The 71,609-nt window shown below is 41.0% G+C and overlaps 7 protein-coding genes across 8 annotated transcripts; 1 reads left to right on the forward strand and 6 right to left on the reverse strand.

Moving 5' to 3' along the window:
• Positions 1-5,278: 5,278 nt before the first annotated feature.
• hsd11b1la (hydroxysteroid (11-beta) dehydrogenase 1-like a) lies at positions 5,279-10,903 on the reverse strand. The gene is made up of 6 exons (XM_080723013.1): positions 10,815-10,903; positions 9,283-9,413; positions 8,143-8,346; positions 7,047-7,140; positions 6,291-6,456; positions 5,279-5,749 (listed from the first exon to the last, which is right to left on the reverse strand). The coding sequence occupies exons 1-6, from the start codon at positions 10,897-10,899 to the stop codon at positions 5,563-5,565; spliced, it is 867 nt and encodes a 288-aa protein (XP_080579139.1). The 5' UTR covers positions 10,900-10,903; the 3' UTR covers positions 5,279-5,562.
• Positions 10,904-11,333: 430 nt separating this feature from the next.
• micos13 (mitochondrial contact site and cristae organizing system subunit 13) lies at positions 11,334-16,112 on the forward strand. Its single transcript, XM_080722969.1, has 4 exons — positions 11,334-11,498; positions 12,542-12,698; positions 14,325-14,382; positions 15,532-16,112. The coding sequence occupies exons 1-4, from the start codon at positions 11,470-11,472 to the stop codon at positions 15,627-15,629; spliced, it is 342 nt and encodes a 113-aa protein (XP_080579095.1). The 5' UTR covers positions 11,334-11,469; the 3' UTR covers positions 15,630-16,112.
• A 1,337-nt stretch (positions 16,113-17,449) lies between these two features.
• LOC308292043 (spindlin-1) lies at positions 17,450-31,970 on the reverse strand. Of its 2 annotated transcripts, none has more exons than XM_080734264.1 (5): positions 31,863-31,970; positions 27,792-27,829; positions 26,458-26,705; positions 25,231-25,464; positions 17,450-20,071 (listed from the first exon to the last, which is right to left on the reverse strand). In XM_080734264.1, exons 2-5 carry the CDS (start codon positions 27,809-27,811, stop codon positions 19,866-19,868), a joined length of 708 nt encoding a protein of 235 aa, XP_080590390.1. In that variant the 5' UTR covers positions 27,812-27,829; positions 31,863-31,970; the 3' UTR covers positions 17,450-19,865. The 2 variants fall into 2 exon arrangements, with proteins under 2 accessions (XP_080590390.1, XP_080590391.1); XM_080734265.1 differs by lacking the exon at positions 31,863-31,970 and adding an exon at positions 31,739-31,850.
• A 2,334-nt stretch (positions 31,971-34,304) lies between these two features.
• Positions 34,305-40,185, reverse strand: LOC308288774 (uncharacterized protein; the record flags this gene model as incomplete). Its single annotated transcript, XM_080730244.1, has 7 exons — positions 39,861-40,185; positions 38,144-38,485; positions 37,074-37,103; positions 36,534-36,596; positions 36,208-36,437; positions 35,076-35,235; positions 34,305-34,411 (listed from the first exon to the last, which is right to left on the reverse strand). Exons 1-7 carry the CDS (start codon positions 40,021-40,023, stop codon positions 34,305-34,307), a joined length of 1,095 nt encoding a protein of 364 aa, XP_080586370.1. The 5' UTR covers positions 40,024-40,185.
• Positions 40,186-42,663: 2,478 nt separating this feature from the next.
• On the reverse strand, positions 42,664-45,319 carry LOC308283384 (mast cell protease 1A-like). Its single transcript, XM_080723811.1, has 5 exons — positions 45,236-45,319; positions 44,480-44,648; positions 43,955-44,084; positions 43,508-43,762; positions 42,664-42,950 (listed from the first exon to the last, which is right to left on the reverse strand). Exons 1-5 carry the CDS (start codon positions 45,276-45,278, stop codon positions 42,768-42,770), a joined length of 780 nt encoding a protein of 259 aa, XP_080579937.1. The 5' UTR covers positions 45,279-45,319; the 3' UTR covers positions 42,664-42,767.
• Positions 45,320-47,083: 1,764 nt separating this feature from the next.
• LOC308288784 (kallikrein-15-like) lies at positions 47,084-49,988 on the reverse strand (the record flags this gene model as incomplete). Its single annotated transcript, XM_080730254.1, has 4 exons — positions 47,084-47,239; positions 47,351-47,417; positions 48,116-48,257; positions 49,973-49,988. 4 exons carry the CDS (start codon positions 49,986-49,988, stop codon positions 47,084-47,086), a joined length of 381 nt encoding a protein of 126 aa, XP_080586380.1.
• A 3,388-nt stretch (positions 49,989-53,376) lies between these two features.
• LOC308288795 (trypsin-3-like) lies at positions 53,377-54,824 on the reverse strand (the record flags this gene model as incomplete). The annotated part of the gene is made up of 4 exons (XM_080730265.1): positions 53,377-53,538; positions 53,934-54,014; positions 54,305-54,446; positions 54,736-54,824. 4 exons carry the CDS (start codon positions 54,822-54,824, stop codon positions 53,377-53,379), a joined length of 474 nt encoding a protein of 157 aa, XP_080586391.1.
• Between the last annotated feature and the right edge of the window lie 16,785 nt (positions 54,825-71,609).

Consider the following 71,609-nt stretch of genomic DNA (forward strand, 5'->3'; position numbering starts at 1 on the left):
ACGCGATGATTCTCGGCGTGTCTCGATCATGTTGGTTTGTGTGCGAGTCGAGCGTGAGGGTGTGTGTGTGTGTGCGCGTGTTGTTGTGCGGGTGTGTTCCACTCAGGGGCGTCACAAGGGGGGGAAAAGTGGGACTGAGTTACTAGGGCCCAAGGTGGAGGGGCCTTAATTATTGTATACTTTAGCTATTGAAAAATAGCAGATATACAAGCTCACAGAGCGGCACCGAGTGCCATGCTTTGAGCTTGTAGATCTGCTATTTTTGAAAAGTCATGAAAATGAGTGCAAATATTATGTCTTTTTAAGGCGAACATTTGTAACTCAAAGTTTGCCTCTTGGGGGTCCCTGGAACTAAATATTTTGAGATGGGGGTCAGTGGCCAAATACATATCATTTTGGGGGTCCTTGACATGAAAAGGTTTGAGCACCACTGACATAGAGACATCGGTTTTTCAAAACACCTTAGAAGGATTTGAAATATTCAAAGACTGGCACAAATGTTGACGATTTTTCAAAAATAGCAGATCTACAAGATCTACAAGCTCTGCTATTTTTCAATAGTTAAAGCACAAAATGTGAGTGGATCCTTGTACCCAGGGCCCAGAACTTGGTGCGACACCCCTGGTTCCAGTCCACACTACGCTGTGAGTAAGTGTGAGTGCGTGTGGATGTTCCTCCAGCCTGGGCTCCATGCTTGCTGGAGATGGAGATGCTAGAGCAGGGTGAGAGGATTTATTACCCGGCATTAGAAGCACTAATCTGTTGCAGGTGTTACTGGCTGCTCTCCCAGGCCGTGCCTGTTCTCTTCCCCGGGAGGCCCCACCATGTGTGAGTGTGCATGTGAGAAAGAAAAGAGAAAGAATGGGAGAAAGAGAGATTACTTGACTCCGCCGCATCTCCAGTGGGATTATAACATCTTCAACTGTTCTCTCTCGTCGTCGAAAGAATCCCCCGGAGAAGGACAAAGTATTTGAACGACTCAACCCTTATCAGCCACACCAATCTGAAAACGTGGCTTGTAGGAAAACGCGGAATCAAAAAGCGCGCCGTCATTGGGCTGTTTATAATCCTTCAACTGGTACATTCAAGGTCACTACAACACTTTCTGTATAGAAGTAGGTGTTCGTGACATGCATACAAGGGCTCATGACCAGTGCGGCGAACAGCTTTTGCCCATCCACAATTTGTGTTTATCCACTCCAATCTTTATTTAGTCAGCTCCTTCACCCTGGAATACTGTGGCTTCCCCGCTTTAAGACAGCAGGGTACAATCTCAGGTGGGTCAGTGGGGTGTATTAGTATAGAGCAGGGGTCTTCAACGTTTTCGGACCAAGGACCCCTTAGTTGAGAGAGAGATGAAGCAGGGGCCACCACAACCTTTTCATAGATTATGATTTCATCGTTTGACAGCAACAGTAAGACTCCCTAATCGGGAGATAAGCGACCGCCGCATACACAAACTTTATAGTAGTACAAAGTACAATGTGTGATGTCATCAAGTTGTACTTTACAATACAAACCCCAAAATCAATCTTCCAGTTCTAGGCAACACAGAAGGGGGGGGAACTTTTTGTCTATTTCCACAAACTCCTCTAAGGTATATTAATGACTCAGTTCAATATTGAAAATGGGTGGTCTTCCCCTTTAATATAAAAAAAGGAGAAAAAAGTTTCTATCACGCAAAGATTTGGAGGACCCCCTGTAGTAACTCTGAGGACCCCCTGTTGAAGACCCCTGGTATAGAGAAGACCACCACGGATGGATTATAGGTGGACTACTTCCCAGGAGGCCTGTGGTGCCTTGGGGATGACCAACAATGACAACACAAGGAGGGTCCCCCACTCTGTAGGAAGTCCACAAGGCCCACTGTGGTCAGCAAAGAGGGGACAAACTGAATGCAGCAGAGACATGTGGAGCTGGAGAATGCAGGGGTTGAGAGAGGGCTGCACAGAGGTGGAGTTGGAGGCTGGTTGGGGAGGACAGGGAAGGATGGGAATCAGTGTGTTTGGGGAATTTGAGGAGAAGTTGACACTAGGGCATTCACCAAATATTAGAATATTCAAATACCAAAGTCACTATTCGACGTTGTTCACCGAAGTCGAATATTTGCTTATTTTTTTATTGTTTTCTCTTTAAAAAATATATCGTTTATAAAGCTTGGATAGATAGGAAGTCATAAGAATGAGTTGTAAATGCCCCTGGTGGATGGGGCATGGCTATTTTCACAATGTTCGCCTCTTGCTTACTTAATATTTGCCAGTCCTGTCGAATATTCGACTATTCGAATACTTTGAGGTCGAATAATTCGAATACTAAAAATCACTATTCGTGAATGCCCTAGTTGACACTAATCAGGATTTTTGGGGGCTTGTTTATGTGCTATTTTTGTAGAATGTTCAATAATCAGTTTTATCACAGGTTTATGGGAGTAAAGAGGTGGGTGGAATTTGTTTTAGTGCAAGCTCCATGTTATTTTTTAGGAAAGAGAAAGAAGGGGTGGGGGCAGAGTGAAAAGGAGAAAGCTGAAGAGAAACGTGTCAAAGAAAGATTAAAGATATCTACATTATTATGGTCGCCCCCAGAATTGGGGCGCTAGGGTTCATGTGTTTAACGTAAACTCTAACCCCAACTCCAAGCCTAACCCCACCCTAACGTTAATCTTAGCCTAAACCTTAACCTAAACACTAAACCTATCCCTAACCTTAACCTAAACCTACAGTGCATAAACCCTAAGTCCCTAACTTGTTCTGATTGATTAATAACCTTAAAAAGGGCTATCTCTTTTTATGTCTCGCCCCCTAGAAGGGCAATTTTATATGGTTCATAAAAGTGGGACAGCTATACTTTATAATAATGATTTCATATATGAAGCTCCCGTAATTTATATCACATTGGGGTTGTATTGTATCACATTGAAAAGTAATTGGTGACTAAAACTGTGTGCTGGAAACAATGGACGCCCCCCCCCCCCCCCCCCCCCAATAGCTTTTGTCTAATGCTAGAATGCTTGAAAAAATATTTTTGATTTTTTTTATTATTGCGAGAAGAATAGCTTCCACTTTAACACAGCAACTTTTTAGGAATAGAAAGCCTGCATTTTTATTAGCTTGGATTCCCCATTGATGATGTCACAAGACTATGGATTTCTGAACTTCCCACAGCTCTCCTAAGAGACTTGGACCCAGTAGATTTTTTTTTGCAATTTTATTATGAACATTAGTGAGGACCTATTATATGAAGATAGGTTGAAAAGTGGCAAAGTCCTCCTTTAAGCTAAATCTTATTCATTCTGTTGAATTAACATGGAATAACTCAGAAAATGTTTGTCCAAGCCTGTCCATGTTGAACGACAACCACAGTTGTCATGATTAAATGAAAACGGTTTGAAAAGCTTCACTCCATTGTGAGCCGTTTGTTATTAACAAAACTGCACGCTTGGATAAGTTGGATAAGTAAATAACATCACTGCAACTGTAAAGTGTGTCCTACCAAACTGTGGATATACTTGGTAACATGAATACAGAATGCAATTGAATGAGTTGTACCACCCCACGCTACACTGGACGTCACGTCACTTCCCCAATCTAACTTGTTAACCCTAATAAACTCAATCAATAGTAAGTAAAGTAAATGATCTGCATGGTGTGACGACACAACGTCACGTACGTGCAGTATGAAATACGTTGACAACAATCAACCATGAATGTTTTTAAGAACCAACAAGAACCAACCCAACACCAGTGCCCGTAGATACGGTTTGAGGCCATATATGGAGCTGACTTATTTGTTTGCATTTTTTTTAAGGTAGGGTAAGTGATTTCATTTAAGTTTCAGTTTTCATGTAGGTGACAGGTGAGGACCTTCCTCCAATCATGATCAAGTTGGGGCGGGCCTTGGTGCACGTAAGGCCCGCTCCCATTCGACCATGATAGGCCCCACTCTATGATTGGAGGAAAACCTGTCTTGATCTTTGATGAGGTGATGACACATGACATCACTTCCTGTACTGACTGACTGACTGAAGGACAGACAAGCTACGACATTTCTCATGCAAGGTCGCATGTCACCCTGAGGTGTCTTACTAGTTGTGTGAAGCACAGATATAAAGAGCTAGATGCCTCGGTCGCCTCTGCAGTTAATTGGAGCGATGTGCAAAAGTTCTAGTCCGGACTTCCTGGAAAAACTAAGGGAACACTGTCAGTCAAAGTGACTACTGGCCAATCACAGCATGTCTTTTCCGGGACTTATCCAAGGACCACAATTCAATTCAACAGAGCCAGTTCCGATGTCGCGCTGCTCAGCTGTTCTTACAGGCTGCATACGTAAAGACCAGCCCCCACCTGCCTCTGATTGGCTTACCGACTTCCGTATGTGTGACGCACGCGGAAGCAATGAACACGGAAGCGATGAAGATTCCCTTAGTTGCTCAATGCTTACGCCCCCTAGCTGAAGGAGGCGTCTACCTTTCTATGTCTATGGTGTGAAGCCCCTAATAGAGGGTATGCGCGTGACATCATCATCATACTCGGAAGTTGTGCAGGAACGTCTATATACATCCAAATAGAAAAGTCCTATCTGATTGCATTAAACAACGTTAAATGACGTTAAACTCACTTTTCCACTCGATTTGCCATTCACTTTATGCATGCGCATACCCTCTACAACACACACACACACACACACACACACACACACACACACACACACACACACACACACACACACACACACACACACACACACACACACACACACACACACACACACACACACACACACACACTTACAGTAGATCCTGTAATCTTTATTCCAGAAACTTCCTTAAAAGGTACTATAACTTTCACCACGTTTTGTTTTTCAAATGTCAAATACCACATTGTCATATTATTTTAAGATGTGTAATCAGTTTTATACTATGCTGTCATGTTACAAAGGCAAATATGTTTTAAGGATTATTTTGAAGTCTAGAACAGGGGTCTTCAACGTTTTCAGTCCAAGGACCCCTTAGTCGAGAGAGAGATGAAGCAGGGACCCCCTACAACCCATAGATACCATATAGTTTCTTCATTTGACAGCACAATCATCGGTGTATTTTGGGATTCATTCATGTCAATACTTAATAAACTTGACCTTTCACTGTGTACTTAGTCTGCTCTTTTTACCTTCTATACGAAACCTCTTTGCCAAAAATAGCAGATCTACAAGCTCACAACGCCTCGCAGCGCGAGCTTGTAGATCTGCTGTTTGGCTAAAGTTCTCAGAATTTGGACACTAGGGTTCAAGTGGTTAATATAAAAAGGGAACAAAAAAGCTTCTGTCACACAAAGATTTGGAGGACCCCCTGTAGTAACTCTGAGGACCCCCTAGGGGTCCCGGACCCGCTGTTGAAGACCCCTGGTCTAGAAGGTGGATTGAGTTGTTCATTGGTCTTATTTCATTACTTTGGCACTACTGCCCTCATGTGGACATTCTATGCTAGACATTTTAACAAAATGTTCCCCATAATCATTCATATGAAGGGTTATAATGATACAAGTTATGGACATAAATGTACATCTAATATCAAGGGTTGTTGATATACAGGTTGTGGACAAAAGATTTAGTCAGGGAAGGGCACCAGTCTTTGACAATAGATAATATTTGGATGGTCCAGGGATAGTACAGCTCTGACTGTCTCATAGCTCCTGTAGCAATGATGTTCAAGGCTGCTTCCGAGGCAGGGTACGGTTTTGGTTTTTTGAGAATTCCCCTATAGGACACAAAACACTACTTAATATTGTAGCTGATATACAGTCAAATCCTCAGTGTTAACCCATTAATACCTATGGTTGATAATACAAATCGTCACTGTCGGGCAGAGACCTTGTATCTCCAAGTTTCAAGTGTGTATGTTTTATCGTAAAGTAAAGCCCTGCTTCATCATACAAGACTCATCAAACTAGGGAAAATAGCAGATCTACAAGCACACAACAGCTCGCGGTGCGAGGCTGTTGTGTGCTTGTAGTTCATCTATTTGTAGAACATCTATTTTCACTATGTTAAATCATTTTTAAAATGATAAATACAAAATGAGCGGTTTTGGACGTTTGGTTTCCACTCAATAACAACGATATGCCTTCTAAATCAGCGGTTCTCAAACCTTTTGGAAGTGTGGTAGAAGCACAGATTAATTATCACAATTGTTGCCTTTTTTTTACAAAACAACGATTGACATTCAATGAGAATGATTTGTCATTTTAACATAGTTTGCTGGTATTTGATCATGTGATTTGTCTGTGAATAATTCTGACCTGACTTTCTCCATAGCTTGGTCGGTATCGATGAGTCCCAAGGTGCAAATAGAGAGGGATACGTTGCTCTGCTTCATAGCCAGCTCATACTCCAGGGACCCAAAGAAGCCATTCAAGGCGAACTTGGTGGCAGTGTAAGGTGCCGCAAATGGACTGGCTGCCTTGCCTGGGAAATAAAATATTTTCTGGTCAGGAAAGTTTTCTCACAAGTTTTCTCAGATAAACTTTAACAATAAAACAAAAGACAAAACAGGTTCCTTGTTTTACACAACATTGGCTTGCAATGCTATGTAATTTGTTACAAGTCTATAATAATAATGATAACATTATTATTACAGTTACAATAGGTAATCTTTAAATTCATGCACACAGAAAACATCATCGTTTCTTCTGGTAGTATCAAAGTATCATCAAAGATCATTCATGTCGAACAGCAGTTGGGCTTTTAGATACTGTAGATTGACCTTTATTGTTCCCATGGTAAACTCAGTTGTCATAGCAGCAACGCAGTAAGGATGAAACACAGATCCAGGTATGGGAGGGAGAACAAATACAGAAGTAGAAGGCAAACATATTAACCCATTAAGACCTCAGGCTGATCTACAGATGCCTTCTAAATCAGTAGTTCTGATTTTCTTTTTAACAGAATAACAGAAGAAATAACATGGATCAGTATATGTTCTACCCTGATCTGTTGACATTCACTACATTTATTTCTTAACATTTCTTTAAATAGTGGAAAAGATAGTAAGTTACCTAAGAGAGATGAGACAATCACTAGTGATCCTTTGCTTTGCTCAAGGGTAGGCAGAGCTTTCCAAGCCATCTGTACATAGCTGAAGAAATTTACCTTTGAGAAGACACAGTACACGCGCACACGCACACGCACACGCGCACACACACACACACACACACACACACACACACACACACACACACACACACACACACACACACACACACACACACACACACACACACACACACGTGTTTAATTTATTTTGTACTCATGGTGGTAAACTCATGTTAACCCATTTACTGATTTTATGAGCGCCAAGCACACACAAGCACACACATGTGATATATATTTCCTAATAATGATTAATGACTAAACCAGGAAATCTGGTACACTTCCCCTTCTTTAGATTCAAACTCCCTTTTTCTGTGGAATTTCTTCACCTCCAACCTCCAATTAAATTACAACACTGATGCATCATCACAGGTCACCAGGTCTCAACTTTAGTGGAACATAATTTAATAAAATGTTAAAACAGTCTTCACTTTGCTATGTTTCAGGGACCACATGCAATTCATTCAGTCCATGGACCATCAGCTGAAAAAGGTTCCAACTAAGGATAAAAGTAGCAGCAACCTCCTGCAAATGTCATATGAATTTAGAATTACGGCAGTTCAGGCAAGCGCAGCGCAGTCAAATTGGTCTCACACTCATTCACCCTGCAAACACATCATGCCCACAACCCTAATGGTTCGACCATATGAGTGGTTGGTACCGTACTTAAAAAACCTAGTGAGGAGTTTCTTTAACGTGAGGATTTTACTCTGTAGAAAGATACCAATTCAATCATGCCTCGCTATGTAAAACAAGGCATGGCATTGATTCATTCAATGTGTGACAAAGACTGTTAGGTAACAAGAGAGGCTGGAGGGCTTGTAATCTGGTTTAAACGCGCACGCACATGCACACACACACACACACACACACACACACACACACACACACACACACACACACACACACACACACACACACACACACACACACACACACACACACACACACACACACACACACACACACAGTTTTTCTATCGAGAGTGTGATGCTGCAATACCTGCATCAAGTACCTGGTGTGTTCCACATCTCCTTCCCACATGCCGTATGGGCTCGGCCCAATATGATTGAGAACCACATAATCCAGCCCTCCCAGTTGGTCCACAGCAAAGTTCACAACTCCTTCTGGGTCAGACACATTGCTCATATCTGCTGCGATGTACACAGCTTTTTCTGCGCCCAGACTCATGCACTTCTCTGCCACCTGTAAGCCAAATTGGACAGAGCTGCAGCAGGGGTATTCGAACCGGTTCATTACACAAAAGTCCATATTGTTGTTGTCGGGTGGAAACCTTGTATGTCCAAGGTTCCTTTTTTATTATTTATTTTGAAATTTGTTAAAATAGTGAAAATAGCTGATAGGTAAAACACATCGCGCTGCGACAGTGCACGTTGTGTGAAACTTGTAATTTTGCAAGTTTCACTACTTTTGTGAGTGAGACACTCTTGTATGGTGAAGTAGGACATTTCATTCACAATGAAATATGGAGTTACAAGGTTTCTTTCTGCTCGACACCAGCGATATGCTACTCATGACTACGTTGAAACACTGATGGAAAACCTTGAAGATACATGGGTGGGGAAATGGGCTAAGATTGTTTTTTCTTTTTTTTCTTCACTTTGCTATGTTTCTATGTTTCAGGAACCACAATGCAATTCCTTCATGGACCACCAGTGGTCCATGGACCACCAGTGAAAAAAGTTCCAACTAAAGATATAAGTAGCAGAAACCTCCTGCAAATTTCATATGAATTTAGCATTACGGCAGTAAAGGTTTTTATTGTCACCCGCACTTTCAATTCAACTGTGGTCATTGCAGGCAGTGAAAGTATTGTGCAAAGGAGTCTCTTCAACAGTGTAATATCAATAGAAAAGAAATATAGCATTAAGACCTATAGAATTCAATCATTGCTGAGCACTGAGCCAAAGGTAACTCTTGCTCATTCTTGTTTAACTTATTTATAGGTAACTCTTGCTCATTCTTGTTTAACTTATTTATACCTTAATCATAGTGTCACACGTTCTTGCCTTAGACTGAATCCAACATAGTTATTTAGAATATTTTTGGGTTGTATAATATTTAATACACATTGTTGTAGAGAATACATTTAGTCAATTCAAATGTGTAAAGTTCACTAACCTCCTGTAACACGCCCTCCCTCCTTGCTGTGATGACTATCTGGGCACCAAAGCGAGCATAATGATAAGCCATTTGTTCACCAATACCTGTACTGGCCCCCGTCACCAGTACTCTGGCACCTTTCAGGGATTCTGAAACACATTAGAACTTTTTTTAATTAGATTCATTAGACTCAAACTCACATAGCAGGGGTTGACACTAAACGGTTGCCCGACTGCCTGTGGCAAGTAAATAAAACGTTCTGGCATGATGTGGAGTTTGCTTTCAGGTTGCCCGTCGCCGTCGGGCAAGGGCATTCTGTCGCATCTGAGTGGTTCTACTGTCCACAGCCATAGTTAATTCAACTGTCCACAGCCATAGCCCCAGAGGCAGAGGAAAAGTCATCTTCCGTGCATTGGTACTCGCAAGCCTGGTTCTGCCCGTGTGTGCTCACTGGGTAGGACCTTTATATAGTTGGTACAGTGGTTGCAACTGTGAACTGACGTGGAAATCCTACATGTATTGACTTCATGACTAAAGCCCAGCAGACGTGGAAATCCTACTTCATGTATGGACTTTATGACTAAAGCAAAGCCCAGCGGAATCGAAGACTCTCAAAAGATCAGTTCACTTTGACTCAGATGCAATATAAAATCATATAAAAAGGTTTATTTGCACACATCAGACATGTTGCTTCAGCAAGGCAAAAAAATAGCCTGACTTGCCCTCCCTCTCACAGTTCATTATTCAATTCCTAAAACAAAACATCACACTTTCTTCTCTGCAGAGCTCATTAAAAGCCAAGAAGAACCTTATCTCTTTCTCACAGCCATGAAACAAAGAGGGCCACTATGTGACAACTATGGCCTCCTTACCTATCCTCCCTCATCCCTACCAGCAGCTGTGTATCAGGGTCATGCAACACAGTCATCACAATATAATAATATCTAATTCACTTCAGTGCCCACATCCCGCCAGCAGCTCAGCCAACAGAACCAGGCCCAAAGTCGTGGCAGGGTCTTGGTGATCCCAAAGTCACCCCACTGAACCATGGACCATCTGGAGCGCTTTAGGCTGGAGGCAGCGAGGCACCAGGATGTGGCCTCCTCTTCAAGTGCTAGTCTCCAGAATACAGCAGGCCATCAAGTATCTAAGGCTGGCCTAGCTCTGGTCCAGAGCGTCTCACGAGCTTTATTTCTTCCAGTGCTGCTACTGCAACTGCAGACCAGTTCATTGGCATTGAACCAATAGGCCTACCCCAGACCCAGTTGAGGACCAATTTGTCTCTATTTTAATTTGTGGCATAGTCCAATGGTTGATATCTTCCTTAGTTTGTCAAATATTAGCTAACTTTGTTGTTCGTAGATAGCAGGTTAACCTTTGTCGTGGGTGGTAAGATAGGAGGAAAATACTGTACATTAATTAAATACGAAATATGGCAAGCACAGCACAGGTGTTGAGGTTACATTCCATGTCCACAAGACAAGACTGCATGTTAGGAACTAACTACACAGTTAAACATTAATAACAATTTAATTTCAAAACATACTTACCTGCATTAAAAGTGGGTGCCCTCCATTTCACAGCAATGACAATTACACCAACACTAAGCAGCATGAGTTTGGTAAAAGTGTTCATTTTGCAATATGCCTAATATGTTTGCTTCTATCATGAATGAAATAGTAGCTGAAATGGCCTAGTTGTACTTGTAGATGACTTGTGACTAGCACATAGCTGCCAACCAAGTATTACTGAAAAACTGTGGGAAAATGTGTCAAACCCATGGTCAAACCACACTGAGGGGGTGTGTTCAGATATGGACCAACCCAAAGGCTTAATTTGACTCAGTCACTGTTAAAAAAAATATAAACAACAGGAACCAATCACTCTTTTTTCTTCTTAAAATATACATCCCTCAGATAAATAATTGCACGAATGATTTTGACATATACGTTTTACGTCAGTTTTACGTACGTTACGTAAAAGTAAAACACACGAATCAGCAGATGTGAAATAACGGCTAGCTTTTCTTAAACCAACTTTATTGACACACCCCTTGTTGACATTATTGCCCTTCATGTAGTGTTAGCTTTTCCTCTCGTTCATTCCATCCAAAGAGCGAGCCCGTTAATATTAATAAGAACTGACTGAAGACACCTTTATAAGAACACCAATAACTACTGTACACGCCACGGTAACAACGGTAACATGGCGGCCAAGATCCTGCCTGTGCTAAAGTGAGTGTGTTTCTTCCTTTGACTAGCAGATTAGCCACTTAGCTAGGTTGCTGTCAAATGAACCCAGTGCCTTTAGACTGTTAGTTTTATAATGTCTTTGTTGGGTAGGTTGTTAAAATGTTAGTCTCTACCAAAATGATGCTGCTGTGAATGTTAGGGTGAATTACTATCTCGACACATTGCTTGCCAATGCCATTAGCTAAATAGTCTGTAGTTTGAACAACAACATAGTCTGCAGTGGTGGGAAAAGCACTCAAATGTTTTAATTAAGCAAAAGTATCAATATTTGGATCTGAGATGTAGTGGAGTAGAAGTAAAAGTGTTGGAAATTGGAAATACTCCAGTGAAGTACAAAATAAATACCTCAAAATTGTACAGGCTAAATATACTTAGTTACTTTACACCACTGGGTGAATTATTAATATCTCGACATATTGCTGGCCATTTGCCAACTAGTTGGTAGTTTTTAACAACATTGTCTGTGGACAAAAATATAGCATGTTAATAATGTCATGTAGAGCAGGGGTCTTCAACGTTTTCAGGCAAGGACCCCTTAGTTGAGAGAGAGATGAAGCAGGGACCCCCACAACCTTTTCATAGATTCCATATTGTTTCATTGTTTGACAGCACAATCATCAGTGTATTTTGGATTCATGTCAATTTGTGTTTTCAGATATTTAACCACTTGAACCGTCAATACTTAATATCTTGACCTTTCACTCTGTACTTAGTCTTCTCTTTTTCCCCTCTACACCAAACCTCTTTGCCAAAAATAGCCGATCTACAAGCTCACAACGCCTCGCAGCTTGTAGATCAGCTATTTTTGGCCAAAGTTCTCAGAATATGGACACTAGGGTTCATGTGGTTAATATAAAAAAAGAAGAAAAAAGGTTTCTATCACACAAAGATTTGGAGGACCCCCTGTAGTAACTCTGAGGACCCTCTAGGGGTCCCGGACCCCCCTGTTGAAGACCCTTGATGTAGTATGTAATACATGAGCTTGACATACTGTACATTCAGTGTCTGTTCTGTTCCATGTACAGATTAGCAGCCAAGGTGACTGTAGCAGGAGGAGCTGTATATGTTGTCTATGACTCAGGACTCTTGGGGAACAGCACCCAGGGCTCAGAGGCGCTGGTCAAAGCTAAATCTGCAATTCCACCTGCAATAGACGAGTGGATGAAGTATTTTGGACTGGAGGTAAGCATGTCATAATGAAACAAATGTGGTCTGATGCTAGCCACCAGTGGTCACGCGGGTAGTCGCCAACGCCGTTCCATATCTTTTCTGAGCAGGGTCACGACTCACGCATGGACATGCAAACAACCCCAAGATCATTAAATTGAGCGTCTACCCAAACATAGAATCACCAATACAACACTGCTAGTCTCAGGCATCCAATTTTGAATATCGGGAATCTAGAGTTGCAATATGCCAACCCTTGACAGCCCATGCATCCAAACGGAAAAGTCCTATCTGATTGTTTTAAACACCGTTTAACTTGCCACCATTGCTTGTTTTAAACACTGTGCAGCTGTAGGTAAAGCTTGAGTTATCCTCTTTGCATCTGCTAAGTCTTTGTTTGATAAACCAAAAATTAAACAAAACTAGGCAGATACAAAGAGAATAATTCTCCGTACAGCTGCAATGTGTATGAGTTAAATGTTTAATACAAATAGATTGTTTTGTTGAATTTTCCGTTTTGCTGTATGGGGCTATCAAGGGTTGGTATTGCAAGAGGTACATATGTTGTCTTAATCTATGGCCTAACTCTTCTCTGTGGACAGGAATAATAAATGATATGTGCTGCTTTTAAGTTCCCGGGTTATCGGTTAAAGCCAAACATCTACTGCCATAACCCTAATATGTCAAGGGAGAATCCCCCCTTTGGCCTTGGGACAGTGGGGAGATATTTCTGGGCTAGGCTGAGCTACTCTCCTACACTCGCCCCCTCCCACTGTATATATACACAACTATTTGTGTATAATGCTGCTCACCATTGTTGGCAATGGCAGTATGGCAAACCTTGCTAATTTGTTGATGAATCACGTTTGTCAATAAATGAAAATAAAAGAGAGCTGTGAGTCAGAAGGCAAAGCTCTCGATATATTGATAAAATCCCTGTTCCTCTCACCTATGGCCATGAAGTGTGGGACATGCCCGAAAGAATAAAATCACAGATGCAACCAGTCAAAATTAGGTTTAGCCAACGGGTGGCTCGCGTCTCCCTTAAGCCTCGAACAGAGTCAGGTCCGCGGTGTAGTGCGGTGTAGTCTTTTTGAGCATTAACGTTGTAGTTTTATGACTCAAAAAGACTACACCGCACTACACACCGCGGACCCGACTCTGTTCGAGGCTTCAGAGGAGTTCAGTCAACCGCAAAAGACTTTGCATTTGAGCCGCTGTTCCTTCATTTGGAAAGGAGACAGTTTATGGTGGTTCGGGTATCTAGTACGGATGCTTCCTGAGTGTCTCTTCAGTAGGGAGGTCCACAGTGCATGTCCCACTGGGAGGAGACCCCTGGCAGACCAAGGACCAGTTGGGGGGATTATATCTCCACGCTGGCCTGCGAATGCCTCACAATCCCCGAGACGATATGGATTTGACAGATTTACCAAATAAAGTTTTGTATAGCATAGTTTGTGAATGGTTAGGCAGTTGGCAAGTTGCTAGTATGTGCAGTGGAGTCGATTGCAATAATGTGATGTGTTTTTCCCTCTTTTTATTCTTATGTTGTTCCAATCTAATTTCATATCTTGCTGTATAATCATTGCTCGGTCATCCTGAATAATTTGTAATTAATTGATCAATCCTCCTTTTTTATAGACTCAACTTCCAACATTGCCTACGATTGAATTCTCCCCTGTTCATGCATGGAACTCTGGTAAGGACTGGCTCACTGTTATGAGTCATTTACCTTTCCTTGCCCACATGAATAAAACCTTTGTGGCAGGTTCACGGGTGAAGTAGACGTGTACAGTATACATTATGAGGAATCACAGACACACGAACACTACTCAATAGATATACTAACTACTCAATAGATATAATGGGCAATGTTTCATTTAAGGACCTTGTCCAGGTAAATGTAGGTCTAGAATAAGGTCTTTGACCTTAACTTTTCCTATTAAATCTCTATTGAGCAAGTGAAGACAGTGTTTGTATGTCCCCGATTTCTCAAGTATCCCATTTAAACCTTGAAAGTTGTTATACCTTTCAATTCGGGAAAGCATCTTTCTTTTTCCTTTTAGATGTTGCTATGTATACTGTATAACAAAAATCTTCCTCTGGTCTAAATGGGTTATTTGAGTTTTGTTTATTAACAGAAATAATTAAATATCTTGTGAACTTATGGACTGAAATGTCAACGGTAAGATTGCTGCTGTATTTTCCTTCTAAGTTGTAGTATAGTTCCTCCAGGCCTAAATTTTCATACAGTATATTTTTTGTTTTGTTAACAAAAATCCTTTGGCGCATCTGGCATGACAAGGCAACTGATTACGGTAATGTAGGTCAGGGGTTCCCAAACTTTTGTCTCAGGGCACCCCATGAATATTTTTTTTAAATCCGGGGCACCCTTACATTATAATTTTAACTCCCAGCACCTTAAATTTATCATCCTCGTTGTCGGGTGGAAACCTTGTATGTCCAAAACCGTTCGTTTTATATTTATCATCTATAAAATGTACTAAACTAGTGAAAACAGCAGATCTACAAGCACACAACACCTCGCATCGCGAGGCGTTGTGTGCTTGTAGATCGGCTGTTTTCACTAGTTTTGTGCGACAGAGGTCTCTGCCTGACAGTGATGATATTTTAATGATTATGTTGCGAGGAAAACGTTGAGATAATAGCCATTTTCGTTAGAACTGACTGAAAATAACTTTGTACTTCAAGTTTTAAATGATACTAAATATTTTTTCAAGTGTCCAAATAAATTCCAAATATTATCAAATGATCTCGCGGTGCCCCGTCACCCACTTTGAAAACCCCTGATGTAGGTTAACGGCTCACATTTCTCATTTCATTCTAGGGGTGCGGACGTCTGTCTCTTTCCTATCGGAGGCACCTACAAAAGCATGTGATTACACCAACCAGGGACTGCAGTATGTGAAAGACCTTGTCAAATGAAGACTGCCATGGAAGAGCCTGACATTTACTGATCTTGTGGTTTTTGGATGGTTGTCCGCAATCATAATTAAATCTGGGAAATGGTTACACTACTTAAAAACTAAAAATTCCTCACATGGGGGAATGGAAGGGAAAGCTAAAAAGTCATTTAGCTGATGTGAATGAGTAATTCTGGAAGATGGAAGTGATTACTGAAGTTTAATTTCCCGAGTTTTGAATTTAAGTGTTTTGCACGCCATATTATAGTTGAATTTATATTGGGAGTCATGCATAATACAATTTGTAGCCAAGAAAACAAAATAACCACCAATGGACATTGTTTTTGTGTGTACTATAAATTGTTATTTATCTCAACACCATGTCTGATATAATTTCCTCAATTCTGGCCTATAAGTACCATCCATTTCATTTTTTTATACATAGAATGTCTATTATTGTATATATACAATTTCACCATTTCTGAGTACAATAAACCCTAACCATAAGTAATTGCTGTCCTATGTTAATAGATTAAATATTGTCTGTGCTGAGAAATCGTCAAATTTCAATACTCACAAATAATAGGTACACATCTCAGGAGTCATGTAATAAAGATGTCAGTCAGATTTTTCATATTCCAATTGGCTAATATGACCCGACTTCTAAAATATGCAGACCCTGGTGTAGGCAACCCTGAGACCGGTCCTCAGAGGAGTGCACTTTTATTTAAAAAACAAAAGATGCGTACATACAGATCCTTCTCGAAAAATTAGAATATTGTGTAAAAGTAAATTGCCTTGAAACGTTCATATATTTCTTGAAACTTTCATATATTCTAGATACATTGGACATTCACTGAATTATTTCAAACCTTTTTTTGTTAAAACTTTGGATTTTTATGGCATACATCTCATGAATATCAAGTCCATATTTCAAAATATTACACAAGATATTACACAAGACCAGAAATGTCAACCTTCAGAAGTCAGAGTTGCTTGAAGTCCAGTGGGAATTTTCTGAAGTCAGTTATGATTTGGGGTTCTATGGCATCTGCAATGCTTTTTCACACAATATTCAAATTTTTCGAGAAGGATCTGTACACCAGCAAAGTATTACTTGCGCCAGCAGAGCGCGCAAGGACTGCGATCGGCTGGGTATGTACGTCGGTGTCCTCCTTTAAGCCCGTAGCCCAATCAGAGACCAGCACTTCTGGCAACGTCATTAACAGCCAATGAGGGACCAGCATGGCACGCTCTGCAGGCACACAAGCGCAAGTTGGCACCTCGACAGTGCTGTCCTTGTTTGATTTTAGAATTAAAGGGCCATTTCACCTCTGGGACAACCAGATCTTATTTTATTATTGTTTGGGACAAGATCAACTCAATCCTGAGTAATTCTTTGTGTTAAATCTGTGTTTTTAGATATTTTTGTATTTCAGCATGACTGCAGAAATATGCATTTTGCATCATATGATGCATCATGATGATGCATTTTGCATCATATGATGCAAAATGTATCACTAGTCATGCTGAAATACTAAAATATCTCAAAACAAAGATTGAACACAAAAGATTACTCAGGATTGTGTTGATCGTGTCCCAAACAACAATAAAATAAGATCTGGTTGTCCCAGAGGTGAAATGGCCCTTTAATGTAGGAAGTCAGGGTGCATGTTGGATTCATCACATTTACTGACTTCCACCTTTTTTTCCTTTGTACAATGGTGCTACGATTGTCTATAATTTGCATCTGGAACATGACAGCACATTGAGAGGAAAATAAATGTGCAAAAAACTTTATTACACATGACAGAATGACACAAATGACCTGTAGATGCTGCTACAACGTCAGAACATTAAGGAGAAGAGAACGAAGCAGAGCGCACAATCATTTTGAATACTCAATGTAGAAACACCACAGCACAACTACACAGCATAAGCCACTGTGTTCATTTAACTGCATGTAAAACGTGTACAGTATCAGAGTTCAATCAAAACTGAGGGTTGTGATGCACCCCAAAATAAGCAGACAATGCTTCTCTTTTTGCCATCTTTTCAACTTTTTTATTCAACATGGGGTAAGAAACTTTTTTTTTTTTTTTTTGCCCGACATTTCTACTATTTACTGCTGCCAAAATAAAGACTTGAATATCTCAAAGTCTCTATTCAAATGATGCATGCAAAGGACAGTTAAGTAATAGAAAAGCATGAAAATCCCGGTATACCACCTGCCTACCAATCAATGATGTTACGGAGTGATGCACTGAATGCCCTATAGGGAGGGCTGAGATGAGTACGAATTCCTAGTACTGGGATATTAAACAATTATGAAGAAATCAAATGCACATGTATAGTCGCAAATATAAGAGACAGCAGTATTACGGATAAGAATAGGGCCCAAACTGCAGTTACTGTCTTGTTAAACTGCCGTCATTTCAAGATCGCTGTCCGATATACACAGTTGTATACTAAGAAACTTATTTAAAGAAAAGCTGGTGTTTTAATGAGATATTCACATAAATGAGGATACTCACAACAGGCAACGTACATTACAATACATTTTACACAAAAGTTACAGATTAAATACTGTAAGCGCAATGTATTATAACAAATAACTGTGTTATAAGATTTCTTCATGCGTGTGATTTAAAGCATAATCCACCACAATTGCTCTTAAGCAAAGAAGCATGATGGGGAAACAATGTAGCGTACCACAACCTAAACATATAAATTCTATACCATATATAATTAAGTGCTCCTTACAACATCACCACTGATGAAACTAAGCAACCCATGGTTAAGAATGTTACATTTGAGTATGTTTATACTGCATAAACAGCTAAACTTTGCACATATCCTCTAATATAAATTGATGGTTGCGAAACGTTTCTAAAGCTGTCAGTGTCAATTTGTGTTAGAGTATCTAACTTTCCAATGTATAATAAAGACCAATTTTTGGCCTTCGTAAGCAATGTTATGTTGAGCGCTATTAGCAGATATATACAATATTGCAATATGATAAGCCTGAAGGCACTTTATGTCGTCTGTGGGATTGGTTTTATACAAGATAATTTAGCTCACTTCTTTGTTAATACACAGGACCTCATTACCCACTTTATACTTCCCGTGCCAAAAATAACTGAAGCTCAATGCATCATATCGCCATGTTGTGAGCTTGTAGATCGGCTATTTTGCTGCAGGACCCTGTCATAATATGACTAAGTATAAATCAGCCTAGATCTGATCCTTACGCCGTTAACCTAAGGTGAGTGCCTAAGGAAAGAAATCTGGCTCCAATATTTGAGGAGGTGTATTAATGTAGCCTAATTATACAGCCAGCGATGATAAAAAGGGATAGCAGCAGGATAGGTTTCCAAAAGGAGCATAATGGAGGGGAGCAGAGCGGTCACTATACAGTCTAACTTCAGTCTTCAGGTATTGTTTCAATACTACAATTAATCCACTTGCTTTAACGTCTGTTATGCATTCACCTGCTCACTGATCTCAGGGGAGGGCCATGGTGTAAAATGCAACAACACAGGCTGTTTCTTGCCTTAGGCAGGTGCACTTTGTGTGTGCAGTCTAATACAACCGACCATCAAGAACTACAGATCCAAGAGGGGGTGATTGTCTATGATTATGCAAACAAATACATTAAAAAACATGCAGATCACCGAAATTAGGTTTCATAAATGATGGATCACATTGAAATTATAGGCTACATAAGGCCTATTAATTTAAAGAAAGATCTTCAAAAGGCTGTTTTGGGCAGTACTGTTGAACACTTGGACGTTTTGGGAAGTTATCATTCAAAATGCTTTTAATAACGCCAGATTAATGAGTATGGTATCTTGGGGACAATAAAGCAATTGCAGTCACAATTACCATGTGCATCTGTTGAGCAAGTGTACTCCTGGACTTGGCTAACTGAAACGCTAAGTATCGCAGAGCGACAATCAAAGTAGGTTAACTAGAGATATCGATATCTCCTATGCTCCGGACAGTTTGTCTCCCTCCTCCTAATGGGCTAGCAAAGCAATGCTACAGTTCTGCTGTGCACACCAAAAGAACTTTATACTTCCGTTTGTTTGTTTTTCGGTTTTCTTCCCCCGAATGATAAAGCAAATCCATCTTTGAATCCTTGCAGGTACTTTGAATGAGAGATGAAAGTGATTGCAAAGTAAGCGGATGTAGCGCCGGCTGGGTGGGGGTGGGTGGAGGAGGGGCTGGGGCGGTGAGATTGAAGTGTCCATCACCTCTAGGTGGTTTTGACCAGGTCGTAGACGTGGATGTGAAAGTCATCATCGTATTTGATGTAGTAGACAGAGGGTTTGGCTGGGACCTGGTAGATGACCAGGCCCGTTCTCTTCACGCCCTTGTCGGTAACATACTCCACCTGCTTCCCCACCAGGCTCTCCGTCTCCTCTCCGGGCTTCCTGTCCGCTGGCAACAGGTGCTTGTTCTCTGAGAAGAGACGAGAAGGGACAACAGATTAATTCTATTCATGGGTTAAAGCCAAAAAGAATCCCAAGACTGAACTGTATTTTCAGACCATGTCCCAATACGTGATTTTAGAAACATGGCTCCAATATTTGGGGTGTTTCCCTGAAGTTCTGAACTGCCTTCACTGAAGTTCTGTTGTATTCTATTGCTAGTCTGGCCAATTCAAATACTCCTATCTTGAAATTATAACTGCTTTGTAGTTTGGAGATCACTTGACTAGCGTTTTGACTACTTTGTCATTCACGCCACAGCCATCGCTACACCTCCCCCTTATTTAAAAAGAAAATGTTTCCAGATCTGCACTGATCTCAGAAATGTCCCCTATGGAATCCGCAAGACTGAAATCAGTCCCCAGGACTGAAAACTTTAAAGGAGTAGTTCACCCCCAAAATGACTTTTTTACTATTGATTACTCACGCCATGTAGACTTGAGTTCAATAATATATATATATATATTTTTTTTTTGTCGCATTCCAAAGCCAATAATTTGATTACAATCAATTCACCTCCATTGATTCCGGATGGGGACCCAAACACATTTGGGTCCCCATCCGGAATCAATGGGGTAAATGCACTATAATAATTGTTTTTTGTCTAATGAATGTGACAAATACAAAAAAATATTATTGAACTCAAGTCTCCATGGCGTGAGTAATCAATAGAAAAAAAGTCATTTTGGGGGTGAACTACTCCTTTAACCCCTGTTCTGTTACTATAATTGTAGTGAACCATGGTGCCCAAGATACCAGGACCACACACTACACTTGCTAAATCAGAACTACTGGTGGGCTGCATCCTACAATGTCTTTTCTTGATTTCATTTTCCAAGCAGGTTAGAACCACACCAAATTCTGGGGCGTCACACCAAATTCTGGGCCCTGGGTACAAGGATTCACTGCAGGCCCCCCATGAATGTTAACTATTGAAAAATAGCAGATATACAAGCTCACAGCACGGCACCGAGTGCCGTGCTGCGAGCTTGTAGATCTGCTATTTTTGAAAAATTTTGAAAATGTGTGCAAGAAACCCATGTTTCCATGTCAGTGATGCTCAAACTTTTTCATGTGAAGGACCCCCAAAATTATATGAATTTGGCCACGGACCCCCATCTCAAAATATTTAGTTCCAGGGACCCCCCCGGAAGCAAAATTTGAGTTACAAATGTTCGCTTAAAAAAATACATATTCAAAGATTTGCACACATTTTCACGACTTTTCAAAAAATAGCAGATATACAAGCTCGCCCCCCGGAAGCAAAATTTGAGTTACAAATGTTCGCTTAAAAAAATACATTTTCAAAGATTTGCACACATTTTCACGACTTTTCAAAAAATAGCAGATCTACAAGCTCGCAGCGCGGCACTCGGTGCTGCGCTGTGAGCTTGTATATCTGCTATTTTTCAATAGCTAAAGTTACTAGGGCCCCTGCACCTTGGGCCCTAGTAACTCAGTCCCACTTTCCTACCCCTTGTGACGCCCCTGCTGTTCACCAATGTCATCGCAGGATAAAATACAGTTGCAGCAAACATTTATAATGAATCTATGTGATTTGGTGTGTCAAAGGGTACGCATAGTAGGGTGGCAATGGTATTGTCAAAGCTTGTTACTGGTAGACCTAAATCAAATGTAACCCACAATTCATTTTTTAACCAATAGATGGCACTGTGCAGCAGTTGAAAGCTGGGATTTTACTCCTTGAAGAACCCAAAGAAAACAATATTAAGAAATTCAATTAAATTCAGGCATATGCCATGATTATTTTGTATAAAAAAAAAAGTAAAAAAAAAAAAAAAAAAGGCCAGCTCGATGGTCACAGCTGTGGCTTTAAGCTAAGCACTGCATATAGATTTTGACATGTATGGCGAAATACCGTTTTCATAAGAGCTCTCAATGGTTTTCTCCCCCTCACGTCTGAGATTAATATTGATATACAAACGTGAGAATAGATTAAATAAAAAGGATCACAGTTGAGACTTGTGACCCAAGTGAAGTCATGTGACTGTAGCAGGCCTGACATTTCGTCATTTTAGGGGCAAGGCCACTTGGCCTTTGGTGTCGTCCAATTTTTGAGGGCAAAAAGGCCAAATGCCAGGGCAGGAAGGCCATCAAATAAAACAAGATTTTAGTCCATTGAAAGAATTTGTTGAATTTAAGGGTTATGGATGATAACCTAATCTGCAGTGAAAATGATAAATGATGGTCATCTGATCCATGCTCAGCCCTGCACCAATCAAAGATCTACACTACACTCCATTTTCTGTGGAACATACCACGGATTCTCAACCACTGTGCCACGGACCTTTAGTATGCCCTTTGAGATGCTTTGGTGTGCCCTTTGAAATTTGACAGTGAAGTCACAATTTAAGGACTTTTCATTTCAAAATATGAGGCATTTTGAAAATAGCCAGTAGCCACACACACTGTATTATCTAGGTGTGCCCTGGGATAATTTGGCTATGAAAAGTGTGCCTTGACAGAAAAAAAAAGGTTGGGAAACACTGTGTGACTCTACTACCTACGCTACACTCCCCTTTTCTGTGGAATACACTGACTCCAAGTTAAATTCATGTTTACTGATATGCTGATATCTCATGATATCTCAAGTGAGCAGATATGTGCAATTAAATGGGAACATTTCCTGGTGACTTCACCCAGCCAACACTCCCTCTTCTGTGGAATACACTGACTAACCAATTAAAATGGGCACATTTCCAGATGTCTTCACCCAAGCCACATTCCCTTTTCTTTTTGTTTTTAATTATTATTTCTGTAATTTAATTTAGAATCAAGGAAAATTTTAAGAAATTCCATAAATTAGAAAAAAAAATTGAAGAAGTAGTGACGTGTTGTGAGCTTGACTCTTGTCGACACTTATGTCTACATGACAAGAAAGAGACACAGGTGTCTACTGTCTACTGTCGACAAGAAAGAGAAAGAGGAGAACGTGGTAAAGTCAGCTGGGGAATCAAGGCCACTGTGGCCTCAGGTTATGCCATTGGTTTGAGGGGCACAAGGCCGAATTGAACGGCAATGACGGCCATGGCCTTCATGGCCTCCATGAAATTTCTGCCCTGGACTGTAGTATAAGACAAGGTAGACAATGTTGTAATATTCAGTACTGGTGCAGAACGCAACTCTCTGAACATCATCTGGCTGCAGATTTGTCCAGAGGGTGTTGAAATGCAACTCAGCTATGCACACCTCAAAGGAATACAAATGTAAAAAGCTGTGTCATGCATGAGTCTGTTATATGCTCACTGGCAACTGGCAATACCTGTTTCAGTGGCGCGAGGTTTGAATATTTGTTGTATGCTCTTTGGCGACACCCACTTCAGTTATGGGCGCTTTGAACCTTTTTTATAATACTGTAGTAACTCGGTAAGCTCAACGTGTGAGGTGTGGATATTTGCTAATTGATGATATCTGCTCTCTTTTCTTGTGAGGTATGTAGGGGTGGGCGATATGGTGATAATTATCGTTGAGATGATACAATGTCTCCACGATATGCCTTTTCAGAGGTATCGTATATATCGTGATACAATAAGGGAGCCTTGTAAGAAATCCTGTTTAATCGTTAATACAGAGATTCGTTGCAGAATTCAATTTAAACCTGCATTTTGGTCTAAATCAGTAGTTCTCAAACTTAAAAATGTCTCCCCTTAACTCTGACAGTATACAAATGAAACCAAATGGACGTGCGGGTCTATTTGGTTTCATTTGTATACTGTCAAGAGTTACATACTTGTAAAGTTCAAATTAGACCTCCAAAAAGGAACCCAGAGAGTCTAGTTTTTGTCAAGTACCATAACTTGAAAAATAACCATAAAAACCAATGTGAAAAAGAAACATGATAACATTGTGTATCGTGATACAGCTTGGAAAGATATCGTGATATTGTATTTTCCATATCGCCCACCCCTAGAGGTATGGATAATTAACAGAGACATTTCCAGTGGCGGGTGGCACAGGCCACTCCTGGAATGAGGTGCCAGCCCTGGTGCCATTATTACAATAGTTATATAGTCATTACACACCGGGGTGCTCTTTCTTGGTCATTCTGACTGAGAGTGCTCAGAGCTTTGCTGATTTAAAATTCAATGCACTGACTGAAGCATCTTTACTACATTAAGGGATCATTTGAATGCATTGTCACTCTATGATGCCAGAGTGCTCTGAAATCAGAGCAGATTCGCATAACATTTAGCCTACGAATGCATCCAAATATTACATTTGTAATATGGTTAGGTGTGTTATTTTTCAATTAAACTTTAATATCTGTTGTTCTAAGATTGAACATGCTGTCTGAAAAAAAAAACAATTAAACAGAGTAAAGGTGGTTGCACACTGCTGCGTTTTTCGGGCCGAATATCGGAGTGAATTTCGGAGCACGCAAATAAAAAAAATCAACCTCACGTTATGTCAGTCACGTTTGCACACTGCCGCCCGTTTCGCGCACCACTCGGTCCCTTGCTCTCTCTATCTCTCTCTCTCTCCTTGCCCTGAAAAACGCATTTCGCAACGAAAAACGCAGCAGTGTGCAACCAGCTTAAGACACTAATAATGTTCGTCATTGAAGTAGATATATGCCAAGTAGTGGAGCCAAAAATGCTATTCCGATGCGTGTGCGCGCCTGTGTGTGCACTTGCATGCCCCAATAGAGCCACTCCAGTCCCCACTGTGTTGCTGTCCGTGGTGCTGTAATGGGCATCTCTCCATCTCTCTCTCTTTTATTCTGTGTTTCTGTTTGTAATGTTTTGCGCAGTAATATTGCAGGATTGTGCTGGCCTAAACAGCATTTTAGTTTGCGGGCAAATTAAGTGCAGGCAGTTAGAAATAAAACCATTGAGGGCCAATAGTCAGACATCCAGCTGGAGCGTGAGGGAGTGGGACTAACAGTCCCATGCAGGGACTGTTTTCTGACAGTTATGACAATACTTGTGTCAGTTGTGCGAAGTATGCGATCTATGTTAATGGACAATACCTGCATCATTCAGGAGGTATGGATTTCTGTTCATTGACAATAATGTACGCGAGTTGTGCGAGGTATGGGGCTTTGTTAACTGTCATTACCTGCTTCAGCTGTGCATGAATGTTTTATTGTATTCTCATAGTAGCCAATACCTGCTTCTGGCAGAATCCGTAGGTCCCCATCAGCATAGTCGTCCCACAGCTGGTACATGTAAAGCACTGGGTCCTTCTCATAAGTGATATAATACCAGTTGGTCATGATTGGCGCTCTGGAGAGTACCATGCCCCTCCATTCGTTTTTCTCTCCATCCTCCTTTTCAAAAAGATGTTCCACCGCTTTACCCACCAGTTCTTCTGCCCCCAGAGGCACCTTGATCTTGTTGTTTACTATAAGAGCAGACAAAGGACATATGCACGTGAGAGTAACATCACTTTGGGGTCAGAGACCTGTTCCCATACCTCTCCCTCACATGTCAATGTCCTGTTTGGTGCATGCAAACTATGATCCAAGCAGCTTTTGCTTAACCAAAGCTACTGCAAATCAAAATGTCTTGGGCGTTCATTGGCACTTAAACCAGTGGTCTTCAACATTTTCAGGCCAAGGACCCCTTAGTTGAGAAAGAGATGAAGCAGGGACCCCCCACAACCTTTTCGTAGATTACATATAGTTTCATTGTTTGACAGCACCATCATCAGTGTATTTTGGCTTAAGTTCTCAGAATATGGACCCAAAAAAAAGCTAGTGTTTAAAGAAAAAATGTATCGATCACACAAAGATTTGGAGGACCCCCTAGGGCAGGGTTCCCCAATAAGCGGCCCACGGGCCATTTGCGGGCCCCGGGGTGCTACTGTCTGGCCCACACCAACCCCAGTAATAATGGTGGTATAAGAGCAGCAATAACACTAGTATATCGTCGTTGTCGGGTGGAAATCTCGTATCTCCAAATTTGTACGTTCTTTCGCAAATCATACAAGGCCGTCGCACAAAAGTAGTGAAAACAGCCGATCTACAAGCACACAACGCCTCGCGGTGCGAGGCGTTGTGTGCTTGTAGATCGGCTGTTTTCACTAGTTTAAATAATTTTAAAAATGATGAATGCAAAACTAACGGTTTTGGACATCCAAGATTTTCACCCGACAACGACGAACGCCGGCGTCGCCTCCCGCAATGCTGTGGCCCTCGCGTCGCCTCCCGCAATGCTGTGGCCCTCGGCTTGGTACCCTAGACATAATTCGGCCCTTGCAGAAAACTAATTGGGGAACCCTGCCCTAGGGGTCCCGGACCCCCTGTTGAAGACCCTTGACTTAAGCAAATACATAAGCAACTGACAATAAAGTACTATATCACTATATCATATATCATACAGACGGAACACTCACCGACTTTTTCAGTCAAGACTTGGAGGTTTGATACCCTCTCATCCTTGAACAGTTCAATGCCATATACGCAGTCAAAGCCGTCGTACTTGACCATGAACAGAGAAGGGTTGACACTGAGCCTGTCAAGAACAGTGCCCTTCCATTTGCTTTTGTTCCCTTTCTCACTCCAGTTGTGTTGAATACGCAGTCCGAGGATGCAGTTGGGGTCAGGGGTTACTGTGTCACTCAGTTCCCCGCTACTCCGTTTTCTGGAAAGACAGTGTGTGTGGTGAAGAGGGAAAGGAAAGCTTATAAACAACATAACAGCTTAATTAAGCCAAGATCTGATGAATACATTTTCACTTGTGTTAACATATAGAGCTTGGTTTTAGATTATCTCTTACTCACTGATTTTGAAAATGAATAATATAAACTCAGCACAAAAAGAAAGGAAACTTTTACTTCGGTCCATTATAATATCTCCCCTATAATAATACCAATTTATATTATGTTTTATATCAATTTTATCGTTGATTCGTCACCTTTACGACAAGGTACAGTTTGTAAGCATCAGGCATTTTAATTATGCCAAATGGTATTGTGTTTGATATCTTTGTTATCATTGATTTGTCACCTTTACAACGAGGTACAGCTTGTAAGGATCTGGCATTCATGGAATGAGCAACACAGCCAAACGTGTGGGTATTGTCCCTCCAAAAATTGTCAAAATGGCCTGGCAGGCCTGCAATACTGTTCTTTTGGTGTTCACCTGTGTTGCTTGGAGCATTGAATGGTTGCACTATCCCACAGTAAAAAACAACACATATTGGCCATTTTTACACTTTGTTAATGTTAAGCTCAGTGTCAGGGAAGCCCAAAACGAGAGTAAATGCCAGCAGAACAGTATTGCAAGCCATTTGGCAAAGTTTTGGTCGGCGCTACCCACACATTTGGCCATGTAGCTCATGCCTCGAATGCCCAATGCTTAGAAGCTGTACCTCGTAACAAATCAACGATAATAATGATACAAAACATAATATAAATTGGTATTATTAAAGGGGAGATATAATGGACCGAAGTCAAGTTTCCTTTCTTTTTGTGCTGAGTTTATGTGGCTGTATAGAGAGAAGGATGTAAAACTAATCATTTACACATCTTTAACCCTTCCTTATAGTGTTCACTGGAAAGTAAACATCACCTGTCACACATTTTGATATAAATCCCGGCAGTGAATGTTGTGTAACTGGTTCAGCCACTTAATTATGAAACCAGACACAACTTTTCCTCGTTATTGTCATAAAGTAGATAACCAGCAATAAAGGTTTCATATGACATGGATTCATGTTTCTACATACCTCCCCCTTTTCTTGGACATGCCTCCAAAATGCAATGGCTGATGGATATGAGAGAGAGAGAGAGAGAGAGAGACACAGACAGACAGACAGACAGACAGACAGACAGACAGACAGACAGACAGAGAGAGAGAGAGAGAAGCAACAGCTTTATTATTATTATTATGATCAAGTGATTATGAAAGCTATCATGCTTCATGTTCAGACAGGCCTCTACTTGAGCTGAAAAGCTAGCCCCTACTTAATAAAGAAGGATTGGACTGACAACCACTCCAGCCAATAGCTTGGACAAAATAACTTCTTGGTCATCTCCAAGGAATATTTTAGAGGAAAGGAAACATGTTACGCCGGGGATGCGCCATGACCAGCCATGACACTCACCATGGGTGCCAAAACTCGCAGCGGAAGTGCGATGAAATACATGGCAGTGAATGGAGCCGGCTAGAGCAGCTCATGAACAAACACTATTTATGAACGACTGAGACCTTTGTCATATAATCGGTTCAGGAATATAAAAGAAGACATCACAGGTTATTTTACAATCACTTGCTTTTGGATGTACACACTACATAATTTTATTGAGGCATCTAAACAGCGGCAGGTATCGTTTCTGTCTCCGAGATATCACGCGATTTGGTTGTCATGGTAGACAGGAAATGGACAGTCTAAGCATGAGGTCAGTCTGTTGGCAGAGGGAGTGTAGCGCCCAGGATTACATTAGATAATTGGCACTGGGTGAAAAATGGGTTGCAAAATCGTGGGATAAAAATGTATTAAAAGAAAAGTTAATAAAATTAAGACAGTCTCGCAATACTTGGATCGTTCAGAAATGTACTTTGGGCTCTTTGGATACCTCTTTAAATTACACAGTGCGCACAGCGAAAAACAACACAGCAGAAAACAATATTTGATGTCTTTTTTTGAGCGGTGCAAACCGCTGCTATGCCCCGCTTTTTGTTACAAAAATGATGATGTCACTATACTCACTAATGATGATGACATGAGTTAGCCAGACCAATGAAACACTTCGATTCTGTTGATTTGTCCATGATGTCATAGGCACAGAGGCTTCCGATTGGTTTAGGATTGGTTTAATTACAAAATTCACCCATAAGCGGAGAAAATAACCACACTTTTAGACAGACTGTGGATAATTTCACAGGTTATAGATGACAGGCAGCTAATACAAGCTTAAAATACAAATAAACAGCCTTTGAAAAACTTCTTAGGGCTTGGTCTTGGCCTTGAGCTCTAGAGGCAAATAAGGTCACTTATCATTGTGACCTGGTCGCCTAACTGACGACAAGGACCACCAGAGTCCTCAGGCTCTGGTAGCAGAGCTGGTCCAAACTTCTTAAAAGGCCTCGGTGTAGATGCGATATTACTAATATATTCATCTTCTGGCCTCTTTGGTTTTCGAATGGCTTTGCCTTCAAAGTATCTAAATATCCATCCATCCATCTTCAACCGCTTATCCGGAATCGGATTGTGGGGGTAACAGTTCCAACTGAGACTTCCAGATTTCCTTATCCCGAGCAACTTCTGAGGCGTTCCGAAAGCCAGTTTGGAGATATAATCCTTCCATCTGGTCTTTGGTCTGCCACGGGGTCTCCTCCCAGTGAGACATGCATCGAGGACCTTCCTAGGAAGGCGCTTGGGGGGCATCCGTACTAGATTCCCGAACTCCTTTCCAAGTGTAGAAGCTGCGGTTCTACTCCAAGTCTCTCTCGGGTGACTGAACTTCTCACCCTATCTCTAAGAGAGATACCAGCCACCCGTCTGAGGAAACCCATTTCGGCCGCTTGCCCGCAACCTTATACTTTCGGTCATGACCCACACTTCATGACCATAGGTGAGAGAGAGTAGGAGTATTTTATAAAGGTCTCAATCGTTCAGAAATAGCAATTGTTCATAAGCTGTCCAGCTGGCTCTCATAGCCACCAATGTGATTTCACTGAACTGCCGGAGTGAGATGGCTGGAATTGCAGCGTAGAGAATATGGTGTCCTTTTCTCTTCTATTCCTTGGAAGTAACCAACGAATATTGGAGAAAGGGACACCAACGTCATTTTCGCTATCAGGCAATTCCAACCGGCAGATTCGTCGCACCATGGGTGCCAAACTGCAAACTGCAGTCGGAAGTTCGGTAGAATGCACTGGAGTCAGTAGAAGCCTGTGGACCATCTTCACTGCCATGTATTTCATCGAACTTCCGGTGCGAGTTTTGCCACCCATGTGCATCATGGCGCATCCCCCAGTGCCCAGCATGTATTTTACTTTCAAAAGGTTCTTTGGTTATTTCCTCAGAACAAATTAAAGGAAAATACGTGCTGGGTACTGCTGCTGGGGATGCGCCATGACGCTTATTGGTGGCAAAACTCGCACCGGAAGTTCAATGAAATACATGGCAGTCAATGGGAGAGTGTTTTTTGCAGGTCTTTCAGTCCAAAAGACCTAGCGTTAGTTTTACTGGGGTTAGGGTTAAGGTTAGGTTTATTTGTATCTCCGTCCCCCTGACTTTCAGCACCTCCACGCAGCCAATCACAAGCTTCCTCTGCCGTAACCGAGTTGCGTTTTTGATATACTCGGACTGAAAGACCTGCAAAAAACACTCCCGGCAGTCAATGGAGCCGGCTGGACCAGCTCATGAACAAACACTATTTATGAACGATTGCGACCTTTGTCATATAGGCTAATCGGTTCAGGAATATAAAAGAATACATATCATAGGTTGTTTTATAATTACTTGGTTTTCTATGTGCATAGCACTTCATTTTATTGAGGCATCTAAACAGCGGCAGGTATGCTATTATTGTATCCGTAGGAGATGGCTTGTAAAGGAGCGCTTGTTTTCGGTGATGATGACGGAGGCGAACCTTGAGCCACGTGAGACTCGCCAAGCGAGCGAGTCGTAGTGTCGAGTGTTGCGAAGGTCGCATGAGCTGACTCAGCGCTGTTAGACGTTGTAAACCAGGGGGCCAGAACAGTAAATCTTCGTCCCCCGACTTTCGTCACCTCAGCGCGGTTCAAGTGAACACAGCGCTCCCTACCTCCAGTTCAGCTAATCATAAGCCACGGCAAACCACGGATCTCCTACGGACACCATTATCGCGGCAGGTATAGTTTCTGTCTCGGAGGAATCGCGAGATGTGGTTTTCAGACAGGAAATGGTATGGCACGTTCAGAAACGTATGTGTACTCTTTGGATATCAGAGTGTATACATCGAAAAGCAACACAGCAGAAAACAATGTCTGACGACAATGTCTTTTATTTTCCTGAGACAAGTATTTTATAAAAGGTCTCTATCGTTCAGAAATAAGTGTTTGTTCATAAGCTGTCCAGCCGACTCTCATAGCCAATGTTATTTCTCCGAACTTCCGGTGTGAGTTTGCCACCTAGTGCAACGAATCTGCCGGATGGAATTGCGGGGTAGAGAAAATGACGTCGGTGTCCTTTCCTTTCATTAACTCCCTTGGTTATTTCCTTGAACTACACACATTCATGGAGGTCACTGTTTATAATGTACACAATTTTAAAGCAGCGCGGCCCTGCTCGTCTGTCTGGCTCAACTACAGCTTAGGCTAGGCTACAAAATGATCGTTGTTCAATCACTGTTTGCCCAGACTGTCTACGATCACTGCTGGATCAGGGGGAGTAAGGAGCCAGTTGAACAGGCTCTCTGTGACACACACAACTTCAAGAAAACACGTCAGCCATGATCTCACTGTATCTGGAAAAATTACAGTACATAGCCGGGCTGGATTTGTCGCAGCTATTGTCTACAGTGCTGCAATATACCTTGCAGAGGCAAAATGCACTGCACTGCTCAATGTTAGTCAAAAGCTAACGTTAGTCTACCCGGCTCGGAGTGAGGGCAACAACATCTACACACCACATAATCTTCGATGGCAAGAATAGGTTATCAATAATTCTGGTCTGTTCAAGCTCACCTCAATGCAGATGTTAAGAAAAGTAGAGGCTGCTATATCTGTTTCATTGCCTCGGCGAAAACACACATCACGATCCCGGATATAAATAGCCTTGTAGTTTAACTTGGACGTTTCATATAATTACCTTCACGCCGATTTCATATCAGTATTGCTAAGTTCTTCTAGCAGAGAAATGTGGCTACGCTAAATACAACCCGCCCATGCAAACCTCGCGAAACCTATGGAAAATGGGAGGACTGAGAGGCAAAAAAAAGAAACTACATTTCCCATTATGCTTTTAGCTGCATTGGTTGCACACGAGGAGAAAGTGCACGCAATGGACAATGGGAATTGATGTCCCCAACTCCACACAACTGCACAAACGTTCTACTTGTGGGCTTCTTATGCTAATTGGATCATTGATTTAAATGATCAGACAATGACATCTGTATTTTCTTGTTTTGGTCTTGATAAGTTGGATGGATTTGTTCGAGTGCGTGCGTGTAGGCCTATGTGTGTTATAGGGATACTTTATACAGTATAAGTCCATGTTGCACTAGTAGTCAAAATACTGATTACATTATATTAAAGGAGTAGTTCACCCCCAAAATTATTTTTTTGATTACTCACAAATGTCACCATGGAGACTCGAGTTCAATAATATTTTTAGTTTTTTGTCGCATTCCTAAGACAATAATTTCATAACAATACATATTTACCTATCCCCATTGATTCGGGATCCAAAAGCATTTGGGTCCCCATCCGGACTTACACAATATGTCCATATATGGACATGTGACATCATAGATGTCTGACGTAATAGACTACATGAGGCTTAATGTTGATGACATCAGGGATCTCCATATATGGGAATAAAAGTGATTTTATTAGTGTGGTTGCCCTAACAGGGCAGCATCTGGGAATGCCCATGGACATATAGTGTCAGTCTCATGTGGTCTATGGGATTGTGGAATGCCCATATATGGACATATTGACTGACATCACTGATACAGCTGCCATGGTAACATCCGCATGCTGAAACAATGCCCGCATTTGGAGATGACTGACATCACTGATACGTCTGGGTTCTACAACATTACTTCTGAGACTCCTACAGCCGTGGAGTGAGTGGTTCCGAAAGGAGCTACCTATATACAGTAGGCCTATAGCCTATAACCTTCGTAAAACATAAAAAGTCAAATGTCATCACAGTATCTTGCCCAAAAAAACACAATCAAATATGTATGCAAAACAGTATACACATCACACATACAGTATCCCGTCACAAGCTTAGGGAAAACAAGTGAGCAAAGGATACACAATCTTAACACGACTATCATCACCTTCATTAGTGCAGACAGAGCAGGAATGATCGTCAGCTACTATCCACTGTGTGCTTTGTGATTCTACCCATATATCCTTCATCAGACCATTACTCTTGACCAGGTAATGCAATACACAAATATGTATTTCTCACTTAATGCAGCCATCTCATTAACTGTAGATAAATACCTGCATGGATGACACATTTTCCTCTAAAAATGACTTCTGAAATTAGCTTTCAAGCAGGGTAGCACATTACATACACAGTAGTAAACCGTTTCAGTGCTTCATAGAGCCTCATGAGCATGTAGGCTGTCATGATCACAAGTTCACATTTAAATTGAACAATTCATCGTCATATTATTAATTGAAATGGATGATTTTATTGTTTTTCTGCATTGAACATTGGAACATATACTGTAAATAAAATTATATTTCTTTCAGAAACTGAAAAGAAAACCTACACAGGGCAGATAATATGACAAATAACTTAAATATACAAATAAACAACAATATCTAATATCTAATGGCTAAAACAAGCCTTATTTAACGATTTTACACTTTTAAAAAGAAAAGAAGATATAAACAACGATTTATCAGCTGAGGTTGTATATTTATGTTTATTTTTAACCCATTTAGGCTCGACCTAAGTTTTCTGAAAAACTTCAAATATTATTCACAGATTACAAAAACAAATATGTTGCTATACATAATGTACTGTACTACACAAAAATGTGTTCCCGGCATGAATGGGAATATCTTTCCAACAGATGAGTGGAAACAATTCTGACAATTATGCAAAAACACATCAACTCAAATAATTGCGATCATACGATTATGTAATTATCGTGTACACCTTTTGAGATGATTTGTGTGGGCAACCATTTGTTGCAAAAATACGGTTTGAGTGTGAGTTCTCATATGAACTTTAAGGTTTACATTTTGAGCAAACAGTTTCCCTCAGACATGGCAAGAGTAGGGTTTGACGCCAGTGTGATTTATCATCTGTACTTTAAAGAGGTGGTGCCATAGTTTTGTACTTTTTCTGTTTTGTATGTGTCTACGGAGTTAACGTTACTCTAATTATTGGAGTGGAATGGAAGACATACGTATTTGCATGTTATAACCACACCTCTTGGTCTATTAGAGTCTAATAGACCCGAGGTGTGGTTATAATATTCCTGAAAGCTGAAAGCCTCTGAGTCAAAAGACCCAGTTGAAATACACAGATATAATGACATCATAATATCATCCCCTCTCCTTGTCAGCGCCTCCTTGTGGTGAGACGATCAGAAGCCAGACGTAGCCACTCCATGATGACTTTCTCTGTGTCCGCCTCACTGGTCACCACGCTGTTCTGCAAGGCGGATGCTGTAAATGCGATATACAGTACAAGCAATGTGTTAGAAGGGGATATTTCAGGAGTATGTGAAGTTGTGGCGTTATAAGAAGGAGAATAATGCTTCTTTATTAACTAATTAATCTATGTGTCCCATACTCCAATTTGATGAACGGATTCAGTCGGCAGCAGGAAGTACGTTTGTAACTCTAACTGTGCTCAGTTTATTTGTAAAATGTCAGTAGGCTAGGCCTACAACTGCTGAATGACAAACTATGATTCAGAACCACAGAGGCATGGACAGCAATTCATCTAGAATTCATCACTATTCCCAGGGGGAAAAAGGGAACTTGCACCTATTCAAAATGTTTAATATCGTCGTTGTCGGGTGAAAACCTTGTATGTCCAAAACCGTTCGTTTTTATCATATTGAAATGAACTAAACTAGTGAAAACAGCCGATCTACAAGCACACAACGCCTCGCACCGCAAGGCGTTGTGCCGCGAGGCGTTGTGTGCTTGTAGATCTGCTGTTTTCACTACTTTTGTGCGACGGCCTTGTACAATGAAGCAGGGCTTTACTTTGCAAAAGAACGTACAAATTTGAAACTTGGAGATACAAGGTTTCTGCCCGACAACGACGATATGCACCTGAATGTGTAAGACTTTGATTGTATTTGTCGGCGGTGCTACTTACACACTATCAAGTCTTTAACCCTGGTTTGTCTGATTCCTCTCTTCTCTCCCCTGCCACACCAGTTCAACTGAACTGCAAGATGGGGAGCAAACAGTTTGGTGCAGATTCTCCACACAACCTTCTTCATTGTTTGCCCCCCACTCAGCGACAACCGTGACATCTGTAAACAGACAAATTAGGTAAGATTTAGTCATTAACTCTTTCTCAGCCATGTGGAGCCACTTAATATTAAACCGTACTTCATCTGTACTCGAATTAGCCGACCGGAATTTTCCGTACTAGGTCATTAAAACCGAAATAAATGACAATTATAAAAATAAAAATAAAACGATCGGCAGCTGTCCTCCATCTCTTCTTTGGCTGGTCTAAAAGGATCATTCTCTCAACCCTTGCACCGGAAGGGCTTCTGGTCACTATCCCTTCTCTATACCCAAATTCCCGTTCACTTTCATTGTAGGAGAAGGTGTTAGCATAGCATCTCTCGGCTATGTTTTCGACCAGATAGAAGTTGAGATCGGATTGCACGGATCGTGCACGCGAAACACACAGGGGGGAAGATGACTCGGCCAAAATCCCCACTATATGCCAATGGAGATGAGTTTTAACCGGGGGATTGACAGAAGAGAAAAAAAGAACACTGCCATCCTAGAAGGCACGCGTTGATGTTGATGTTTATAATCATAATATTATGTCTCAGATCATAATACAATGATAGAAATTTCCGGCTAGTCCACAACAAGCCATTCTGGCCAGGCTGGGAAAGTGTTAAGTTGCTTTTAATTGTAAAATACTGTAGGCCTAAAAGAGGGTATGCACATGCATAAAGTGAATGGAAAATCGAGTGGCAAAGTGAGTGTAACGTTGTTTAGTGCAATCAGGTAGGACTTTTCTGTTTGGCTGTATGGGCTGTCAAGGCCAGAAAGTAGTTTCTCGCCACTCAGTAGGCGTTCCCACATAACTTCCGGGTATGATGATGACGTCACGTGCATACCCTCTATTGCCCTTGCATTCAGCAGATGCAGATAGTATCCTATTTAAGGCAATTCAAGTTTTTGAAGCCAAAATAAATGCAAATCAGAGAATGGAATCCATGAGAAAGATGAGTAGATGAGCTATTGTTCTAATTAATTACCAGTATGTTTTTTGTTTCTGTGCTTTTCAGCTTCTCCTCCAGTGTGTCGAGGTCTTCCATTGACAGGAGGGGAAGTTGAGTGTCGTCGGTGACATCCTCAGAGGGTAAGTCGAGCCTCCTTTCCCTTGGAAGGACTCTTCTAGGACTCTCCAGGTTCTGCACCACAGCCGTTATGTGCCGGAGTTGGAGCTGCATCTCTCCAAGTGTTTCCATTATGCCTCGTTCAGCAGCTGTTTGAATGGGTTAAGCAATAATTGGTTATTTGGTCAAATGGGAACATGAAATTACAAAAATGTCGGGTTAAAAGTAAACATTTGAAAACCTACGGGTGCATTGAGCAGGAACCAACCGCCGCCCAGTTGGCCAAACCCTGGCTCTTGAGGAAGATGCTAAAGCAAGAATTTGCAGCAAGTATATTAATACCATATACCAGAAATCTGGTCTGTGACTGCTTTAAAAAACAACACATTACAAAAAGCTCAATAGATCAGAGGTGTTGATAGTGAATGATGATTTTCTGCCATTATAACCCTTTTAGAAACATCAGTCTGGCTCCAGCATCTAGAGTTTAGGTAAAGGGTTAATTTGTACACGGCATGCTATGTAGTTCTTAAAGGACCAATGCATTCATCTGTAATCTTGATTGCACATGACTACGATTCACGGTATATGTGACATTACTACAGACCATTTTCCAAAACCATTGGATTCTGTTCATTTCAATATGAAATGAACTTGAGGTACTGCTAAATATTGCACATTAATGTGTTGCCATCAGCATGAATTGATTCGGATCAAACTCTGATTTGTTTATGCACAAATGTGTCACACAATATTACCGTATGTATATAAAAATCTAGACTTACTTTGATGGGGACCGTGGAATGTACTCTGGCCTGTCAATACACAAAATGATTGAAAACAGATCTGTATCATTTGAAATATCAAAGTCTTCACACTTTTATTCATGTTCTACAGTATAATATACAGTGTAAACAGTCGAAACACAGAAGGCTTTTGGTGTTTTAGTGTCATAATCACCAGTCCACGACATTTAAATTTTACGATTGATCATCATAAAATTAATTGAAATTGACGATTTTATTGTTTTTTTGCATTGAACATTGGAACATATACTGTAAATACAATTAAAATTCTGTTTGACTTTCAGATTTGTAAAGAAAACCTGCATAGGGCAGATAATATGACAAATAACCTAAATATACAAAGAAATGACAATGACCAATAATCAAAATAAATAATGTACTATGGCTAAAACAAGCCATAATTAACAATTTTACTCTTTAAAATGAAAAGAAGAGAAAAACAACGATCTACCAGCTGAGCTTGTATGTTGTTTATGTCTTGTGTTTAATTAATATTTTTCCAACCGACGAGTGGAAACAATTCTGACAATTATGCAAAAAATACTTGAGATTAGCTCAAATAATTGCGATCATACGATTATGTAATTATCGTCTACACCATTTGAGATGACTTTTGTGGCTAAACATTTGACCACATTTGTTGCAAAAATACGGTTTCTCACCCGTGTGAGTTCTCATATGAACTTTAAGGTTCACATTCTGAGTAAACAGTTTGCCGCAGACGTGGCAAGAGTAGGGTTTGACACCAGTGTGAATTCTAATATGCACTTTAAGGTTCGACCTATCGGCGAACATTTTACCACAGACAGGACAATGGTGACCGCTGTGGGTGTTCACGTGAAGGTTAAGGTCTGAGGCATCATTAAACAATGAGTGAGGTTTTACGGAGGTGTGGGTTCTCATGTGAACGTTAAAGTTTGAGCGGTTAATGAAACATTCCCCGCACACGGGACAAGAGTGAGACGTGTGACTCCCCTCCACGTGTTCTACCAGCTCCGAGTACGAGCGGCACTGCTTTCCGCAAAAACTGCAGATCTTTTGCTCCGTACCGAAAGTAGCGTTGTTGTCGGTCTGGCTGAACGACAAGCCCGATCCTCCACTCTCGATGTCTCGTATGTTTGTGACACTGTGGTTTGCGATCGCGGGATAAAAAGGGATCGTCGGCTGGCCGTCGCTGCTGGTTTCTGATGTAACAAATCCATTTGTTCCACTGTTGGAAATACTGGTGTCAGAGTCTGAAATGATGCTGATGCTGAGCACCACCTGTTCCTCTTTTACTTGTGGAGACGGTTGCTGGGCGGCCTCCCCATCCTCCTCACTGGACATCAGCTCCTGTCTTCTAGGGTTCGGCTGTTGCAAAGAGACGGGCTCCTCAGAGACTGGCTGCAAATCTGACAAAAAGAGCAACCATTAGTATGTACTTTGATGAAACAAAAACAATAAAAAAAAGTCCATAATAGGGGTCCTTAGGGCTGTCACAATTATTACATAATCGTCTAATCGTGATTTTTGGACATAATCGTGATTATTTTTCATAATCGTCATAATCGTTTCCATGTTGAAAAATGTTCATATATTTAAATAAAAGGTCAAAAATAGTGGAAATAGCAGATCTACAAGCTCACAACGCGTCGCATCGCGACGCGTTGTGAGCTTGTAGATCGGCTATTTCCACTATCAATGTTCTTTTTTAAGTATAAAGTTGTCAAATATGTCAGTAATTATGTGTCATATCTACTGTACCATGTGCAACTTAAAAGCAGAAATGTAATTGTCAACGACAAAAACACAATTAAATCGTTAATCGCAATTGTTTGAGTGACAAATAATCGTCATGTAAAATGTCATAATTGTGACAGCCCTAGGGGTCCTCAATGTTTTTCAGGTCAAGGACTCCTCAGCTGAGAGAGCGAGGTGAAGCAGGGACCCCACTACATATTGTATATCAAACTGTGTTGCAGATTAAACTTTTTCATAGATACGGTAGCTTCAATGTGTATTTGTATTTTCAGACATTTAACCACTTTAACCCTCAGGCTCAATACTTCGTAAACTTTGATCTTTCACTCTGTACTTGGTCTGCCCCCCCCCCCCCCCCCCCCCCATCATATCTCTTTGACGAAAATAGCCGATCTACAAGGCAAGCTCACAATGCCTCGTGAGCTGCTATTTTTGGCTAAAGTTCTCCTCAAAATAGGGACGCTAGGATTCAAGTGGTAATGTTAAAAGAAATATCCTATCACACAAAAAAATATATATATATCCTCTGTAGCAACTCTGAGGACCCCCTAGGGCAGTGTTTATCAATCTTTTTGGGCTTTTTTTTTGGCCTTTCCCTGATTTATGAATCCAAGTACCCCTTTACCCGACAACAACATTTTATAACCCCCATTTCAAGAATATAAAATCCCAAATAAGAAATGGAAAAATTATTTCAAATGGTGCCAACTTTCAAACACATCCCAGTTGCCTGGTACCATGTAATGTGGGTTAGCAACTATCATGTGTTTCTCCATGTGTGTCATCATTAAACATAACAGTAAATGTTTTTTCTCCCTCCTACTTATATCCTACTTATTTATATTTTTCTTTTTGGGGGGTATTTTCTGCTTACCCCCTAAAGTACCTCTGCGTACCCCATTTGAGTAACACTGCCCTAGGGGTCCCCGCCCGGACCCCCTGTTGAAGACCCCTAGGTCTATAACAACAACTCATTCCAGTCATATGATAGAAATGGAAATGTGTTAAATGTAAAGCTAGTCTTACCTGTTAAGCTAGTCTGTTCCACTATTACTTGTGGGGAATGAGGTTGAATGGTCTCATCTTTCATCAGCTGTTGTAAAGGAGGCACCTCCTCATTGACTGGCTGGGATTCTAACAGAAAGAACAAACAATTACTTGACATTTTGGCCAATATTATCCAATTCATTGCATGGTCAAATCAATCCATACATTACTGATATTGCATACACGTTACCAGTAGAGTTTACCGCACACCTGTTGGTAGATGCAAAAGAAAATGTATTTATTTAGGCCTACGGGTGTGTATATTAGTTAATATAACTTATAAATGTAGTACAAAGAAAACATGTATTTTTACTTAACATTTTTCCAACCTTTTTTTAATTTGTTCTACAGGTAGATCTTTTGAAAACTCCCCCAGGGGAAAAAAAGCCTTCAAGAGGCTTCTTCATCTTCACATTCAAACTTTGGGTGTTAATTTTTGAGAGAAACAATTCTTTCTTTCTTGAAACTGCAAATAACGGGAGCTGTAATGACAGAGAACTTTATCCCCCAATTTTGTTTTACAGCTGTAAAGAAAACCTTTGTGATGTGACAATAACATGAAGATAAAACATATTTTAATAATGTAACAATCAACATCAACAAACTGAGACATGTTGACATTTTAGTCCATAAACAAAAACGTATTCCAGTGATCTGGTAGAAATGTAAATGTATTAAATTGTAAAGCTTGCTTTAAAGAAATCAACAGTATGTCTAGGTTGTCTTTAGACAGCTTTTACATCTCGAGCACTAATGTATTAAAGATTTATACCAAGCCAAAAATGGTGACCTTGTTGCTTTTATATGGACCAATAACAGAAGGCAGTTTTTATAATAAAAACTAAACAAATAGGCCTAAATATAATCACACTTTCATGGATTCACTTCCAACTGCAACTATTGATTGATTTTATTTTATTTTTAGATGGATGCAAAGGATAAGGATAAGGTCAACTAAAAGGAGATCATATAGCTTTAAGGCTTATTTACACAGGATCCCATCTTATATAACAATGAAAGACAGAAGGATAAAATACTGTACTATACATAGTATATCATCAATTACAACAAAAAATATCCTTATAACAAAAACAAAACAAAAAAATAAAATAAAAAAGAAATCTTTATTGAAGGTAATCATACCAATTCTGCACAGGTGTATGTGAGGCTGTGTTGAACTTGTATTCAGTTGCAGTACGCCTTGTTTCAGCTGGTCCACCAGCTGAACAACCTGCTGTTCATATTCACTGATGGTTTTCTCAACCACACCAAAGATCTCTTCGGCAGCCGCCGCTAGGCGTTCCTGGATAAACAATCTGAGCTGTTGACTTGCTGACATTTTGGAAATCTATCTGAAAATGACAAAATGCCAGACTGAAGCTACGAGATGTCAATCTCTCTGGATTGAAGTGAAGAGAAATAGCATGGAACTGTGTTGTTGTGATTGTTTAGCTTCCGGGCCATGTCAAAAACGTGTAGCCTGATGTTACCGCCATCTGCTGGCCTGGAAATAATAGTGTCAAATGGAAGTGGCTAATGTATGTTTGTTGTACGGTAATTTAATACAAATCTAAATCTAGTTACTATACCTAACTAAAGTTGTCAAATGTAGTGGAGTAAAAGTACAATATTTGGATCTGAGATGTAGTGGAGTAGAAGTAAAAGTAGGCCTTTTGGAAATTGGAAATAAGCAATTATTAAGTACAAATAGCCTACCTAGGCCTACAGTTTAAGTTAATGTAGCCTAGGCCTACAGTTACTTTACACCGTAGGACCCATTATGATGGTGACATTATTTGTTATTTTGTAGTATTATGATTGTACACTTGGTGGCACATGGTGTGTAGGCTATGGGTCACACAGGTGCAGTATTAGAACACGGATAGTGAGCCAAACAGAAGCAGACAGAGAGAGGAAGAACCACAGAAGAACAGAGAATCACTACCGAAACCACACTGGAATCATGACCTGTAGTAGGTATGTTCAGTACAACTGAAACTTCAATACATATAAATGTGTATGTTTCTATGTCTACTCTGAGTAGGATCACTCCCTTCTATCTGTAATGTAAATAACAGGACACTGGAAGGACAGGAAGGTGGACATTTTTACATTTTACAATAATACAAAATTTAAATGTATATCATTATCACAGCCAGGTGTGAATAATCAATTATGTATTCAAACAATGTTTAGCTGATCAGCTCTACCAAAACAAAACATGTGCCTGATCTAAGATAGAAAATGGACAACTCAAGTATATGCTGGATAGCCAACTTTATCGCCACCTACTGTAGTGGATCTGTCCAACAGCATGAAACCACATTCTTTAGCATTATAGGAGAGTCTTAAGTTAAACAAAGAGGTGAGAGGTAAAAATAAAACCCATCTTCTTTACAGTTGTAAACCAGTGAGGTGACAATGAAAAATAGATTCAAGGTCAAATTCAAACAAATGCATCCAATACCAATACAACTTTGTGGGCAAATATTTTTCATCAATATTCTATAAACAAATTGAAGAAAGTGTAGGCCTGAGCCTCATCAATATTACCTACAGTATCTTAGATATTATGCAAGTCACAATGAATTCACCCTTTGTCAAGTCCCGCCCGGTGTCCCGCCCTTCTTCCCACCCATTGGTTGCTGTGTCTCGGTGGGACACTCCATCCACTACCATTTTAATTCAGCTGCTTCGTATTGTTATTCTGTTAGTTCAATTCTAATTTTAAACTTGGTTTCAGTAAAATGGAGCTGCTCAGTGGCAGTATAGTGACTCAGCATGTTTTTAAATGTTTTTATTTTTCCAAAAATTATGTTTTAGCAAATTCAACATAAAGGCGGAACCAGGGCGGGACAAGGCAGATAGAGCCTGCTGGTTGGTCAGTCAGGGACCAACCAGAAGGCTAACAAAGGGTGAATTGTTACTGAACACTTCCTCAACCCATGTCCTGTAGGAGGATGAGCACATGTAGACATCAGGTTTACTGCGGTCAGCGCACCGCCTCCCAGAGAAGGAGACGACACCCGCTGAAGTTCCATTACACACCAGAGGGCCACCGGAATCCCCCTGTAGAACACAGATGACATACAGGTTAGATACACTGACTGACTGACTGACTGACTGACTGACTGACTGACTGACTGTTAGGATAGTACGTGTTTTGGCCCAGCAGTGAACAAACACAGACATGTCGGCAACCCTTGTAGTCAAATGTCGGTTTGGGTGATAGACTGAGCTGTTGTGTTGGATCAGTGGTTCTCAAACATTTTTGGCTGCAGTACCCCTTATACTTATTTAGTAGCCTTTTGCTTACAAAATATTGACATCAAAAGTCCAGTTCCAATGCCATTATGTTAAAAATAAAACAGCATAATGGCAAATAAACATTTCTTTCTATTGAATAACAGTTGCATTAGTTATTGATGTCATTTGGTTTAACAATTTACAGATCAGCAGGTTCACACAAAGTCTGCCAATGTTTTATCATTAACCATAACAGTGAAATACATTCACATGCAGTACCACCACGTAGCCCTAGGGGGTACACATAACCCCATTTGAGGAACACTGTGTTAGAGATACTATTAATTTATTGCTGATCACAATTCAGTTTGTAGTCATACCGAGCAGAAGCCTTGGACGCCAACAGGTCCTGTGGCACAAACCATCTCCCTGGTGATGGGAATGGCACCCCATCTGCGTTGGCACTGTCGCCTTGACAGGACGTTTGCTCCGACCTCTTGCAGTTTGTCAGGGAGGGTGTTGTTGTCCCCTACGTCGCCCCAGCCGGCTGTGCTGCAATTGCTGTCCAGTCGTGGCCCTCGTGGTGACAGAGGGATCACCTGCACCGCACGGGTCAGGTTGGCTTGGCCATCCAGCTGAGAGTTTTAATGAAGAAATTAATTTGGTTCATTCCAAAATTAAATGTGACACATTTTGACCACTTTTCACCTTTTTTTTTGGGGCATGTCATTAGATAGTTGGGAAACATAAATAAATGTTTTGTTCATTTTATGTCAGTATGTCTGTCTGTTGGGAATCTGAAAAAGTCCACACTCCACGCTCCTTACCTTAAGGAGCATGACATCATTTTCGTGTTCATTGTACCGGGGATGTGGAATGGATCGGCTGACGTTGAATGATTGCTTTGTGTCCTCAGGAGCTGACAGGGAGTGGGCTCCAAGAACAACTTGGACTGGACTGGAAATCAAAACAGGACTGCGGTAAGGACATCTTTAAATTCTATCTATGCCATTAAAATGCCATACATGAACCACTTCAGACCTATTTAAACTTTGGCTATTTGAAAGTAGCCAATCTACAAGCTCACAACACATTATATACATATGATTCCTTGTGAAACGGGACATTCTGCATGATGAGTACTTTTACTTTTGGTACTTTAAGTACGTATGTATGTTTTGATGCCAAATGGTTTGTACCTTACTCAAGTATATTTTAAATACCGGACCTTTACTTGTAAACAGAAATATTGGTACTTTTCCCACCAGTGCCTATTGTGGAATAAATCATCTATGGTGCTTTCTGTTTTGTGAGAACACACAGGGAGATGGTAATATTGATTGAATTCTCACCCCAAGATAGTTGGTGTACTACAGTGCGCCGCTGTGAGCACAAAGTCCTCCCTCACCAGCACGCCACCACAGAAGTGTCTTCCTCTCAGTTGCAGCGAGGCCATGTAGGGGCGAGAGTTGGGGGCAGCCTCTCTGCCGCCAACAATAAACACCTTGTAGCCATGGGCTCCTGCAGGAAACAGAACATGTACGCTTGAGTATTTGCTCTGTATACGGTACCTACTGCAGTGGCGTAAAGCAGGGGTCTTCAAAGTTTTTAGGCCAAGGACCCCTTAGTTGAGAGAGCGATGACTGGGGACCCATATAACCTTTTCAGAGATTCCATATAGATTCATCGTTTGACACCACTATCCTCAGTATATTTTTGGATTCATGTCAATTTCAGATATTTGACCACTTGAACCGTCAATACTTAATTAACTAGACTTTCACTCTGTACTTCTGCTTTTCCCCCTCTACACCAAAGCTTATTGCCAAAAATAGCCGATCTACAAGCTCACAGTGAGCTTGTAGATCGGCTAGTTTTGGCTAAAGTTCTCAGAATATATTATGGACGCTAGGGTTCAAGTAAAGAGAAAAAAAAGTTTCTATCACTCAAAGATTTGGAGGACGCCCGGTAGTAACTCTGAGAACCCCCTAGGGGTCCTGGACCCCCTGTTGAAGTAACTAAGTACTGTATACTCAAGTATTGTATTTAAGTAGACATTTGAGGTACCTTTACTGGAGTATTTTTGATCATTCTGAAGTGTTCCTTACCATTTAGAGTGATGAGGAGGAGCAGGGCAAAGCTGAATATCATGGTCTTTGGTCAAATGATGTCTGAGTTGTGTTGAAGGAAAATATATACTGTAATAACCATTGTTCCTCATTACTTACTCTTCCTCATCACTTCTATGTGGTTGATTTAGTTGCTACATGAATACAGTTACAGTAAGTGATGAAAGAAGCACATTTTGAAACCCACGGTTTTAGGGTTTCAAAATAAGCTTACATTACTACTTTTAATATGGACAAATTGGCTCAGATATGACTACCGGTATTATAGTAATATCTGAAATATCTGCATGTTAAAGTACATTAACTGGAAGCCCTGGAAGATGGACTCAGCCTTCTGAAAATGTAGAAATGATATTTAGTTTTTACTAATTGTTTTAAACAAGACAAAACCCCAGAAATGTTAAACATAAACTTTTCAGCCTGGACACTGGGTTGTGTGAAGACATGCTTTGAGTAATTGTGTGATGTTGAAAGAAATCACACTCGGTTTTTTTTCTACATGGTTGAGCATATCGTCTCTGTCGCGTGGAAACCTTATATAGGCCTATACAAAACAGTTCCGGATTCAAAGATTTGAATATGGAGATACAAGGTTTCTGTCACACACAACAGATTGCTGTCTCATTTATCAGGTGCATTTATTTCAGCTACAGCTATGTTTTACAGGTGAAAGTGTTCAAATGATTAAAATATAGTTTTGATGAGAGGACTTGCATAATATTTTAGAATGCAGGTATTTTTATTAAAGAAATAAGAATACATTTCAGCTGTAAAGAATCTAGCTCTAATCTAGCTAACATATAGCTCAGATGGTGATTATTGCTAGACTGTAAGTATTGGCCACCATGCCACACCACCAGGCACATCTTTTTAATCAATCGGATCAATATATTTTCTTTTAAATTATTTTTACACTTTCTTAGATATTTAACTTTTAATGTCAGAGATTTTCCCGTTAGTGTGTATCGACAAATTTAAGTTAACCAGAGTGGAGCAGGGCAAAATATTTAATCTTTCACATAATTATCATTATATACACTCATTTTACACTGCGGACAAGTGGTATAGGCTACTACATCAACATGTTTGCATGGGTCTGCTGACTCCTACTGTCATCATAGCTGTGCAATTTATGCTTTTGTTATCCCTTTTATCATTTATAATATTTATTCATTCTTCCTCTTTTTCTCTTTCATCGTAAAGTTATTTTTGTTTTCTTTCTTCTTCTTCTTTCTTCTTCTTCTGAGTTCTTCCTCCCCTAATTGAGGGCCTAAGAACAGGTGTTGTCATTTCATATCTTTGTCGAATGGAGTCTTTTGGGACTGTGACAATGATTAAGGACTATGCAAAGTAATGTGACTTTACTTAACTTTTGACCAGCTATACTTATTTTTTGATTTGAACAGAACATCTCTAGAATAATTCACAACAGAAAATAATGGGTTGAACCCATGCTTCAAGTATTTTGTATATTCACCAAGCAGCTGAACCCCCACCTCTATAGTGGTCTATAACATTTTAGATTTTTTTCCATTAATCAGTACCTTGGTTTACCCAACCGGGAGAGAATGAGAGTCATACATAATAAAAGTAGCACATAGAGGAGCATCCATAGACGCCACATCAACCCAAATAATCTGGCTAGTCTTGAAGAGTGATTGTCAATTTCCTCTTTATTTTCAAAATCTTTTGAAAAGAAAATCTCTGACAATTTATGTTGTATCTCCCCACAAGCAATTCCAACACACCAGCAAACAAACTTCTACCATAGCAATGCAACTGTATTCCAAAAACAGTTTTTCACATACAGTACATTGATTTTTAAATCTAACACGTTTTTTTCTTCATGATCTCTCTGATCCATGGCAGGTACTTTGATACGTCTGTATAGATATTGGGGACATCTGGGTAGTCACAGACATTGTTGAAAGACACAATACCAAACGCCTTCCCGTTGCACACCAGAGGGCCGCCAGAGTCACCCTGAGAAACAAATATGTTCTTGCATTCATGTTTAAATTCAGATAATCTTATTTTGGGTTAGAAATTAGTTGACACAATTTATTTGGAAAGAGATTATTTGGAAATACAGACCTGACAGAATCCTTTGTCTGTCCCATACCCCCCAGCACAGATAATTCTGTGTGGGAGCCGGACGCCCCTCCATGCCGTTTGGCAGACCTTCAGGTCAATGGTAGATACATCAACCACTCGCAGGTCTTTGGAAATTGGGCCACCAGTTTGGGTAAGCCCCCATCCTGCTACAAAACACTTAGTCTTTGCCTTGATAGGTTTATCTTTTTTGTTTGGAAGTTTAACTGTTTTCCATGGTTTCCTTTGTCCAGATTCCCTAATCAGCTGCGAACACAAGGTTGTAATAAATAAATACATAGCTTAATATCTGTGATTTGCCTAGGGACTAGCATTTATATACTGTATATATATTAGGATTAATAAATGCTATTTACCTTCAGAAGCATGATGTCTCCTCCAGACACAACATTTTCAAAGGGGTGACTGCATTTGGTCACATTGTATCTCACTGCTCTTTTATTGATTTTCTCGAGGTTGTGTGTGCCAACAACAACACTCATTTTGGTAGAATTCCTGCGTACATACAGTAGTTATTACTTGACAAACCTGTTTGTATAATACTAATATAGTTTACTTATTCCAATGATTCAAGTACACCATTTTATCATCAGTACTTGCTTCTTGAGTGCCAAAAACATAATGTACAAAGAATTGCAGACTTCGAACGTTTGTATGTCAACCATGATGTTTACCATGTTATTCAGGCTATTCAGTTCAGAATCAGGTTAATTGTAGATGACTTGAGGAGGGGTAAAATAAACTTACTGGCAGTGGGCAGCAGTGACTACAACATCTTGACTGATTAGGAATCCTCCACAAACATGATTACCGTTATGCTGCACAGAAGCCATGTACAGCAACGACTTCGATGAGGCCTTTTTCCCATTTATGATTTCACTCCCGTGTGCTGAAAATGAAAAGTAGATCTCTGAACAATATTGACCAGCTTCTGAACTTGCATATGGTTTTTTGGCATAAATCAGGGCTATTGAACACCCTTTACAGCTGAGAGTTGGTTAAAACAATATTGAACCAATGGAAAGTAGTCAAAAGTGCTTGGGACAAAACCTTGTAACTCCACTTGAGCTCATTTTCACAAAAATGAACATTTTAGAGTTAGGAGGTTTCTGCCCGAGATATACATGTATGAAGCATGCATATACATGTATGAAGCATGCATATATACTGTACAGTGTACACAGTAGGGCTGTTGTTAACATTCCTTAGAAATGAAATTTAAATATTAGTCTTAGAAATTGGCCCGAATATCGAAATATATTTGAATATTCTTTTTTAAAATATATGTTTATTTGACAGAGACAATACAAAAAACAATTAATCAAGTTATAGGCCTATAAACAAACAAAATATATTCTTGATTGGATCTGAGCAGCGGGCACGCTGTCCCTCTTCCGTTGGTATGCTGACATTTTCTATGGGGAACAATTTTTTATAATAAGATTTAGTTTTTTACTTTTGTATTGTACCTGTCAAACATAAAAAGAAAAAATATATAAACTATTATATTCAAATATCCATTTATTCTCCATATACGAGGATTATTCGAAATTCAGATATTTACCAGCCCTAGTACACAATAATAGTCCACAGCCACATAACCATAATCAGTTATTTAGTCTTGCTAATTACTTACCTTTTTGTCCAAGATGAATCAGAACAACGCAAAGCACAAGTGCATTGATATTGTTCATCTTGCAAGTAGAGCGTTCAAATGGGACACTTAGGAAGTCACAGACCCCCTATTTAAATGGTAGACCCTCTATGATGTCTGGGTTGTAGACACGCATGTGGTTTCTACATCTGCATCATCATGTGGTCATAATGTCGCTGTCTGGTGGAAACATACGTCCAAACCGTTTACTTTACAGGAAATGGAAAAAGATAACCTGTATTCTTTTTAGTGTAGTTTTAAGTTTTAACATTGGCACACGCTCTTATTAGTGCTTTTCATTGTTATTTTTTTTTATAAAACTGTAGTTGGTCTACCGCCAGGGCCATGCTGGGCCCCTGATTCAGCCCGGGAAAAAGAGTTGCGCACTATAGTGAGAGATCTCTCTCTATAGCGCTGCTGCTACTCAAAGATTTGCCATTTCAGATCATGACAAGTGACAAGCCAGTGGGCGCCTCGCACCGCGAGGCGTTGTGTGCTTGTAAATCTGCTGTTTTCACCACTTTTGTGCAACGGCCTTGCATGATGAAGCAGGGCTTTGTTTTGCGAAAAAACAAATACATTTGAAACTTGGAGATACAAGGTTTCTGCCCGACAGTGACGATTTACTTTGTTGGCCGCCCAGCCCCCAAAATGGAACAAAGGCCGACATTGTATTTAATTTTTTTCCCTAATGGCCGGCCTGGACCGGCCGGAAATTAACCGGCCGTTCGGGAGTTGTCCCGCTTTTCCCAATGGCCAGCACGTCCCTGTCTACCGCTCTTCTATTGAGAAAGTTTGATTGCCCTTGGTCAGGTAAGACCAGTACTGCTTGATAAGAGGTATTGCATGAAAGTCAAAGTGCATTTACAGTCCATTGCTCAGATGAGCTTTCCTTCGAAATGTTGACACTGATGCAGAGGACCAGGTTCATTCATGTGATCATGTCCTACCCAGCAGGTCAGACATGAATGTTTGCAGCCTTAAAGCATGCATGTCTGTGGTTGATACAGTACTTGTTTCTAGTTATTCTTCACAGAAGCCATGTGCAGCAATGACTTTTCGATTAGGCCTTTTCCCCATTTATGATTTCAGTGCTGAAAAGGAATAAGTACATATCAAACCAATATGTTTCAGTGTTTAACTTTATTGTTGTAAGCATAGAAATACTGTGCTGTGATATTCCACATCCAAATACTCTTAAGTGGTTACTTCTTCTTGCATTGACTTACATGACAAAGACATAAGAACTTCACAAAGCACAAGAAAGTGTTCATTGTTCATCATGACGCTATATATTCAAATAGGTAACATGCTGAAGGAAGTCACAGCTCTATTTGCATCCCAGCCTCAGGGTCTTAGCAGCCTGTGTGGTTTGTACATCTACATCTTGTGGTCATATGCCCTCTTTTAGAGAGGTTGAAAGGTTGATGAGTGTGATCCCCCCCCCCCCCCCTACACACACACACACACACACACACACACACACACACACACAGAAGTGTTGTCCTCTCAGTTGCCATGAGGCAGGCACACACGCTTTGCTTAAGCAATTATGATGACAAAATTGCACTCGTCTTTTTCTCTATGTGCAAACGTTTGTTCTTGAGAAAGGGATGTGGTATTGTTTCCCATAGCAGAATGCTGTCTCCTTTATCGTGTGTGCTGTGACCACAAGCTAGATTCTCTCAGCTAGGCTACTACTGTATGTTTGATGTGAAGAAAGAAAAATAACACTTTAGAATACTAAGCAAAAGTAGATATGACTAAAAAAAAATATGATTTAATATAGGAAAATACCCGTTTGGCCAACTTTATAAGCAAAAATACACGATTTTTCTAGGGGTGTCTTCTAAAAATCGACGAATCGACGCGTCGTTTTAAGCCCCGGGAATCGACGCCAATTGTTTGAGTCGAAGCGAAAATATATATTTTTTTATATCACCAGTTATAGCCTACTACTGCCAGTACTGCGGTGCACTGCTGGACTGGTGTGGTGTCATGTACTTCCAATGAGAAGTAGCAATTGGCGAACAGTTATTTATTGTCTCGCACCAGCGTCGGGTTGAAAGTGAGACGGAGCGGCCAGAACGGTTCAGAACCGCCGCTTCGTTAAAACATTCAGAGCCGGGACAGTGTTCCGTTAAGAGGAGGAAGCACGCTGTCAAAATCCCATATTAAATAACCTGCCACAGCACAAACGCGCGTCCACGAAGTAGTAAACAATCTTCTAAAGTCAAATTAACATACACAAGTGTAGGCTACAAGTTACATTTTCTAATTAAAGTGCTTCTGAATTGTTCCAGTGTTGTAATCCATGATGAATGATTGTGTTTCGCTGTGTTTGCGTCCATGACATGTCCACACTGCTGGCTCAAGCGGGAGCTGTGCCTCCACCTGTTTATGATCAGTTTCTGAAATGAATCCGTTCTCGACACTGACTCATTACTCTGTCAGTGCTCTGTGTCCCGCGACTGCGGACTGGATCCCATCGTTCATTTAAAAGAGCCGTTCAAGAGAGCGGAATCGTTCGCGAATGTCTCATCTCTACTGCACGCTGCAGACAGTGCAGAGAGACGGGGCAGAGTTGAAACAGCGGAGATGTTTTATTTGTTTTAACGGTGTGTTATAACTCTATGGTTGTACACTGCTATGCAGATAACATTTGTGCTCGCGCACCGATATCACCGAAAACACTGTATATTCAATTCATCTCTTAATGTATTATTCTATTATGTTGACGTGGTTTAAAGCAACACTTTGTTTTTCTTTTTTTTTTACACAAAGTAGACTATAAAACGATTCGTCGACGCGTCGGATTAACCCCCGCGACTCGAATCGACTTCATAAATCCTGTGTCGAAGACAGCCCTAGATTTTTCGGCGGCGCCTTAGGCGCCGCAAGTGTCATTAGGAGGTGTCCCGTATTTGAAACTCTGGGAGTTGGCAACCCTAATTGAATCTTGACCATCAGGTCAAACTTTGTGTCATCTCCTGTGTCTAGGTGAGACGTTACCTTTGACACGATCTAAATGTCTCAATAGAGCAGGGAGACAAAATACAATTTATACTGTATTACAAGTTATATTCTATTAACAGACTCTACCACGCCGATTGGACAACATTACATTTTATTCATTAAAACAAGTTACATTGTGCCGCTTTAAGACATCAAGACAGCAACATTAAGACTAAAAAATCGAACCTCTGTTCGAAGTGGAGCTGTGTGTGTGTGTGTGTGTGTGTGTGTGTGTGTGTGTGTGTGTGTGTGTGTGTGTGTGTGTAGCACCTCTCTGGTCACCCAGGATCATGTGTACCGATTTTTGTGACATTTGAAGAAAATATGTAGGAAAAGGTGCAAAAAGTGTGTTTTGGAGAAAATTCAAGATGGCGGAAAATCTATCCTGGCGCAAATGGGCGTGGCCTATATGGGGAGATGCGTCTTGACCCAAGGAATCCAGGGAAAAAATAATTTTAATTTTCCGATATACGGTTCAAGAGTTACGGGGCAAAACGCAAAGTGGGCCGTTATAGCGCCACCATGAGGCCGAGTGATGTAATTATTTTTGGATTCATTCTTAAAATCATTATGAATCTCCTCTCCGAGGTTTGAAACTGTAGCTCCTATGGTTTACGAGAGAAAAATACTTGAATGTGAGTTTTTGCAATTCCCATTATAAGTCAATGGGGAAAATTAATTCACTAATAAATTAATATCAATTAAACTATAGAACCTTTCTCTTAGCAAGTTACTAGCACACGATTCCCGATGGCGCGAGTGTGTGGTGCAAAAACTGTGGGAGGAGTAGCGTGCCAAACTTTGAGGCTACATACAGACAGACAGACAGACACGGACGGCCACACACACGGCCACGTATAGGGAGCTTGTGTTCCACACAGCTCCAAAAATAAACACATTATGAAAGTGTATTTTTTTGGTAACGATCTTCTACTTTCTTTATCCTATTTTTTATTGTTGTTTTGGATGAAAATGCAATCCTTTCATCATTACTGTATAATGTATGTACAAAAGAAGCTGCTACTACTTATTGTACCACTTTTATTTCCCTAATGCTTCAATTGAAAATCAAATAAACAAAGTTTAAAAAAGTGCATTTTAATATAATAAAAATAAAAACAACCAAAAATAAAACTGAAAACTTTAAAGCTTTGATAGAAAATAAATTGCCTGCTTCCTACAATGTATGCAGTATGCTTCTTTCACATGGGGTTTTTCCACATGGGGGTTGGGAATTACAAATAGTGACATTCACAAGCAGTTTAACAGTTTAACTTTAACCCAGCAATGAAAGTGTATTTACAACAACAGCGTATACTATACAGTATGACTATCAAATCTAACATTTGTTTCCCTTAATGATCTCTTTGATCCAGGGCAGGTACTTTGACACATCTGTATAGATATTTGGTAGATTTGGGTAGTCACAGTTGTTGTTAAAGTTGAAAGACACAATGCCAACCGCCTTCCCATTGCACACCAGAGGGCCTCCAGAATCACCCTAAGAAACAAGACAAAAACATCTTGTCAATCATGTTTATTGAGCATTTTATGAGATTATCAGATGACCTTAGCGTTGGATGGAGATTATGTTTTCACCACATTCCATTTGTCCGTACGTATGTCTAATACTAATAGCCAAATAACATGAGAATGGGTGGCTGGATTTCATGAAATCTGGTGGAAATGATTAATGGGCTTCCCTTGAAGAGACGATTCACTTTTGGGTCGATAATGAAAGGTTGTGTTCATGATCAAGGTCTGAACAAAGTATTTTTCCTCGGTGGGAATGATACATAGGCTGGCGGAGGTGTGCATTCTACTGAGTGCAATCCTTCTAGTTTTGCTTTAGAAATCAGTCTACTGATTTGGAGAGAGAGATAATTTCATACACACCTGACAGGCTCCTTTGCTTTCATCGTATTTCTGTGCGTATCCACCTGCACAGATAATATTCTGAGGCAGGGTGGACGGTGTCTTAAGATAGGGACTCCATTGCTTTTGGCAGACTTTCAGGTCAATGGTAGATACATCAACCACTCGCAGGTCATCGGTAACTGTGCCGGCAGTTTGAGTGAGCCCCCATCCTGCTACTAAACACTTATCTTTGATAGATACTTTATTTTTGTTTGGAAGTTTAGCTGTTTTCCAGCGTTTCCTTTGTCCAGTTTTCCTTGACAGCTGTGAACACAAGGTTGTAATAAATAAATATCTTAATATCTATGATTTGCCTAAGGACTATATTAGGATTGATACATGCTATTTACCTTCAGAAGCATGATGTCTCTTCCAGACAAGGCATTTACAAAGTCGGGGTGTCTGCATTTGAGCACGTTGTATCTCATTTCACTTTCATTGATTTTCTTGAGGTTGTGTGTGCCAACAACAACACTCATTTTGGTACAATTCCTGCAGTACATAGTAGTTATTACTTATTTTTGGAAAAATGCTCTGACTGTTTGTATATTGGAACATGCAAATATAAAATACAAATATATTGTTTTGGGTCATTTTTATCATATCAGTACAGTACAGTGCCGACAACATGGTGTATAAAAAGAAAACTATAATTTCTTATTCCAAAATTGATAAATTGCACACTTTGCACGTTTGTATGTCAATCATGAAGTTTTTACCATGTTTACCAGGTTCGCAATCAGATTCATTGTAGATGACTTGAGGGGTAAAATAAACTTACTGGCAACAGTGGGCAGCAGTGACTACAACGTCTTGACTGACTAGGAATCCTCCGCATACATGTTTCCCATCGTTCTGCACCGAAGCCATGTACCGAAATGACTTCGATGAGGCCTTTTCCCCATTTATGATTTCACTCCCACATGCTGAAAATGAAAAGGCAAAAGTAGATCTCAGAACAATACTGACCGGCTTCTGACCTTGCATATTCATATATGAAGCATGCACTGTACACAGTAATAGTCCACAGCTACATAACCATAATCAGTTATTTAGTCTTGCGAATTACTTACCTTTTTGTCCAAGATGAATCAGAACAACGCAAAGCACAAGTGCATTCATATTGTTCATCTTGCAGGTAGAGCGTTCAAATGGGACACTTAGGAAGTCACAGACCCCTATTTAAATAGCAGACCCTCTATGATCGTCTGGGTTGTAGACACGCATGTGGTTTATACATCTGCATCATCATGTGGTCATAATGTTGCTGTCTGGTGGAGACCTTGTACATTATGTCCCAAACTGTTAGTTTTCAGGAAATGGAAAAAAAGAACCTGTATTATTTTTTAGTGTATAGTTATTACATAGGCATAAGCTCTTATTAGTGCTTTTCCTTGATATTTTTTAATAAAACGCACAGACAGACTTTTCAAAATGGCACCTCTATTTTAGGCTTTTCTTTATTTGTGTTGTTAGCTTGTTGATTGGCTATTTTCGCTTCTTTTCCGTGACACTGTCATATGAAGTATAAAATACAGCACTAATTTATGAAAAAGCATAAAAAGATATGGACATATGGCAAAAGATATGCTGTCTGCAGTTAAGTAAAATGTTTTATGATGAGGTTGCAAGGATTGAAATGATCATCCTGTAACTGTAAGGATGTGATTCCATTTATACAGTGTGTACCATTTGCTGAATTGTTCTGAACTACAAAGCACACACTATAATAAACCAAAAATTCTGAAATTCTCAATAATTTCCTTATAGCTTTATTGGGACAAACATGCAAAACCACATTTTCATTAGTTAGATATATATGGCACAAATGACTTTTAAGTAAATATTTCCTGATTGATTAAAGGAGTGATATATCAAAAGAATAAACAAAATTAATTGCAGATTCATTTGTATTTTATCAACCAATTAATATTTCTTGAGACAACATCCATTTAAAGCTGCAATGCAAAACTTTGTTTGAGTGAATGAAACATTAGTGTGACCAATCTATATGGTAATACAATATTACTAACACAATTGTGGTGGTTGTACTCTTCTATTGTTAAATGTTGATTGCCCTTGGTCAGGTAATACAGTACTGGTTGATAAGAGTTATTGCATGAAGGTCAAAGTGCAATTTATCCATCTGCTTAAACAAAATTTCAGCATGATATTGGTCTACAACGGAATTCTGCCTAGACATTTTGGCACTGATGCACAGGGGTGTATCCATTCATGTCCTACTGGTCGGACATGAATGTTACAGATTGCAGCCTTAAAGCATTTCTGTGGTTGAAGTTCTGGTGTGTTCATAATCATCACAGTACTTTTCAATAGTTTTGACAGTAACTAAGAACTGTTTAAAAAGCTATATACAGAACTGCAAGTAGTAGATGTTGATGATGTCAATCACAACTTTAGTTTTCATTAGAACAGTGGTTCTCAAAGTGTATTTCAGGGACTCTCTTGGTTCCTTTGTGGGGGTCTAAAATTGACCCTGACAAGTCTGTAATTCTGACAGTGTACACATGGAACCAAATGGACCCGTTTGTACACGGTCAAAGTTAAGAGGAGACCTTCACATTTCAAAGTTTGAGAACCACTGCATTAGAACATACGCAAAATTAACTGTTAATCTGGTCATAGAAATATTGAACATGTTTATGATGAACACATCATAAACATATTGATGATAAACAGCATTCAATTACTCTTTTAATGAATCATAAAGATTATGCCCATTCCAACTGTCATTGATTGGCTCTCACTCCTTCACTCAAACAAAAAGTGCAAAAGAAACAATGACTCTGCTGATTTTTGCAAGCACCACTTTGGTGAGAACATTTGGTCTGATCTCGCTGCCTATCTCCATTGTCTGCAGACCTTTTGCTGAACGCTCTGAAACCACTGAGGCCACAGTTTCCACCAAGAATGACTCAGAAGTAAAACAGTGTTCTCGAACCAGGAAGCTATTGATTCTGTACGTCTACGTGTGCTTTCCATACACGTACAATGAATTGACATGACAGTCAAGAGGACAGCAGTAATTCTTCACCCAGGCCAAGTTAGGCTGATTTGGCAGCTGCCAAATTATCCCTTGGGATGATACGGAAGCAGGGTTGTCGCACCATGGGCCTTAGTAACTCAGCCCCACTTTTCCCCCCCTTGTGACGCCCCTGTAAGGAAGCTGTCAACATCTTACCCACTCACCCAGGGTGAAGGGCTGATAAAAGGGCAGAGAATCGCTATATCACAAAAGCATATCATTCAGGGGAAATCCTCACTTATCCGTCTCACTCTGTTGTTGCATTGCCTTTTCTAACTAATGCTTTATGAGCGGTGTAATCTATGATTAGCTGTTTGGTCTTGTCGAAGTTGAGGGCCAGGTTGTTCTCTTGGCACCATTTGTGTCCAGCTCCCTCATTGGCTGTGTCATCGACATCGTTAACAGTGATCAGACTTTTATGACACTGTAGTGCTGCCAGCGAACTTGACTATTAAGGGCCGAAGCATACTCCACTTTTAGTACCACATTAATTCAGGTGGTGCTGCCTAGATTCTGTGACTCCCCGAACCGAACCGAAATTAAAATGGCTCCAAAAGTGAAGTACCGGTATGCATCGGCCCTAAGTCGGACCTGTGCATGGCTAGCTCCAACTGGGGGCCCAGGGGGGCTGCTGTGTTGAGGGCCAGGGGGAAACAGGTGTTGGAGCCTATATATCCTCACCTCCTGGCGCTGCTCTGACAGAAAGTCCAGAAGTCAGCTGCATAGGTTGGGGTTGAGTCTTGGTCTCTGAGCTTGGGATCTATACAGAGTCAGGAGGGGACTAATGGTGTTCAAGGCTTGGCTGTAATCTACAAACCACATTCTCATGTAGTAATCTATAAACATCATTCTCATGTTGGATTTCCACTTCTCCAGGTGGGAGAAAAGGCAACAAGTCAAACTCATATTAAACTAAATGTGTTCCCATGCATAGACCAACAGTTCTATGCATGGCAACAGTTGTTATGACGTCTAGAAAAGTGTCTAACAAATCCATTCAAGTTCAATGCTTTCGCAAGTGATTTGTTTTACTAGCTTTAATGTTGAGACGCTGCACTCACTCGCTACTCACAGAACAACTGCAGTCTTGCAGAAATGAAAAAGCTCAAAACTTTCCCCAAACTTGCTAACTCAGTCTGACTAAAGGGATTCCCTTTTCCGTGTGCCCTGTAGCTGTCTCTTTGAAAATGTATTTTTGTCTGATTCAACTCATTCTTCAAATCTGAGCCATATATTATGCCTCGTCCAATAACATAACCTTTTCTTCATTCAAGAAGTCCCTGCTCGACGGGTTTATTCCATTTATTATGATACAGCTGGACTGTGAGAAATGTTTCTCCATCACAATCAAGGAGTCCATGATGGGAAAGAATATGTTTATTCTAAAAGCCTTGGTTGGTTCGCTTGTGCCGTCAGTCCAAGTCTGTCCTTGACAACACTATAGTCTGCTTGCTGTCTTTGTGGTTCTTTTCAGTTTAATGATGGTAGAAATGTTGCAATCATTGGTTTGATTTGCCGTCTAGTGCTTAGTAGGAAGTGTCACTCGTAATGAGCCTGTCACTGTAACCTATCCTCGTATATAGGGGAATGAACTTTTAGAATTTTAGAATTGGACAATTTCCGGGTGGACTTGTTTTATTGCCGGTCTTGTGTTGAGTCTGTATGTGTCTGTGTTTTTATTGTGATGTATTTATTTTTAGTTGTTTCTAGTAGGCTGGCACTTGTTGCACATTACAACACATTTCTGTGTAAACAGACACTAAACTGACTTGAACTTGAACTATCAATAAGAGAATTTGCTTAAAAGTCTATTGAAAATACTGTTCCATAGGATAAATTACTCCACCAACAAATATCAACTGTAGTGCCTGATTTAGACAAAATATGATTAAGTAATAAGTTATATAGTTACAGTATGTAGGCCTACTAGTGAAGCAGGGAAATAAGGAAGGCCTGATATGTTACATACAGAGGCAATCTAATCCACATCCACAATGTAGAAATAGCTAGGGCTGTCACAATTATTACATAATCGTCTAATCGCCGTTATTTGACATAATCACGATTATTTTTCATAATCGTCATAATCGTTGTTGTTGAAAAATGTTCATATATTTATATATATTTTTTTTTAGTAAAAAATGGTGGAATTAGCAGATCTACAAGCTCACTGTCGCATCGCGACAATTAAATCGTTATCGCAGCTATTTGAGTGACAATTAATCGTCATGTAAAATGTCATAATCGTGACAGCCCTATGTAGAAATACTGTTACAATTGCATTCAAATTTTTACTTGAGTAAAAATGCAAAAGTATTGTCATTAAAATGTACTTTAAAGTACCAAAAGTAATAGTACTCATAATGCTGTTTTCCAAATTTGTCACACACACAAAAATAGCAGATCTACAAGCTCAAACCATGTTGCGATGCGTTGTGAATTGCAATTTGTTTTTTAATAGCCAAAGTTTAAAATGTGTTAATGTTGGTTAATGTATGTTTTAATGATCTAAATCTACAAAGTAACTACTAGTAACTAACATTTTCAAATAATTGTAGGAGAGTACATTTGTAAAAAGTACATTTGCCTCTGACATTTGCCTACCACAACAGTATTTTAATACAGTATATGTTTGTACTTACTACTTGGTTACTTTCGCCACTGTAAATGACTGAGTTTATTGTAGTACCTCATTGTATCCATAAGAGAGCACCAGAGTCAGACAGATTGGAGCTACTTGTGAAAAGTTGTCATGCCTTTTGACCATGAGATGGCGTAGCATCTCCACTGGTTCTCCCCATCTGATCTCTATGTGGATCTGTGGGTCTGCAACTTCCATTATCATATACCAAAAATTGCCCCTTCCATCACTGTATAGAATAAGTAGATTAAAATGTGTGCGTCTTTATAATAGGCCATTCTAAGAGAGGGTTGTCTTGCATGGTGTTTAGATGCTCTAAACAGATACTGTACACCCTGTAAACCTCATCAAGAGTACAGAGATTGTTTTGCAAACCTGTTCTTAATATCGTCTTGAACAGTGAATACATTAAATAGATGTAAATATTTTCTCAAATTGATGTGAAGTGTGAGTTGCTTAGAGCTTAGAGCAGGGCTCTTCAACGTTTTCAGGCCAAGGACCCCTTAGTTGAGAGAGAGATGAAGCAGGGACCCCCACCTGTTCATGAATTCCATATAGTTTCATTGTTTGACAGCACAATTATCAGTGTGTGTTGGATTCATGTCAATTTGTGTTTTCAGATATTTAACCACTTGAACCGTCAATACTTAATAAACTTGACCTTTCACTCCATACTTACGTCTGCTCTTTTTCCCCAATGCACCAAAGCTATTTGCCAAAAATAGAAGATCTACAAGCTCACAACACGAGGCATTGTGAGCTTGTAGATCTTCTATTTTTGGCTACATTTCTCAGAATATGGACACAATTAAGGGTTCAAGTGGTTAATATAAAAAAGGAGGAAAAGAAGTTCTATCACTCAAAGATTTGGAGGACCCCCTGTAGTAACTCTGGGGACCCCCTAGGGGTCCCGAGCCCCCTGTTGAAGGCCCTTGGCTTAGAGGACTCTGTGATTCACAAATTGAGTCAATGCACACAAGTATGACTTTAGAGGCCCTGTCATTGTGAGAGTCTGTAAATGTAAGTCAAATTTTATATTTCCTCTGATGCGTTAAGTTTTAAAAGAGCTCCAGTGGAGTTTATATTAGCAGGCCTCTACTTTCAATTCTTTAGCTCGTGGGATATTTGAGTGTTGTGGCACACAGATGACCTTGGCTTACTGTACAAGATGGTTGAGTCAGAAGGAATTGGTTATGAGTCCCCTGAGATCTGGGCGTTAAACCTCATGGCTTGTCCAGACTCAAGGCTGTCTGGGTAGAACGCTACACCCTCTTAGTCTACAGTACATGTCACTGAAATGTTCTAGTTCCGCAGCTCTTGTCTCGATATATCTCCTGGGTTTAGAATTAATTGAATATCATGAGGGCTGGTTCATTTCAGAAGGCCTGTGAGCTACCCACCACATTTCTTTGCCAGGTTGTTAGCGGAAAAATAGTATGCCATAAAGTTGATTGTAACCGTTGTATACCTCCTCCTTTTCAGTCTGCCAGCCAGTGTTGAGTTCCCCCGGTCTCTCGGAGAGGAACATGATGACAGGCCCTGACTGAGGAAGCTGACACTTTCTAGTCATGGTTATTTTATATGTCTGATACAACCCGCAGTGGTTTAATCCAATAAAAGCACACTCGCCGGCTTTATTTAAAACCTCCGAAGAAAGAAAAATACGGCTAAATTTAAACCGTAGACGTGGAAAAAAAAACATCTTTGTCGGAAGAACACCCACCTGTTGGATGTTTGAAGTGAAAGCATGGGGCTTGGTGTAAGCTACTTGTGAAGCACAGTGTGCTGTGAAAAAAAAACATATCACAGGGAGAACACGGTGACAAAAGACAGAGACCGTCTAGCCTCTCTGGCATGAGGAATTACTCCACACACAGCGGAGCTCAAGGGGCAGGGTGGATAGGCTTTGGCACGGCTCAGACTTTGCATGAGGCGGCCCTGACTTTGGTCTTTTCCAATCACCAACGGCCAAAGACAACCTCATGATGTTGACTGGGACATTGGCCAAGTTGGCCAACATGTAGCCCGGCCCTGCCTCATTTTGAGCAACCTCTGTGGAGGGTGGCTGGTCTCTATACCCCTTGTTCGACCATTTTCCCCCTCGGCCTCCTCTCGTACCCCAAACCCCCTTTCTCTCTTCTGCTCCTACGCTCATCTTCGTGTTTATTGCGTCACTCACCCCTATATTGTACTACACTGGTTCCCAAACACTGGGTCGGGACTCGGGACCCATTTGTGGGTCACGGACCGATTTTTATGGGTCACGACTCGAGTAACAATCCAATTTTCCTTTCCTACAAAATATAATATATATATTTCAAAAGATGGACATATTTTACTTTTGAAATATCCTTTTATTTTTTGACGCGTTGTGTGCGCTTGTAGATCTGCTATTTTCACTAGCTTGGCTTCCCGGGCAAAGTTATGTCTTCTCTAATCTCTCTTTTGGGTTTCGACCTGGAAAGTTTGGGAACCACTGTACTACATAATCCCAGGAGGATAAACTGATTTTTGGGGGAACTCATGACCTTTCCCCTAACACGAACCGTGTCCCAGAATTTCCACTTGCATATGAGATTATCTTATCTGATATGCATATCAAATTGGCTGAGTGCATGTTTTCCGGAGGTAGCGCACCCTAAACATTGAGCAATCTGATGACCTTTCATGTAGTGCCATCCTCTTGCCAAAATATTCAATTTGTTTCATATTTAGCTCCACTCATAAAAAGCAGTGAAAATGTTAGTCTGTTCAAACCAATTTGGTCCAGTTGAGTGTAAGGAGCAGCCTTTAGGGGTAGTAGTGCAGAGTGTAGCTCCCCCTCTTCCCTGTTCTAACCATCAACGTCCCCCAAACCCATCAAATTATTGTTCTTGTACTCCCCTGCTGTGCTTAGAATATAGCAAACAAACAAGTTTCCGCCCTCCCTCTCTTTCAACTCTGGTCCCGTCCTGGCCTTGTGTGTGACCCTGTTGCAGGCATGCAGGGAATGCCCGACACAGGGTTCGGCCGGTCAGCGCCACATACCTGTGGCGTGGCAGGACAGGGCTTTGGGGGTAACGTGGCGCGTGTGCCGCTCAGTAGCCCCGTCTAATGTCCAGCCAGTGGCTTCAGACATGCACACTAATCCACTCAGTGATGAGTAGCCCATCAGTCTTGATGTCTCTGCTGAGGTGCTGCCAAGACTCAGATACAGTAGATCCAGATCCAGATAGAGCAATGTTGGGACAAAAGCGAGAGTCCAAGAGAATGTTGGAGCTTTTATGGACGGCTGTTGTTATAAAGGAAGTATATCTTTTGCATCTCTTTGATTACTATCCTTTGGTTTTGGATAGCCATCGTTGGTGCGACGAGACATGAAACACTTGAGCCCTATTCAAAACATTTTCAAAAATAGTTTAGAAATGTGTCACCTATGCCTGATATACTGTAGGGGTGTTACGTTGAAAGCAATTGCCTATGCATTTCCATGATATTTGTAGTAGACACACACACACACACAAACACACACACACACGCACGTACGCACGCACACACACACACACACACACACACACACACACACACACACACACACACACACACCCACGCACAAGTGCACACACACACACACAGTCATGAACCCTCGCGTACACACACACTCATCCATCGTCTGCTCCCAGGTCCATCTATTCACCATTACATTTTGGACTGTTTTTGTAACAAAACAAGACCTAATCCTAAATTCAGGGAGCTGTGAATACCCCTGAACAAATGGGAGACAAATGAGAAGGATTAGCAAGGGCCCGTGAAAGAGTGAAGGGTTTGCCATTGATCTACGGTGGTCCTCTTCTCTTTCAGGGCCACTCGGTTTGAAAACCCCACTGAGTAAGAGCATACAGGGCCACTCCAGAGCCCCCTAGGCCACCAAGGGACACACAACAGCCACAATTAGTCTCAGAGGCTGTAATCGCAATTCAATAAGCGCTTTAAAATTGTGCCTTGGTCCCCCAACGCAGCTCCCCCGCACCCCTCCCGTTCCTCCCATTTTCGTCTACATACATCAGATTGGTATTATGAGTGGTGAGGGCTCTTTTTTTTATTCTTTCTTTCTTTCCCACCCACCGCAGCTCTTTTCAGCCGCTGTGAGAGAAAATGACCACACAGGGTTTCAAAGGTTCCAGAGGCTCTGGGCTGTTGTCGCTGAAGCAGCATGACTTGTGCCCCTGTAGGTTTTGGCCAAGGCCCCTTAAAATGGGCTTCGATCATTATGTTTTGTTGTTGTATGCTTATGCTTCAACATTAATTTGCAGCGGAGGAACCTAGGAAAATATGTACGAGTTTTTTTTTATTTTGGGGGTGAAATTTGGGTTGTGCATGTAATACATTTAGAACTATAAGGATGATGTGTTAATAAGGTTCTGTCAACATTAGATGAGATGCTGTACAATGAGCCAAGTGACATTGTGCATTGAGATAATCATTCAAATCAAATCGAAATTTATTAAAATAATTGTCTAACCACTGAAAAGGCCTTTTGAAAACATGAAGACACAACATATTATGCATTATTCTAGGAATCTAGGTCATTAACTATCCTATAATTTGATATTTTAGCAACAAAAACATTGCATGACTGCTTTTCCTTACGTCACCCGTTGCACCCCACCTGATCACGGGCACAGACCAGGTTTCAAAAGCAGCACCTGCAGGTTGTGACATCAACAGGTCATTGCAGAGGAATTGAGGATTGCCCACTTCTTCCATTCTCATCATACTATCCTTGGAACGAACATTCCAGCGTGATTTTGAACAGTGTTTGGGGTTCTTCTCTTTGCTACTTGATCAAAGGCTGCAGCTTTTGATCAGGACTGCCAAAGACAACAAGAGGGATCCTCTTGTTTCGCTGGCGAGCACACTGACAGGACAGTGGTGGAACAATGATAATTACAGGCTCCCATTTTGTGTCCCAGGAACTGGCATAAACAGACTGCCTCACCTTTAGGCCAAGAAGAAAGGAGAGATTCTTGCACTGTGAGAGGAAAAGATGAGACGTAGAAGAAGAGAAGGGGCGGAGGACTGTGACAGAGCAAGGGAATATACTGTACTGTAGGCAGAACATTTTCATGTTTCAGAGTGTCTATAGGCTCAGCTGGACGAACAGTCGTGTTGTGAAACACATGCTGAACTGAAATGTACTGCACCTTCTGAATTTGTATGCCGTTCAGCTAAACGCACGCACATTCATACATATTACTGTATACATACATACATGCATATCATCGTTGTCGGGTGGAAACCTTGTATGTCCAAAACTGTTCGTTTTGTATTTATAATTTTAAAAACTATTTAAAATAATAACAATAGAGGATCTACAAGTAGATCTGCTATTTTCACTAGTTGTGTGTGACACTTTTGTATGATGAAGTAGGGCTTTCATTTACAAAAAAAATAAATAAACTAGAAGCAGTGCTCTTCCGAGCACAGGTCTCCACCAGGCCAGGCAGCCTGTTATAGCGCCACCATGAGGCTGATTTGAAAAGTTTGATGTGGCATTTCTTCCTCGGCCTAGTGGGAATGTGCGTGCACAATTTCACAATAATTCCACGCTGTGTTTGTGATTTGAGGCATTTTGTTCAAAACTGACCAATCTTACAAACTTTGAAAACCAACCTCAGCCAATCAGGATGGAATATGGACAATCAGACAGATCCATGTCGATCACATGACTGTAGAGATGCTATCTACCGATTTGTATGATTTTTGGACAAAATCTGTAGGAGTACTGGCCAAAAGGTAGTTTTGCACAAATTAGCCTCCTGGTGGCGCTAGAACAGGCCCATGTGAAAAATGTGGGGCAGAGGTTCTGAATTGGCATCCAGGGAGTGTGTGTGCGCAGTTTGGCAGCGACCAGGCCAACACCTCCGGAGATTAGCTGGTAACAAACTTTGTGGACGGACACACACACACACACATGGACGGACGGACGGACGGACGGACGGACGGACACATGGACGGACGGACGGACGGACGGACGGACGGACGCGAAAACATAGTCTCTCCCTGCCTTCGGCTGGTGGAGACAACTAGTAAGACACCTCAGGGTGACTTGCGACCTCTTTTTTTCAAAAATCCTACAAATGGTAGGCAGTATCTCGACAGTCATGTGATCGACATGGATCTGTCCGATTTTGCATATTCCATCCTGATTTAGCTAAGATTGTTTTCCAAAGTGTGCGTCCGTGTGTGTGTCCTCGCAGTTTGTTACCACCTAATCTCAGTCGCCGTTGGCCCGGTCGCTGCCAAAATGAGCACACACACTCCCTGGATGCCAATTCAGAAGCTCTGACCCACATTTTTCAAATTGGCTTCCAAAGTTTGTAGGATTGAGCCGTTTTGAACCAAATGCCTCAAATCACAAACGCAAAGTGCAATTATCATGAAATCGCACACACACGTTCGTGCTAGGCCGAGGAAGAAATGCCACTTACATTTTTTAAATCAGCCTCATGGTGGCGCTATAACAGGCCGATTTGTGGTTTTACCTATAACTCAACCGATCAGTTTCAAACTTTGTAGCACATTCCCTAGAAGCCAAGGAAAAACCCTTTCCCTGCATTTTTCACATCAGCCTTTTATAGCGCCACCTTTGGGCCGACTTATGTAAAACACATTTTTGGATATTACTCCTTCAGATTTTCTCCAAAAATAACACAAATCAGTACACAGTATCTCTATAGTCATGTGATCAAGTCTGATCCGTCTGATATTTCATATCCCATCCTGATTGGCTAATATTAGCTTCCAAAGTTTGCAGGATTGCTCCGTTTTTGAACAAAATGCCTCAAATCATCAACGCAGCTTGCGATATATTACCGTGAAATTTGCCACACATATTTCCACTATGTCAAGGAACAAATGCTACCCTTTTCACATTGGCCTGTTATAGCGCCACCAGCAGGTAGACTTTAGCAAAACACATTTTTGGAACACATCATGCATGCAGTGTCCGATTGCCATGAAAGGTCTAAGGTGAAGAACATATGCCACCCTTTTTACATTGGCCTATTATACAGTAGCACCACCAGGACGCCTGGCCTGGTGGAGACCTGTGCCCGGAAGAGCACTGCTTCTAGTTTCAAATGTATTTTATTATTTATACACAGGGCCTGCCTAGATCAGCAATGTGTGATGTAGTGACGGGTGTTGTGTTGTAATTGAACACAGCTGTCTAACAGAGGTGTTTGGATGGGGGGGCTAAATTCTCGCTAAATTCACCTAATTCACCTCACATGAACCATCGTCACTATCAGCGTCCTCGTCAACGAGCGACACCGCGACGGCCGCCGGCATGCATGGTGATCGATCATCGTCATCACCGCCCCAGCTGTGGCCCAGCCAGCTGCCTGTACAGACCACTACTGTACCAGGGTTTGAGTGTGTATCGGCTGTGTTTCAATGTTTTAAACTAACATGGTGGTAATCTGACTGCTACTTTGACAAATATTGCCTGGTGTCTATATTCTACTAGTCCCGCCTAACGCGGACATTCTGTGCCCCCGACATATCTCACCGGGTCCTCCGGCGTCTGGAATGGACGCGGCAGGGGACATGACTCCTGCTGCTGTCCACTTTGACTAAATGAGGAAGTGGAAAAAAGTGATAAATCATAGTGATGTTAAAATTAAAGGCTAATCCTGAGGCTAATATTCTACTAATCAAATACAGAATGTATGTCTGTCTGATATACACGCATACCACTGGTGCACTGTGCTTCAGTATTCAGTATAATAAGTGTCACAATGTTCTCTTCAAAGGCCCGCTGAAAGTTTGTCTCATTAAAAGATTACCCCCCTAAATATCTGCTTTAAGTAGCATGTGAGGGGTCAAACTAGGGGTTTTTAATTATTCTGAATCCATTGCAAGCATTTGTTTTGTATGAAAAACATTCCTTGGGCTTAAAAATGTCCCGACAAAACTATGGTTTAGTCATCAGTCATCACTTTTCACAGTTTTATGGAATCCAGGGGAAAAGATCTTGCAGTGTGTATAGTGTATGAGTCAAGGCCCGTTTGGATCTTGTAGATCAGCTATTTGAAAAAATAAATACAAATAAAAATAATAACTAGAAGCAGTGCTCGTCAGAGCACAGGTCTCCACCAGGCAAGGCGGCCATATCGCCACCATGAGGCTGATTTGAAAAGTTTGAAGTGGCATTTCTTCCTTGGCCTAGTGGGAATGTGCCTGCACAATTTCACAAATATTCCACGCTGTGTTCGTGATTTGAGGCATTTTGTTCAAAACTGACCAATCTTACAAACTTTGAAAGCCAATCTCAGCCAATCAGGATGGAATATGGACTATCAGACAGATCCATGTCGATCACATGACTGTAGGGATACTGTTTACCGATTTGCATGATTTTTGGACAAAATCTGTAGGAGTACTGGCCAAAAGGTAGTTTTGCACAAATTGGCCTCCTGGTGGCGCTAGAACAGGCCCATTTGAAAAATGTGGGGCAGAGGTTCTGAATTGGCATCCAGGGAGTGTGTGTGCTCAGCGCAACCACACATAAAATGACTTGTCTTTTGGTTCTACTGGATCTCTTCTCCACTATTCCCTCCCACTTTGTCTAGTTTTTATTTGTTTAAAGACATTGTCAATGTATTTAGTTGCGGCTGTCGGGTCGCAGTTACTATCAAAACCTCTACCGGCTATCAGTATGTCTGTCTGTCCGTATTCTGTCAGTCACGTCACATCACGTCACGTCACGTCCCTATCCATGCCAAACTTTGCACACACACTCCTTGGCTCCCAAACCACAACCTCCACCCACTCATTTCTCACATGCCCCTCTTCTAGCGCCACCATGAGGCTGATTTTTGGACACTGTTCCTACACATTTTGCCCTAAAATCACGCAAAGCGATACACAGTTATGTCTACACTCATGTCATCAACACATGGATCTGTCCCATGTTGTATACATCCGACCTGACGGTCGCTTATCTCCCGATTAGGGAGTCTTACTGGTTTTAGTCACCTTAGCTTTATTTCAAATGTATTTTATTATTTATACACAGGCCCTGCCTAGATCAGCAAAGAGCCCCGGTCATGTGTGATGTACAGTAATAACGGCTGTTGTGTTGTAATTGAACACAGCTGTCTAACAGAGGTGTTTGGATGGGGGGGCTAAATTCTCGCCAAATTCACCCAATTAATGCATGGCATTAATTACATGAACCATCGTCACTATCTGCGTCCTCGTCAACGAGCGTTACCGCGACGGCCACCAGCATGCATGGTGATCGATCATCGTCATCACCCCCCCAGCTGTGGCCCAGCCAGCTGCCTGTATAGACCACTACTGTACCAGGGTTTGAGTGTGTATCGGCTGTGTTTCAATGTTTAAAACTAACATGGTAATCAGGGGCGTCAATTGGGTATGGCAGTGGTATGCAGCTGCCATACCCTGGGTCAAGGGGGGAGAATAAAAGTTACTTTTAAATATAAATCCATGAATATCTCTTTGTCTGTGCTGGTTATGTTAAATTACATTAAAATAACTACAATGCAATGGTCACTTTAACAAGGTATTATAATTATATTCTCCACGCTTTTATTCTTTCCATCTTGACAGAATGGTATATTCCCACGTTCCGCAGGTCAGCTGCACAGGTGTAATGCATTTTTTATTGTTAATTGTGGCACAATTACTAACATGCCAAGTTTAGCTGCACTTGAACAACCATTCCAGGCGGCCATATATAGCCCAAGAAACCGTAGAAACCTGGGTAAAAAACTGACAAAACTATATATTTTTTCAGACATCGTGAAAATAGCCGCTGCGAGGCGTTGTGAGCATGTAGATCGGCTATTTTCACAATAGAACCAACCGTGTTGTACAAAATGTAATGCCTCTTTTCCATGAGGACTCCCATCTTTGCCATACCCTAGCTTTTGCTGAACTGACGCCACTGATGGTAATCTGACTGCTACTTTGTTCTCTTCAAAGTTTTTAATGAAATGTATTAGTTGACTCAATTTAACGTTGTGTGCCTCACAGCAGCAGAAACCCCCTTGACTATTAAAATACGTTATGTTTTCCATCCTCAGTGTAATCACCTGATTCCCCCAAGATATCAATAACATTGCAGCTTTATTTATTATAGAGGGTATGCGTGTGACATCATCATCAAACCCGGAAGTTATGCGGGATCGCCTACGGAGTGACAAAACTCTATTTCTGGCCTTGACAGCCCATACATCCAAAAAGAAAAGTCCTATCTGATTGCATTAAACAATGTTAAACAACGTTCAGCTCAATTTGCCACTCACTTTGCCACTCGATTCGCCATTCACTTCATGCATGCGCATACCCTCTATTATAGGTTTTTTTGTAATGAGATTAGTGTCGTAAATCAGATCATAATCAAAATGCATCCAACATTATTTTCCCAGCCCTAACTAAACTGGAGCCATATTTCCAGAAGGTGAGAGGATAATTGGTTTGTCATGGCCTCCCTAACGAGGCTCAGTGGGTGTTAATGAACCAATTAGAGACAGTTGAGTGGTGCGTGGGCGGATAAGAACACCGGGGTTGGCCGTGCAGAGACCAAGGAGGAGAGAGGGCGAGATCATTTAGCGACCTACAACCGGGTCGCGACGTGGTCGGTAGTTTTCAGCGACCGGGTCGCAAAATCGAGCGACCGGGTCGCTAAATGGAGCGACCGGGTCGCTAAATCACCGACCGCGGCACTAAAGCGAGCGACCGGGTCGCTAAATGGAGCGACCGGGTCGCTAAATCACCGACCGCGGCACTAAAGCGAGCGACCGGGTCGCTAAATCGACCGACTGGGACGCTAATTCCATCGACCGGGACGCTAATTCCACCGACTGGGACGCTAATCCAGCGACCGGGTAGGTAAATCCACCGACCGGTGGTCGCTTCCACCGACCTACTAACCCTAACCCTAAACCTAACCTCAGTAACCTTACCTCAGTTAGGCTAACCTGCCACGCAACCTCCCGACCGTTACCTCAGTTAGGCTAACCTGCCACGCAACCTCCCGACCGGGTCGCTAAATCACCGACCGCGTCGCTAAATCACCGACCGCGTCGCTAAAGCGAGCGACCGGGTCGCTAAATCGACCGACTGGGGCGCAAAATCTTCCGACTGGGTCGCTAAATCTACCGACCTAAAACTGCAGGCAGGTCGGTAGATTTAGCGACCGGGTCGGTCGATTTAGCGGCGCGGTCGGTGATTTAGCGACCCGGTCGCTCGATTTAGCGACCCGGTCGCTGAAAACTACCGACCACGTCGCGACCCGGTTGTAGGTCGCTAAATGATCTCGCTCCTACTGCCAAGGAGACTGCAGGTGTATGAAGGGTGTGTGAGTGAGCGCAGGGGTGTCGGAACCAAATCCTGGGCCCTGGGTACAAGGATTCACTGCGGGACCCCCATGAATGTTCTTCATAGGGGGGGGGGGGGGGTTTAAAGGTGATACACCATGAATTTTCACTTTTCCTATTTTCTATCCTCACAAAGTCCCATTTCTGACCATTGTGTCTTTCTCTGTTTTTGGGAAGGCGGAGGTTAAAAGCTTTCCACCGGTTCTCACTGATTTGCTGCCGTCGCTGATGTCAGCGACGGCACTCTACTAGGGCTGTCCTCGACGCAGGATTTATCAAGTCGATTTGAGTCACGGGGGTTAATCTGACGCGTCGACGAATCGTTTATGTAAAAAAAAGGGAAAAAAAGTGGTGCTTTAAGCTTTTAAACCACGTCAACGTAATACAATAAAACAGCAATATGTTTTAAGCCTTTAAAGTGAATTAGATCCATGAACTACCGTGCATATTGAGACATGATAGCGGTGGACACTGGACATTAATGACGATAAGATTGCGTCCAGCCGTGCGTAATTTGCCGTGCGTAATTGTGAATTGTGGAGCAGAGTAGAACAACGGAGGAGAGAATAATGCATCTC

The sequence above is a fragment of the Nannobrachium achirus genome (genome assembly GCF_963921795.1).
Source record: "Nannobrachium achirus genome assembly, chromosome: 1".
NCBI lineage: Eukaryota > Metazoa > Chordata > Actinopteri > Myctophiformes > Myctophidae > Nannobrachium > Nannobrachium achirus.

Excerpts from the sequence above, each read along its gene's own strand:
- hsd11b1la (XM_080723013.1), bottom strand. The coding sequence starts at position 10,899 with ATGAACACTTTTACCAAACTCATGCTGCTTAGTGTTGGTGTAATTGTC. Across the intron at positions 8,347-9,282 it reads GGGAGGGCGTGTTACAGGAG|GTGGCAGAGAAGTGCATGAG; the intron begins GTTAGTGAACTT and ends TTTGGCTTACAG. Across the intron at positions 6,457-7,046 it reads GATTGTCTCATCTCTCTTAG|GCAAGGCAGCCAGTCCATTT; the intron begins GTAACTTACTAT and ends TTTATTTCCCAG.
- LOC308283384 (XM_080723811.1), bottom strand. The coding sequence starts at position 45,278 with ATGATATTCAGCTTTGCCCTGCTCCTCCTCATCACTCTAAATG. Across the intron at positions 44,649-45,235 it reads CCTCCTCATCACTCTAAATG|GAGCCCATGGCTACAAGGTG; the intron begins GTAAGGAACACT and ends TGTTTCCTGCAG. Across the intron at positions 44,085-44,479 it reads AGTACACCAACTATCTTGGG|TCCAGTCCAAGTTGTTCTTG; the intron begins GTGAGAATTCAA and ends TTTGATTTCCAG.
- LOC308292043 (XM_080734264.1), bottom strand. The coding sequence starts at position 27,811 with ATGTCCAAGAAAAGGGGGAG. Across the intron at positions 26,706-27,791 it reads ATGTCCAAGAAAAGGGGGAG|AAAACGGAGTAGCGGGGAAC; the intron begins GTATGTAGAAAC and ends CTGTCTTTCCAG. Across the intron at positions 20,072-25,230 it reads ACGGATTCTGCCAGAAGCAG|AGAACAAGCACCTGTTGCCA; the intron begins GTATTGGCTACT and ends GTCTCTTCTCAG.
- micos13 (XM_080722969.1), top strand. The coding sequence starts at position 11,470 with ATGGCGGCCAAGATCCTGCCTGTGCTAAA. Across the intron at positions 11,499-12,541 it reads AAGATCCTGCCTGTGCTAAA|ATTAGCAGCCAAGGTGACTG; the intron begins GTGAGTGTGTTT and ends TTCCATGTACAG. Across the intron at positions 12,699-14,324 it reads TGAAGTATTTTGGACTGGAG|ACTCAACTTCCAACATTGCC; the intron begins GTAAGCATGTCA and ends CCTTTTTTATAG.